The sequence below is a fragment of the Hemiscyllium ocellatum genome, chromosome 32 (genome assembly GCF_020745735.1).
Source record: "Hemiscyllium ocellatum isolate sHemOce1 chromosome 32, sHemOce1.pat.X.cur, whole genome shotgun sequence".
NCBI lineage: Eukaryota > Metazoa > Chordata > Chondrichthyes > Orectolobiformes > Hemiscylliidae > Hemiscyllium > Hemiscyllium ocellatum.
In genome coordinates this window covers 3833215-3905303 of record NC_083432.1, presented here as the reverse complement: position 1 = coordinate 3905303, position 72089 = coordinate 3833215, and the positions used below count along the sequence as shown (strand labels likewise).

Sequence of the window (72089 nt, the reverse complement as noted above, 5' to 3'; positions counted from 1 at the left end):
GGAAACATCATCTTTACTTCTATCTTACCCATTCCCTTCATAATTTTATGTGTTTCTGTAAGATCCCTCCCACCCCCCACCTCATTCTTCTGAATTCCAATGAATATAATCCCAATTTACTCAGTCTCTCCTCATAAGACAACCCCCTCAACTCCGTAATCAACCTAGTGACCCCCCTCTGCACCAACCCCAGTGCCAGTCCATCCTTTCTCAAGTAAGGAGACCCAAAGTGCACACAGTCCTCCAGGGGTGGCCTCCCCAGCACCTTGTACAGCTACAACATTACCCCCCTGCTTTTAAACTCAATCCCTTTCACAATGAAGGACAAAATTCCATCTGCCTTCCTAATTCCCTGTTGTACCTGCAGACCAACCCTCTGTGATTCACACACAAGGACACCCAGGTCCCTCTGCACAGCAGCATGCTGCAATTTATTACCATTCAATTAATAATCCCTTTTCCTGTTACTCCTCCCAAAATGGATGACTGCACATTTATCAACATTGTATTCCATCTGCCACACCTTTGACCACTCACTTTAACTATTTATGTCCCTTTGCAAAGCTTGCTCTACTTCTGCACATTTTGCTCTGCCACTCATCTTAGTGTCAGCCACAAACTTTGATGCACTGCATGTTGCCCCCAACTCCACATCATTGATATAAATTGTGACTAGCTGCAGTCCCAAAACTGATCCCTGAGGCACCCCACTAGTCACTGATTGCCAACCAGAATACCACTCGTTGCTTCCTGTGAGTTACCCAATCCTCTATCCAGGCTAATACTCTACCCCTAGCACCATGCAGTCTTAGCTTATGCAGTAGTCTCTGTGTGGCACCTTGTCAAAGGCCTTTTGGAAATCTAGGTACATCACATCCACTGGCTCCCCATTGTCCACCTTCTCATGATGTCTTCATAGAACCCCATGATCTGCTCTTCATGAACCATGTTGTATCTGGCCAATGGGACTTTTATCAAGATGCCTTGCTGTTTCTCCTTTGATAATAGACTCAATCATCTTCCCCACTACTGAGGTTAAGCTAACTGGTCAATAATTCTCCACCTTTTGGCTCCCCCTTTTTTTAAACAGTAGCGTCATATTTGCTGCTTTCCAATCTGCTGGGACTGCCCCAGAGTCCAGTGAATTTTGGAAAACTACCACTTGCCATTTCTCCCGCCATCTCTTTTAGTACCCTGGGATGCATTCCATCAGGGCCAGGAGACTTATCTATCCTTAGCTCCATTAGTTTGGCCAACACCAACTCCTCCATAATAATGACTGATTCCAGGTGCTCACCTCTTTGTCAGTTACTGGCATGTTGCTAGTGCCCCCCACTGTGAAGAATGAGTCAATGCCTCAGCCATTTCCCATACTGAAATGGTCCTGCTCATCCTCTAAAGGACCATTGTCTATTTCAGCCACTCTTTTTAGTGTTATGTATTTATACAAACCTTTGCTATCGGCCTTTAAACACGGAGCTGTTTTTTTCTCATGTTCTATCTTACTTTTCATTATAAGTCTTCTTATAGCTTTCTGTCGACTTTTAAAGTTTTCCCAATTTTCTACTTTCATGCTGTTTTTGGCCACTTTGTATGCCTTCTCTTTCAATGGGATAGCTTCCCTTACTTCCTTCAATACCTGTGACAGGTTACCCCTTTCCTTACACTCCTTCCTTTTCACTGGAATATACATTTGCTGAGCACTTTGAGAAATTGCTTTGAAAGTTCTCCACTGCTAATCAACTGTCCCACCATAAAATCTTTGTTCCCAGTCTACTCGAGCCAAGTCCTCCCTCATTGTAGTCCCCCTTGTTCAAGCACAGACCCTAGTATTGGATTTTACCTTCACATTCTCCATTTGTGTTCACATCGTGTGATCACTCCTTCCAAGAGGATCCTGAACGGTGAGGCCATTAATTATTCCTGTCTCATTACACAGTCCCAGATCGAGGAGAACTTGCTCCCTCATCAGTTCCATTACATACTACATATTGTTCTGCATCATAATGCAGCTGTCCAGCCAACTGAGCCTATCTCAATGGAAAATGGTGGGCCTCACCATCTGTATTTTGATGAAGGAATGGGACACTTTATATAATAATTTAGAAACAATGTGGCCCTTTCCTGAAGAGGCCTCAGAGTTATGTTTGTGTGAACGCAGGAGATAGGTCACCCCCCCCCCCATCCCCAATCTCCACCCCCACCCCCGATCCCCTCCCCCACCCCTCACCCCCAATCCACAATCTCCACCCCCACCCCCGATCCTCTCTTCCACCCCTCACCTCCAATCCACAATCTCTACGCCACCGCACCAGCCCCACCCCAAACCCCAATCCCCAACTCCCAACCCCACCCCCAATCCCCAAACTACTCCCCCACCCTTCACCCCAATCCGCAATCTCCACTCCCACCACTCCACCCCACCTCCAATCCTCAATCCCCAACTCCCAACCCCACCCCCAATCCTCAATCCCCTCCCCCACCCCTACCGCAAATCCCCAATCTCCTCCCTCACACTCCAATCCACAATCTTCTCCCCCACTCCAATCCCCAATCCCCTCCCCCACCCCCAAATCTCCAATCCCGACCCCAACCCCCCAATCCCCAATACCCTCCCCCACCCTCAATCCCAAATCCCCAATCCCCTCCCCCCCCTTACCCATAATCCCAATCTCCTCCTTGTGGCACTCCACTGGTCACAGGCCTCCAGCCTGAAAAACAACCCTCCACCACCCTCTGTCTTCTACCTTTGAGCCAGTTTTGTATCCCAATGGCTAGTTCTCCCTGTATTCCATGAGATCTAACCTTGCTAACCAGTCTCCCATGGGGAACCTTGTCGAATGCCTTACTGAAGTCCATATAGATCACATCTACTGCTCTGCCCTCATCAATCCTCTTTGTTACTTCTTCAAAAAACTCAATAAAGTTTGTGAGACATGATTTCCCACGCACAAAGCCATGTTGACTATCCCTAATCAGTCCTTGCCTTTCCAAATATATGTACATCCTGTCCCTCAGGATTCCCTCCAACAACTTGCCCACCACTGTGTTCAGGCTCACCTGTCTATAGTTCCCTGGCTTGTCTTTACCGCCCTTCTTAAACTGTGGCACCACGTTTGCCAACCTCCAGTCTTCCGGCACCTCACCTGTGACTATCGATGATACAAATATCTCAGCAAGAGGCCCAGCAATCACTTCCCTAGCTTCCCACAGAGTTCTCGGGTACACCTGATCAGGTCCTGGGGATTTATCCACTGTTATGCTTTTCGAGACATCCAGCACTTCCTCCTCTGTAATCTGGACACTTTGCAAGATGTCACCATCTATTTCCCTACAGTCTATATCTTCCATATCCTTTTCCACAGTAAATACTGATGCAAAATACTCGCTTAGTGTCTGCCTTCCCAGGAGCAGGGGAATCGATGTTTCGAGCATAAGGCCTTCATCAGGAAATAGGGAGGGGCTGAGAGATAAATGGGAGATGGGTGAGAGTGGGGGGGGCAGGTACCTGGGATTGCGATAGGTAGATGAAGGTGGGGGGTGAAGGTGATAGGTCGGAGAGGAGGGTAGAGCGGATAGGTGGGAAGGACGATGGACAGGTAACTTTGGGCTAATACATTGGGGAGACAGGACGCCTACTCGCAGAAAGAATCAGGGAACTTCTCCGGGACACCCAGACCAACCAACCCCACTGCCCCGTGGCCGAACACTTCAATTCCCCCTCCCACTCAGCCAAGGACATCCAGGTCCTGGGCCTCCTTCATCGCTAAACCCTAACCACCCGATGCCTGCAGGAGGAACACCTCATCTTCCACCTTGGAACCCTGCAACTACACGGGATCAATGTGGATTTCACCAGTTTCTTCATTTCTGCTCCCCACCCCTTAACCTAGATCCAACCTTCCAGCTCAGCACCCTCCCCATGACCTGTCCCATCTGTCCATGTTCCTTCCCACCCACCCGCTCCACCCTCCTCTTTGACCTATCACCATCCCACCCCACCCCCACCTGCATCTACCTATCGCATTCCCAGTTACCTTCCCTGCAGCCCCAACCCCCCTTTTATCTCTCAGCTCCTTCCCCCAACCCTCACATTCCTGATGAAGGGCTTATGTCTGAAACGTTGCTCCTTGGATACTGCCTGACTGGCTGTGCTTTTCCAGCACCACACTCTCAGCTCTGATCTCCTAGTGTTCAAGTCCCATCTGACAATGTGATGGAGAAGTGCCAAACCGATTAATTGAAATAAAAACACAAGATAAACACAAGATCTCAAACATAAAAACCAGGAGCAGGAATAGGCCACTCGGCCCATTGAGACTACTCTACCATTGAATAAACATCACAGTTAGAGAGAAAAAAACTTGCAGATGGTGTAAACCAGGGTGGCTGGGCAGGAGGCTGGAAGCTGATAGCGAGCTAGGCAGCAACACAAGGCAGCATGGTGGCTCAGTGGTTAGCACTGCTGCCTCACAGCACCAAGGACCCGGGTTCGATTCCTGCCTTGGGCGACTGTCTGTGTGCAGTTTGTATGTTCTCCCAGTTTCCTCCCACAGTCCAAAGATGTGCGGGTCAGGTGAATTGCCCATAGTGTTAGGTGAATGGGTCTGGGTGGGTTACTGTTCGGAGGGTCGGTGTGGACTTGTTGGGCCGAAGGGCCTGTTTCCACACTGTAGGGAATCTAATCTAATCAATGTTTCGGGTATAACAGAGGGGGGGATCTCCACCTCCTGATGCTGCCTGGCTCCCTGTGCTCTTCCAGCTCCTTGGCTGAATCCTTTCTCTCAATGCCATGTCCCCACTTCCTCTCCATACCCTGATGCCTTTAAAAAATACACATTTCTTTCTTGAATACATGAGCAACCTGGCCTTTCCGGATTCCCACCCTTTGCTGAAAAGTAATGCTGCCATTCCCTCTGACTTTGCTGTCCCCTAACTCCCTTCTCATGCTCGTGCTTCCTCCCTCCCCACTCGAATGGCTTCCTGTCCCACAACACTACGGTCAGCTAGCTCAGCGTCCCCCACCTCTCCCCACCCCCCGGGAACTAGCTCTGCAAACAGGGCACTTGGTGACATAACAAAAGCAAAGGCTGCTGCATTCCTGCCCTCTGGAGTGCCCTTACTGGTTTAACTGGTCGTCACACCCCCCTTTCTCTTTCCCATCATCAAATCAGAACTCTATATCCGAAGGGGTATGACAGTCTCCTAGAATATATTATCCCAGTAAGACACCCCCTCAGTCTCTGTCGTTCAGTCTCCAGCTCATAAACTCTGAGCTAAACCTGCAAAAACTCATGTAGACCCTGAAATATACCAATGCTCACATGCTTAGTGTTGTGACCTCAAACATCTCCACGCACTTGATAGTGAAATATAAGCTGAAAATGTGCTGCTGGTTAAAGCACAGCATGTTAGGCAGCATCCAAGGAATAGGAAATTCGACGTTTCGGGCATAAGCCCTTCAACAGGAATCCTGATTCCTGATGAAGGGCTTATGCCCGAAACGTCGAATTTCCTATTCCTTGGATGCTGCCTAACCTGCTGTGCTTTAACCAGCAACACATTTTCAGCTGTGATCTCCAGCATCTGCAGACCTCATTTTTTTACCCAGTGAAATATAAGGACAGCCAGCAGAGAGAGAGAGTGTTGTTCTGGCTGCTCGGAGGGCCTTAGTTGATGACAGTTGTTAAATATTTTTTAAGTGAATATACCTGTGAAGTACATTTACCTGCACTATGTGTACAGTTTCTTAGAATCCCTACAGCGTGGAAATTGGCCGTTTGGCCCAACACATCCACACTAGCCCTTAGAAGATTAGGTAAAAACAATGACTGCAGATGCTGGAAATCAGATTCTGGATTAGAGGTGCTGGAAAAGCACAGCAGTTCAGGCAGCATCCGAGGAGCAGTAAAATCGATGTTTCGGACAAAAACCCTTCATCAGGAATACCTCAGAAGATTAACCCATTCCGCTACATTTACCCCAGCTTAATGCACTTAGCTTACACTGGGTAATTTAGCATGGTCAATCCATCCAAATCTGAACACCTTTGGACTGTGGGAGGAAACTCACACAGACACAGGGAAACTGTGCAAACTCCACACAGACAGACTCCCCTGAGGCTGGAATCAAACCAGGATCCCTAGTGCTGCGAGACCGCAGTGCTAACCACTGAGCCACCACACTACCCGGTTTATTTCCTATCAAACAGTACATCACCTTATAGAGGTTTATAAAATCAGGGGAGACATGAATAGGGTAAATAGACAAGGCCTTTTTCCTGAGGTCCAAAACTCAAGGGCATAGGTTTAAGGTGAGAGGGGAAAGATTTAAAAGAGACCAGAGGGGCATTTTTTTCACGCGGTGGGTGGTGCGTGTATGGGATGAGTATCTGGATGGGTATATGCAGAGGAAGGATTTAATGGGATACTGGCCTAATGCTGACAAATAGGACTCAATCACATTGGGAAGGCTGGTCAGTGTTGACGCGTTGAACCGAAGGGTCAGTGAGTCCTGAAGAGGGGTCCTGCCCAAAACATTGACTCTCCTGTTCCTTGGATGCTGTCTGACCTGCTGTGCTTTTCCAGCACCACTCTTTACAACTCTAAAGGGTCTGCTTCTGTGTTGTGTGACCCTCTGACTCTGTGTGAGTATGGGGGTGTTTTTGCTATGGGCTGGTATTTGGGAAGCACAGGCAGAGATCTTCCTGAGTAAATCTTCGAGTAAAAAGTGAGGTCTGCAGATGCTGGAGATCAGAGCTGAAAATGTGTTGCTGGTTAAAGCACAGCAGGTCAGGCAGCATCCAAGGAACAGGAAATTCGACGTTTCGGGCCAGAGCCCTTCATCAGGAATTTCCTGTTCCTTGGATGCTGCCTAACCTGCTGTGCTTTAACCAGCAACACATTTTCAGCATCTTCCTGAGTAAAACCAACCTTGGATGGCCGGTCAGGGAAACTGGATCTTGTTGAATGAGCTCCCAGGGAATGGTGGGCTGAGAGATGGGAAACCTCAGCAAACAGCTTTCATACATTCAGGCCCACTGCCCAATGTGTACCCTAACTGTTTAACTATTACTTAATTGAGTCAATTGTAGTTCATGAGTAGCAGGATCTTCCCCTGGTTCGGAAAACTGTGAGTTTGAGTCGCCCTACTGGGGACATTTGAGTGTGGACTCTGGACTGAGATCCCTGTACAGAGCAGAGGGAGGGCCGTACCGTACTCTTTCAGCTGAGTCTTTACATGAGGCCTTGTCGACTGTCTCAGGCAAATATGAAATATCCCATGGCATTATTTTGAAGAGGAGTTGAGTCTTACATATTTTTAATCAAAATACTTATACGACCATAAAGGCCATTCAGCCTATCAAGCCTGCTGTGCTATTCAATGGGACCATGGCTGATCTGACATTCCTCACATCGTCTTTCTTCTCTCATTCCCCGTAACCCTTGATTTCCCGAATAATCAATCATCTATCTCTGAGAGAAGAAATTCCTCTTCGTTTTAAGTCAGCGAGCCCTTTGTTCTGAGACAATGTCCTCTGGGCCTAGCCTCTCTCATGAGGGGCAACACCCCCTCACTGTTCACCCGGTCAAGCCCCTGAAGAATTCTTCATGTTTCAATGAGATCACCCTCATTCTTTGAAACTCCAGGGAGCAGACTGCAAAGTGGTGAAATCTTTGCTAATAAGGGAATCCCTCCATACTGGGGACATCCAAGGGATTGGATTTCATTGATTTATTGTCACATGTGTTTATTAGAAATACTGTTTAGTCGCACCATCTTAAAATGCAGAAAATAAACCAAAACACAGAATGTCAAGCCATGAAAATAAAACAATAAAGTTCAGCTTATCATATTAGCCAAATGAAATGAGGTGGTGTTTGGAACAGTTCCCACATATAGCTCAGCGCTGGGCCAAACTCTGGCCTCCTCGTCCTCGATGCTCCGAGTCATAGAGTCATCGACATGTACAGCATGGAAACAGACCCTTCGGTCCAACCCGTCCATGCCAACCATGTGGGCGGCACGGTGGCACAGTGGTTAGCACGGTTGCCTCACAGCGCCAGAGACCCGGGTTCAATTCCCGACTCAGGCGACTGACTGTGTGGAGTTTGCATGTTCTCCCCGTGTCTGCGTGGGTTTCCTCTGGGTGTGCTGGTTTCCTTCCACAGTCCAAAGATGTGCGGGTCAGCTGAATTGGCCATGTTAAATTGCCCGTAGTGTTAGGCTAGGGGTATAGGTGGGTGGCGGGTCGGTGTGGACTTGTTGGGCCAAAGGGCCTGTTTCCACACTGTAATCTAATCTAATCTAATATCCCAACCCAAACTCATCCCACCCGGCCCATATCCCTCCAAACCCTTCCTATTCATATACCCATCCAAATGCCTCTGAAATGTTGCAATTGTACCAGCCCCCACCACATCCTCTGGCAGCTCATTCCATACACATACCACCCTCTGCATGAAAAAGTTGCCCCTTACATCTCTTTTATATCTTTCCCCTCACACCCTAAACCTATAGTTCTGGACTCCCTGAACTCAGGGAAAAGACTTTGTCTATTTACCCTATCCATGCCCTTCATAATTTTGTAAACTTTTATAATGTCACCCCTCAGTCTCCGACGCTCCAGGGAAAACAGCCCCAACCTGTTCAGCTCTCCCTGTAGCTCAGATCCTCCAACCCTGGCAACGTCCTTGTAAATCTTTTCTGAACCCTTTCAAGTTTCACAACATCTTTCCAATAGGAAGGAGACCAGAATTGCACGCAATATTCCAACAGTGGCCTAACCAATGTCCTGTACAACCGCAACATGACCTCCCAACTACTGTACTCAATACTCTGACCAATAAAGGAAAGCATACCAAACACCTTCTTCACTATCCTATCTACCTGCGACTCCACTTTCAAGGAGCTATGAACCTGCACTCCAAGGTCTCTTTGTTCAGCAACACTCCCTAGGACCTTACCATTAAGTGGATAAGTCCTGCTAAGATTTGCTTTCCCAAAATGCAGCACCTCGCATTTATCTGAATTAAACTCCATCTGCCCCTTCTCAGCCCATTGGCCCATCTGGTCCAGATCCTGTTGTAATCTGTGGTAACCCTTTTGGCTGTCCACTACACCTCCAATTTTGGTGTCATCTACAAACTTACTAACCATACCTCTTATGCTCACATCCAAATCATTTATGTAAATGACAAAAAGTAGAGGGCCCAGCACTGATTCTTGTGGCACTCCACTGTTCACAGGCCTCCAGTCTGAAAAACAATCCTTCCAACACCACCCTCTGTCTTCTACCTTTGAGCCAGTTCTGTATCCAAATGGCTAGTTCTCCCTTAATTCCATGAGACCTAACCTTGCTCATCAGTCTCTCAAGGGGAACATTGTCCCTGCAGCTAAATCAGTTACACTGCCACTAGAACACAGGGGTATCACTCTCCAGTGCCATCTCGCCTTCACCCTACGTGGCCATCGCATGAGTTGATGCTTGGCCAACCATGCCATTGCAGCTGCCAGCTGGTGCTGCAGGGTCCCGCACTGGGACCTAACTCAGGGCCATCCCCATCTCTGCTAGCTGATGCTCAGGCCTAGCTTGAGACCCAGAGCCTTGGCTCAGCCTGCAAGGCTGGTCGAGGGGATGAAGCCTGGAACCTGTACCTCACTGTAGGGAGACCTCAGGCTGGGGTGGAGCCGTGTCCACCTCACCCTGGCATTGCTACAGCCGCTACCGTCAGACACCTCCTCCTTCAACATTGGCCCAGTCTCACTGGTCCTCAGGCCCACTCTGCCATCCCTGTTCATAATGCTACACAGGGCAGAATGATGCCACTGTCACTGAGGTGAAAAGATATGGGAAAAGACTAAGGAAAAAAGGAAAGGTAAGTGTGAGGTTTTGCACTGTGGAAAGTGAAATCAAGGTAGGGGTTTCATGGTGAATGGTAGGGCCGTAAGGAGTGCAGTGGAACAAAGGGACCTTGGAGTTCAGGTACATGGTTCTCTGAAAGTGGAGTCCCAGGTAGACAGGGCAGGGAATAAAACTTCAGGCACACTGGTCTTCATCAGTCAGGGCATTGAGGATGGAAGTTGGGAAGTTATGTTGCAGTTGTACAGGATGTTGGTGAGGCCGCACTTGGAGTATTGTGTTCAGTTTTGGTCACCTTACTATAGGAAGGATGTTATTAAACTGGAAAGAGCGCAGAAATAAATTTGCAAGGATGTTGCCAGGACTCATTGATCTGAGTTATAGGGAGAGGTTGGACAGGCTGGGACTGTTTGCTGTAGAGCGTAGGAGACTGAGGGGAAACCTTATAGAGGTGTATAAGATCATGAGAGGCATAGATCAGGTGAATGCACTCAGTCTTTTTCCCAGGAATGGGGAATCAAGGTCTAGAGGGGATCAGTTTAAGGCGAGAGGGGAAAGAGTAAAAGGGAATCTGAGGGGCAACGTTTTTACACAGAGGGTGGTACGCATATGGAATGAGCTGCTGGGGAAGTGGTTGAGGCGGATAGATTAACAACATTTAAGAGACACTTGAACAAATATATGGATAGGAAAGGATTAGAAGGATATGGGCCAAGTGCAGGGAAATGGGGTTAGCGTGGACAGATGTTTTGGTTGGCATGGACCAGAGTGGGCTGAAGGGCCTGTCTCTGTGCTGTAGGACTCCGTGATTCTATGACTCGAAAATCCATTGGAAGTGGACTCAATAGCCTAAACGCTGCTACCTGACTGCCACCATCTTGAATAATCAAGTGTCAATAAAAAAAATTAAAAAAGAACCATCTCTGACCTGCCCCCAATGAATTATTATCTTTCTGAAAATAAAGAGGCCAAAACTGCTCCCAGTAGTCCAGATGTGGTCTCCCAGCACCTTGTACAGTTGCAGTCAGATTTCCTTACTCTGAAACCCCAAACCCCTGAAAATAAGGGCCACCATTCTATGACCCTTCCTGATTCCCTGCTGACCCTGTGTGCTGGTTTTCTGTGTTTCATGTACACGTTCCCTCCTGGGTGTCTTTGTGTTGCAGCTTTCTGCAGTTTTTCTCCATTAAATAATGGTTTTTGTTCTCCCTTCCAAAATTGACAACTTCACATTTTTCCAAACTATACTCCATTTTCCAACTTTTTGTGTAGTTACTTTTTAAAGAATTGTTTGTAGAATCCCGACAGTGTAGAAACAGACCATTTGGCCCAACAAGTCCACATCAACTCGCCCACACCCAGACTCATCCCTCATCCATATCCCTGTAATCCTGCATTTCCCATGGCTTACTTAACCTTTCCATATTTCCTCACAGGATCCTATTGTGTGGAAAGCGGCCATTTGACCCATCACATCCACACCAACCCTCTGAACAGTATCCCACCTAGACTCAGTCCCATACTCTAAACCTGTAATCCTACACTTTCCATGGCCAATCCACCTGGTCTGTGGGAGGAAACCCACGCAGACACGGGGAGAATGTGCAAACTCCACACAGACAGTCACAAGAGGGTGGGATTGAACCCGGGTCCCTGGCGCTGTGAGGTAGCACACTGTGTAAGCCACTGAGCCACTGTTTCATACAAATTGCTTGTATTCCTCTTGCAACCTGCTACTCCACCTATTTTAGTGTTATTTGCAAATGTGGCTACAGTGCCTTCATGTCTTTCCTCCAAGTCATTAAGATATATTGTAAACAGTTACAGTCCCAACACCCATACCTGCGGAAGGTCTCAGGGGTGTCCTCCTCTCACTGTTTCCTGCCCACTAACCAACTCTCCATCCAAGCCAATTTACTGTTTCCAACATTTTGTGCTCTTATCTTATGACTTAACCTTTTGTGTGGTACTTTGTTGAATACCTTCTGGATGTCCAAATCTAACACATCTACTGGTTACCCTCTCTCCCCTCTGGTTGAGGCTTCCTGGAAAATCTCCCATAAATTAGTCAGACATAATTTCCCTTTCATGAAGCCGTACTGACTCTGCGTGGTTATTCCCAATGTTATATTTGACTTCCTTAATGATTGATTCCAATACTTTTCCAAACATAGATGTTAAGCTAATTGTCCTATGGTTACCTGCTTTTTAACTTCTTTTGGAATGGTTGGGGAGTGGGGGGTGGGGGAGGGGCGCGGGTCACATTGGAATAGGGGTATCGCATTGACAGTTTTCCAATCCTCTGATGCTTCTCCAGAATCCAAGGATTGTTTTTGGAAAATTACAACTTGCATGCATCCCTGATCTCTGTACTCCCTGGTTTGGGATCCTGGGGTCAGACCTGGGACACATCTGTGGTGGGTTGGACTTAGACATCCTTGCACAGAGCTTACAAATGTATTGCTGGAAAAGCACAGCAGGTCAGGCAGCATCAAAGGAGAAGGAGATTCGACGTTTCGGCCATAAGCCCTTCTTCAGGATCTGCAATCCTCACTTTCTCCTCATCCTTACACAGAGGCTGGGATATTGTCACTGAGCCCTTTCAGCAACGGTGTTATTCCTCATGTTCTGAACCTCAAATCAAGATTGATCAAGCAGATTATCTGGAGATCACCCACTGGTGTCATGTGGGAGCTTGTTTCGTGTATATTGACTATTTTTTTATAAGGTAACAGTCACTCCACTTCATTACTCAAGAATCACATTGGGATCTTCCAAGGTGAGTAAAAGATGCCGCCTACGTGGTTTTTATTCCGGGTTTGGGGTTGGGTTAAGGGCAAATGAAGTTGGTGGGGGTGGGGAGGGTAGATGGATCACCCAGCAGCTCCCCAGGAACATCCTTCATTTCTGCTCTTGACCTGCTCCCCCTCCGGGTTGGTGATGTCATTTCCTGTTCTTTTTCTCAGAGGGTGGTAGATGGGGTCCTAATCAATCAAGATAGGACAGGATGAAATAATGGTCTCCTTTGATGTAACAGCCCTGTTCACATCCACCAACATCAACCTGGCCAAGGAAACACTGACTACACTATTAGAAGACCCAAAGACACAGACACCAAACACCACCAACTTCATCAGCCAGGACAGCATCGTCAAACTCGTGGACCTACGCCTTACCACCCACTTCACCTTCAACAACAAAACCCACAGACAGACCAATGGAACACCCCCGGGATCTCTGATATCAGGGTTCTCAGCAGAGGCAGTAATGCAGAGACTCGAACAAACAGCTCTGCCAACCGTCCAACCCAAACTTTGATCCCGTTACGTGGATGACACCTTTGTCCTCACTAAACAAAACAAACTAGAAGAAACCTCCATCAATAATACCCTTACTGACATAAATTTCACTAAAGAGGAGGAAAAGAACAACAAACTGCCATTCCTAGATCTCACAGTAGAGCGAACAGCCAATGGGGAACTTCAAACCAGCGCATGGCATTCCATACGGAACTCTATCAACAAACACATCAAGTTAGACTCCATCTACCACCCCTTTGAGAAAAAGAACAGGAAGTGACATCACCAACCCAAGGAAACCTAAACACATAAATAGAAAGCAGGACAGAACAACAGCGCTAAACCAGAGACTCACTGATTCTGTTCCTAACATGATGACAAAACATCTGAAATTAAACCTTCCAGCTCTGTGAGCAAACCTACATCCATGAACCCAAGGTCCAGTTGAAGCCATTCTCACGGACACTGAACTTGGCTATCAGCCTCTGCTTAGCAACTTTAATTTGATGCACATCCTGAAGTTCACCTTGGATTACTCAGCTGTGAGCTAGTGAATAAAAATTACTTAACACAAGGAACAGAAAGGACACCACAACTGATTGGGTGACCTGTGCCGAGTGGAGTTTTTGTAACATTTAGCCGAGTGAGCTTTGATTAAGCCAAACATCAGAACAGTCCTGAGGAGCATCGCCAACAGTTTGAAAGAATTTCCCCAGAGTTGTCTTGGATTAACTTTCAGGGTTGGTGAGGTCAGTAGAGTCTAAACAGAAATCCTGTTTGAGGAGTTCACACTGACAAATCCTACAATGGCAGGTGACAGCACGTTGCCATGGATGTGACAGTTTTTCTGCTGTGAATTGAGATCATTCAAAATGTATTGAGGTCCCTCAGAGATGAACATGGTGTATAGAGAAAAATATTATGGCCTAGATTTTCTGCTCGCCAGCCGGTCATTATTCTGCAGTGTAGACGCTCATTGGCTCAATGCCAGATTTCTTTCTAATACATTGAATTCAAATTTGAACCCGGTTCCCCAAAATATTACCTGAATCTGGATTAACAGTGATAATTCCACTAAGCCATCATCTCCCCGACTGGAAACCCATTTAGATGATTAAATACATTGTCTAATTTCAAAGTAACTTTTCAACAGATCCCATATTTACCTCACACACCTGCCCCAGGCCATTTACATACTCCAGACCCTATCCTTACCCAACATGGTCTGCTCTCAACCTAACATATCCCCTCCACTTTCTCTGGACCTATAACCCCAACCCATGCTCCAAACCTGGCACTGCATCCTTCCCCCACTCTTCACCCTCCAAGGACCCTCATCTCCCCTCCTCTACACTGGACCTGCGTCTGTGCTCCCCATCCCCAGGACCCACAATGCCCCTCCCCCATGATCTGACTTGACTCCTTCAACAGAACCTAAATCCATCTGCCCAATATCTCTCAGCTACCTCAAACTGCCTGAAACAGACACTTGTTGGACGGGAGGCCTGAGACCAGTGGAGTTCCTCAGAGGTCAGTGCTGGGGCCATTGCTGTTTATTATCAGTATCAATGATCTGGGTGTGAATGTACAAGGCATGATTAGTAAGTTTATTGATGACACTCCAAACACATAAGATCAACACTAACTTCACCAGTTTCCTCATCTCCCCTCCCCTCACCTCATCCCAGACCCAACCCTCCAATCAGCACCGCTGTCTTGAACTGTCCTACCTATCCATCTTCCTTCCCATCTATCCGCTCCACCCTCCTCTACAACACTATCACCCTCACCTCCACCTACCTATCACCTTCCCAGTAATCTTACCCCCAACCCCACCCCCACTCTCTTATTTATCTCTCAGTCTCCTTCCCCCTACACACACACCGCATCCCCCCACTCCACATTCCTGATAACGGACTTATATCTGAAACATCGATTCTCCTGCTCTTCGGATGCTGCCTGACCTGCTGTGCTTTTCCAGTAACACAGTCTTTGACTTTTTTTTAAGAGTGTAGGAGACTGAGGGGGGAACCTTATAGAGGTGTATAAGATCATGAGAGGCATGGATAGGGTGAACGCACTCAGTCTTTTTCCCAGGGTTGGGGAATCGAGGACAAGAGGGGGTCAGTTTCAGGTTCGAGGGGTAAGTATAAAAGGGAACCTGAGGGGCAATGTTATTTACACAGAGGGTGGTACGCAGATGGAATGAGCTGCCAGGGAAGTGGTTGAGGTGGCTACATTAACAACATTTAAAAGGCATTTGGACAAATACATGGATAGGAAAGGATTAGAAGGATATGGGCCAAGTGCAGGGAAATGGGGTTAGAGTGGACGGACATTTTGGTCGGCATGGACCAGTGTGGGCCGAAGGGCCTGTCCCTGTGCTGTAGGACTCTGTGACTCTCTATGGCTACCTCACATACCGGACCCACATGCCACCCAGCACTCTACCCCCACACACCCACGTGGCACATTACCCTGTCAGCATCCCCAACCAAACCCCCACTTGGTGCAGTATTGTTTGACAGGAGCTGACAAAGTGGCTGCCTATGATTCCGGACCGTCACATTTCAGACCCTGAGTTGGTTGTGTGTTATGGGGGAGCCATCAGAATGGAAGTATGGCTCCTCACTTTTGTAGGACACCCCTCCTTCCCCCCCCCGGTCAGAATGCCCTCTCTTTCTCCTTCCTCTTGTAAACCAGCCTCTGTTTGAGATTTCCACAAGTCTGAGAATCCAAATCTAGATCTCCCCGTACTGTTTGAAATCACGATAAACGACAATGACATGGGAAGGAGGGAATGGGCAGTTCTGAAAAAGGGTCACCCAATCTGAAACATTCACTCTGTTTCTCTCCACAGATGCTGCCAGACCTGCTGAGCTTTTCCAGCAATTTCTGCGTTTGTTTGTGACGTGGGAATGACATTGTCTGGTGAAGGAATGTGATGTAAATGAACAGCCAACAACGACATGTGTACCATTAAATAGCCAGAATCATTTAAAGGTGACATATGGAATAGGCAGGCAGGGAGTTGTGGCACGATGGCTCAGTGGTTAGCACTGCTACCTCACAGCGCCAGAGACCTGGGTTCAATTCCCGCTTCAGGCAACTGTCTGTGTGGAGTTTGCACATTCTCCCTGTGTCTGCGTGGGTTTCCTCCCACAGTCACAAAGATGTGCAGGTCAGGTAAATTGCCTGTAGTGTTAGGTGTAGGGGAACGGGTCTGGGAGGGACTTGTTGGGCTGAAGGGCCTGTTTCTCCACTGTAAGTAATCTTAAAAAAAAGAGTAATGAGAATAGTGAACGGCTAATGCATGAGAACACTTATTATGTAACTTAAAATGTCCACAACAAAGCATGCATTTTATTTTTTTCACAGGCTGATGTTCGGACTGAATTGCAATCATGTACATATGTCCTTCCTGGTCTGCTGTAGTCATGAGACCTCAGATATGAGGCACACACTGCAGGGAGCCATCTTATAGTCACTTTGATAAATAACCCAGAACCCATTGCCTGCTGAGCTCAGAACTGACCTTCCTCTTTCAATACGGAGAAAAAGGTTTCAGCCAATTCAGACAAATCTTCAAATTTTATCTTTTCTGTTTTAACAAATTAATTTCCCTCAGGCCCTGTCACAGCCACCTCTCAAATCACTAGTGGTCTCGTTACTCTATTTAATTTTGTAGGTTTTCCAATAACCCCCTTAATATTTACCGGTTCTGTATTGGCCCCTTTATACTTTTGCTATTTGCATTCTGGCCTCTTTTTTAATTTGGTCAGATTCATTTCTATTCTTTTTGAACTTTGTGGATACTAACTGGGCCCTTGGCTTTGTGTTGTATTATTTTAGCCACTTCTACCCTTATGGTCACCCAACGGAATTCGGAACCTTTCCCTACCCCCTGCAGCTTTTACAAACTCTCCAGAATATTCTGGACTTCTGGCTGGTTTTACTACCAATCAGCCAAGTTTACCCCCAAATAAAGGTTCCCTTGTAGAGAGAGGTGTGGGTGTCTCAACCACCATTACCAGCCCAGAAATGAGCTCTCTGCTGAAGGAAATGTTTGTTGATGGTATTTCTGTATCCTCTCCTGTGAGTGCCCTGTTTAACACATGGGAGTGCACTCTGTTTGGGGGCGGCAGGGTGGCTCAGTGGTTAGCACCACTGCCTCCCAGCACCAGGGACCTGGGTTTGATTCCAGCCTCAGGTGACTGTCTGCGTGGGTTTCCTCCAACAGTCCGAAGGTGTACAGTTTGGTGTGCTTGGTCAGGGGAGATGTTATAGGATGGCTGGGTGGGTCTGGGTAGGATACTCCTCAGAGGGTCTGTGTAGCCTCGATGGGCCAAATGGCCCGTTTCCACACTGTAATGATTCTATGTTCTGGAGTTGGAGATCTTTAATATTTTCCTTAATATAGATGTGGAGGTGCTGGTGTTGAACTGGGATGGACAAAGTTAAAAAGCACACAACACCAGGTTATATAGTCCAACAGGTTTAATTGGAAGCACTAGCTTTCGGAGCGCTGTTCCTTCATCAGGTAGCTAGTTGGGGCTAGTTGGGACTGAAGAAGGGCTTATGCCGGAAACGTCGATTCTCTTGCTCCTGGGATGCTGCCTGACCTGCTGCGCTTTTCCACATTTTTCAGCTCTGATCTCCAGCATCTGCAGTCCTCACTTTCTCCTAGCAGGAACATAGGACACAGAAATTATATTTAAAGATCAAAGTGTTATACATCAGTTTGATCTTTTGCTATACATTCTGTGTTTTATGATCCTGTCCCACAACCACCTGATGAAGGAGCGTCACTCCGAAAACTAGTGCTTCCAAATAAACCTGTTGGACTATAACCTGGTGCAGTGTGATTTTTAACTTTGTCCACCCCACTCCAACACTGACACCTCCACTTCACATCAAGAAATGTTATATCCCTCTTCGCGGATGCTGCCTGACCTGCTGAGCATTTTCGAGATTTTCAGCCCTCAGTTTTCCTTCCGTGTGGATCTGAAGGCAGTGTTAATGCACGTGATTTGGAGATGCCGGTGTTGGACTGGGGTGGACAAAGTTAAAAATCACACAACACCAGGTTATAGTCCAACAGGTTTAATTGGAAGCACACTAGCTTTCGGAGCGACGCTCCTTCATCTGGTGGTTGTCCATTACCACCCGATGAAAAAGCGTCACTCCGAAAGCTAGTGTGCTTCCAATTAAACCTGTTGGACTATAACCTGGTGTTGTGTGATTTTTAACTTAATGTGCGTGGTGTGCTATTACATTAGTTAAACACAAGCAATGGTAAAAAGACCAACTTGTTTCAATAAAGATTAACAATTCAACTCTGAGAAGGTATGACTCAGAGCTCCTCATTGAAATCAGCAGATGCAGAAACAGCTAACAGCATTAGTCAGCCTACTGCATCGCCATGGCAACTGGCTAGGCCCTGAGGCAGTATCTTGTAAGCTGGTATGCTTCCTTGTTCAGTACAGCTCAGACAGCACTGCCTTACATAAAGATGTTTGACAGCACAGTGTCTTCCTGACTCACAACAAGGGAACACACACGGGAGCAACCTCTTTGACTCAGAACAGCATGGCTGAGATTTGATCTCAAGTTACTGAATTTACTGGACAAATAATTCCCTCAGCTTCTTCTTCATAGGAGCAACGAGCCAGTAGGTATTCTCCATCCATCCCTTTTTGTGACGTTGAAGTTTTGCCACTCTGTGACAGGGGACTGGTGGACAGCAGGAGGTGAAACCTGAGCTTTGAATCGCCAGGTAAGCTCTTAAGAATTGAATTCCATGCTGTCAATGTGTTGCAGTCAAAGCCTATAACTTCAGCACAGACACTGAACATGGGTGTTTTGTTGGACTTTTCAGGGAATTAAAATCTATTATAAGGGCATCAGGTGGAGTTTGGCGATACATAGGGACAGAACAGTCACCTTCAAACTGTGAATTGTGCAGCAAACAACAAGTTCTGGTATCTGCTCTTTGTTCTGTTATTGTTAGCTCTGTTTACTTTCGTTCCTGAATGTAAAACATTTAAGGAGTGTATATTGATCTGAAGGTTCAAAGGTCTCCTCCACACAGCCTACCCTCTGCAGTTTACACAAAACAAGATTATCAGGTGCTCGCAGAAAAATGAGCTCCATGTCGGTGCAGTCTCGACTTGGTGAGGTCAAGGTCCTGGGATACTGCTCTGTCTGGGTCTCCCTGGTAAGCTCAGAGTGCTGCAGAGTTGACTCTCTCAGTGAACATTCGTCCAATTACTGAGTTCAGAGAGCTCTCTTGGCCTGACAAGCACAAAGGAAATTAACTTCTGGAAATTTAAAACATTCCCAAATGTCTTTGAAACCCACAGCAAGGAAGGAGACTACTCAGCCCATCATTCCAGCTCTTGCATCCCACTCTTTTCCTGTAGTCCTGCAATTACGTTTCCTCTAACGTTGATTCAATTAGCTCACAGAATCGATCATAGAATCCCTACAGTGTAGAAACAGGCCACCCAGACCCATTCCCTAACCTATCCCGATAACCCTCCATTTCTCATGGCTAATCCACCCTAACCTGCACATCTTTGGATTGTGGGAGGAAACCGGAGCACCCAGAGCAAACCCACGCAGACACGGGGAGAACCGTGCAAACTCCACACAGACAGTTCCTGAGGGGCTGTATGGCCTTTTCCACCCATTAGTTTTTATGTTTTTACCACGAGTACCAATTCTCTTAGTGCTCAATCTGCCTCCCCTATTTTTTCAGACTGTGTATTCTCTATATTGTTAATCACCCTCATATGATGTGTTATGACACACCACCAGGACTCAAACCCCAGCCTTCTGTCTCAGAGATAGGATCACTACCATGACAAGGAGAAAGTGAGGACTGCAGATGCTGGAGATCAGAGCCGAAAATGTGTTGCTGGAAAAGCGCAGCAGGTCAGGCAGCATCCGAGGAGCAGGATAATTAACGTTTCGGGCATGAGCCATTCCCATTCCTGAAGAAGGGTTCATGCCCAAAACGTCGATTCTCCTGCTCCTTGGATGCTGCCTGACCTGCTGCGCTTTTCCAGCAACACATTTTCAGCTCAGTACCATGACAACCCTTACCAAAGTTTTGGTCATTACAGCTCACTGTGTAAAACACGTTTCTTCACCTCCACCTCATAGGTCTTTCACTAATGATACACTTTTAAGAATAGTGTTTTGGACATAAGGTACATACCAATGGCATAATTTGACAACCTGTCCCGTGGTGTCAGTGAGCTCCATCTGCCTTGCTCTACATTGTCACCAGCTAATGCTGCAAAATCATTTGTGAACTTACTTCCAACCTTCTCAGTGTGATCGATTCAACAGAGACCTGGGAAATACAGGGGAGGTAGGGGGACAGGCTTATAGTTGTGTCTCTCCAGGAATACATGAGGGAAAGTAAGATCATTCCAGAGAAACAGGGATCTCTGCTTCACATAAACAGTGTGGAAAACCATACAGACCAAACTGGAGTTAATCATCACAGAAACTGTACAGACCATTCAGACCAAACTGGAGTTCATTGTTTCAGAGAGTGTACCCATTATTATGGCAACAGCTATAGTATTCCACGCCTAAAGGCCCCAGAGCTTCTTTTGGCAGCTCCTTACAGACATGTGTAAGGTGGCAGGTGGATAGAGGGGACAGGGACGGAGGGTGAGGGGTTATATTGGTGGGTGGTTGCTTCAGGAGAGAAGTAGCTGGGTGTGAGCTATGGAGGAAGCTGGGTGAGGTGGTGGAGGCTGCAGGAGAAGGGGAGGGTGATGGTAGGTGGGGGTGAGTGTGCTAGGAGGGTGAGTAAGTAGGTGACAGGTGTGACAGAGAGTGGCAGGTAGGTGAGAGGGATCCAGTGAAAAGTTAGCAAATTGAGGGCTGCGTAGGTCAGGTGGGGGCTTGTCTGGTTGCCTGGGGTGGAGGTGATTGGGACTTTGGTGTTTGGGGACAGGAAGCCCATGAGGGTTGGGGATGGGTCAGTTGTGTATTGATGGGGAGGGGGGACATGTTGAAGTTATATGGATAATGGCACACAGTCAGGTAACGTGGTGAGATGTTGTTTGGTTAATGGTACCGTGTTTGGATTTAATCCATTTATCTTTGCTGGATCACCAACGAGGTCAGTGAGAACCCTCTAAGCTCTAACTCGAGCCCACCATTAGTGCCAGTGTCGGAGTGTTCCAGACACTGCGTATAAGTCCAGCCAAGGTGTTCCTGCTTGCGGTGTGCAACCAGCCTTTCGCTCTGACAGCAGACAAGTACAATCCGGAAGATTCTGCCACAGTCGGCATGTCTTTAACTACCCAACAAACACACCCAGGGCCAGGGCATGCAACTAATTGGGTAAAGAAAATCACTTGGTTCCTGCCAAATGGAGAGAATGAACACTCTCACTGAAGTGTTCGCCCTACATGTCCACAATTCCACAATTGTATTGTTGAGTAAAGAACTTCCCCCTGAATTCCACTTTGGAATGACTGTTTGTGCTTTATAGCTCCCCACAGTTTGGTTTATTCCCAATCAGTTTACATCTTAGCTCAACATCATCTTGGGAAAGCTGTGCTGCAGTGCCTCTCTGTCAGGGTTGCTCACCGCAGTTGAGAAGATTCCTGGAGATTTGACCATGTGATGTTTGCATTCATTTGCCAGTCATATTTTTACCCAAATTTAATGATCCTGGGGAGTGCAGGAATTAATGGCTATTTACATAACACTTTAGAACAACACAGTGCTGTTTTTGCCTGCTTTTACAAAGTGTAAACCGAGCTGCCAATTCTGTATTCCTGTCCCATGCCCCCAGTTGAGACACATTGATGGAACTCCATTGCTTGGAGAAGGTAGTTTCTTGGATCTCACCTGGATGTCCTGTTGGAGTTTAACCCAGTGAGGAACATTCAAGGAAATTAATCACTCTCACCCCTACCATGTGAGCTCAGTGTAATCACCGATGAAACAGACCATTAGACAGTAAAGAAAGCCCTGGGTATTAAATATTCTCCCTCACACCTCCTCCCATAATGGACAAAATGCAATTTCCTAAAGAGAAGTTGGTGGGGTGTGGATACAGTCACAGAGATGGACAGGGAGAAGATGGTGGGGTGGGGATACAGTCACAGAGATGGACAGGGAGAAGATGGTGGGGTGTGGATACAGTCACAGAGATGGACAGGGAGAAGATGGTGGGGTGGGGATACAGTCACAGAGATGGACAGAGAGAAGATGGTGGGGTGGGGATACAGTCACAGAGATGGACGGGGAGAAGTTGGTGGCATTTACCCCGGGGGAGTAGAGAAGGTCATTGATCTTTTTATTGCAATACTGGGCCATCCTGGGCGGCACAGTGGTTAGCACTGCTGCCTCACAGCGCCAGAGACCCGGGTTCAATTCCCGCCTCAGGCAACTGTCTGTGTGGAGTTTATACCTTCTCCCCGTGTCTGCGTGGGTGTACTCCAGTTTCCTCCCGCAGTGTTAGGTGAAGGGATAAATGTAGGGGAATGGGTCTGGGTGGATTGCGCTTCAGCGGGTCGGTGTGGACTTGTTGGGCCGAAGGGCCTGTTTCCACACTGTAAGTAATCTAATCCTCCAATATGGCGCCCACGCTGATGTCACTGCGTCTCCTGGGAGTAGGAGCGTTGGCAGTGTACCAGCACAGTAAAGGTCTCCAGGTCCCTGTCACAGAGCACAGGAGGCCAGAGTAAACAGCAGCACTAGTGCCAGCCAGCACCAGCCGGCACTATCTCTATGGCTGCATAGCAGTCTTTAAACAATGGGGGGACTGCAGATACTGGAGATCAGGGTCCAGACTGTGGTGCTGGAAAAGCACAGCAGGTCAGGCAGCATCCTGATGAAGGGCTTCTGTCTGAAACATCGATTCTCCTGCTCCTGGGATGCTGCTTGTGCTTTTGCAGCGCCATACTCTCGACTTCAAACAATGGGGATATGGGCAAGGGCTGCTCATGCATTCTGGGAAATATGCAAGTCATTCTGGGAAAGACACATGACCGGGTGGGGTTGGAATTGGATGTGACAGCTGTCATAGGATGGGTTCATAGAATCATGCAGCACAGAAACAGACTCTTCAGTTAAACTCATCCATACTGATCAAGTTTCCCAAACGGAAGTAGTCCCATTTGCTCGCATTTGGCCAAATCCCTGAGGATCCAATGGATTTCTCAGTAATGCTCCTGGAGGTGAGTGACATTGTGGCTCACCAAGTCTCATTCAAACTTCACAAAGGTCACGTTTGCTCATTTGTGATGACCTGGACTTCAACGTGCCTCTGCTCACCTGCTGCTTCCACCTTTTCTTTTCCTGGATTTTCCTCCCTGAATTCTTAGTAACTGTAACCCAGTACTTACTTACAGCAGAGCTCCAGCTTAAAGAGACAAATCTGGTCAGATGTCATGTGTGAACTTGCTAGGCCTCATGCCGGAACTCAGACTTAGCCAAAATATCGTAAGATTCAGCCCATGGTTTCTTGACCAGATCATCTCACAGACACTTGCTTCTCTTGATCTATCGACCTTAAATAAGTTACTTCACGATTTTGCAAAGGGTAGGTCATGCCTCACAAACTTTATTGAGTTCTTTCAGAAGATGACCAAATTGGTGGATGAGGGTAAAGCAGTTGATGTGCTGTATATGGATTTCAACGAGGTTAAAACAATGACTGCAGATTCTGGATTAGTGGTGCTGGAAGAGCACAGCAGTTCAGGCAGCATCCAAAGTGATTTCAGTAAGGCGTTTGATAAGGTTCCCCACGGTAGGCTATTGCACTAAATACAGAGGAATGTGATTGAGGGCGATTTAGTGGTTTGGATCAGAAATTGGCTAGCTGAAAGAAGACAGAGGGTGGTGGTTTTTGGGAAATGTTCATCCTGGAGTTCTGTCATGAGTGGGTACCACAAGGATCTGTTTTGGGGACATTGCTGTTTGTCATTTTATAAAAGACCCGGTTGAGGGCGTAGAAGGATGAGTTAGTAAATTTGCGAATGACACTAAGGTAGGTAGAGTTGTGGGCAGTGCTGAAGGATGTTGCAGGTTACAGAGGGATAAAGATAAGCTGCAGAGCTGGGCTGAGAGGTGGCAAATGGGGTTTAATGCAGAAAAGAGAGAGGTGAATCACTTTGGAAGGAGTAACAGGAATGCAGAGTACTGGGCTGATGGTAACATTCTTGGTAGTGTAAATCAGCAGAGAGACCTCAGTGTCCATGTACATAGATCCCTGAAAGTTGCCACCCAGGTTAATAAGGTTGTTAAGAAGACAGATGGTATGTTCACTTTTATTGGTAGAGGGACTGAGTTTCGTAGCCACAAGGTTATGCTACAGCTGTATAAAACTCTGGTGCAGCTGCACTTGGAGTATTGTGGACAGTTCTGGTCACCGCATTATAGGAAGGATGTGGAAGCTTTGGAAAAGGTTCAGGGGAAATTTACTAGGATGTTGCCTGGTATGGAGGGAAGGTCTACGAGGAAAGGCGGAGGGACATGAGGCTGTTTTCATTAGGGAGAAGAAGGTTGCGAGGTGACTTAATAGAGACATATAAGATAATGAGAGGGTTAGATAGGGTGGACAGTGAGAGCCATTTTCTTCGGATGGTGATGACTAGTGAGGGGACAAAGCTTTAAATTGAGGGGTGATATAGGACAGATGTCAGAGATAGTTTCTTTACTCAGAGAATGGTAATGGCATGAAACGCACAACCTGCAACAATAGTAGACTTGCCAACTTTAAGGGCATTTAAATGATCATTGGATGAAAATGGAATAGTGTCGGCTAAATGGGCCTCAGATTGGTTCCACAGTTTGGCACAACGTCGAGGGCTGAAGGGTCTGTACTGCGCTGTAATGTTCTCTGTTCTGTGCATGTTTTAGGATCATTTAGCACCCTTACCCACATTCAGTGAGCAGGCATTCTGCACCTAATGCTGGGAGTTTGTTGAGTGAGGGGGTTAGAAGGGGATGGAAATGCTCCTTTGTCCTATGAGAATTGGTTCTGGCTGTGCAGTACAGACAGAAACTAACTGCTCGGTGAGCGTGTGGTAAGTGACCAAGGCCTATTCTAGTTGTAAGTTTCATAATAGTTCAGGAGGTTAATAGTACAGGTACGGTTAGTAAAATGGAGAAAAAGGAAAAATATAGGTAAGTCAACCAAATAATTAAATAGCTGATGAAAACAGATGAAGGATGCAGGTGCAGTGCACATAGTGGGAGTTTCCTGGTGCCAGTGTGTTCCAGGGTGAACAGGCTTGCTGTAAGTGTTTGCAAAATATGCAGCTTAGACTCAAAACTGGAGGCTGAAGCACAAACACTGAGGAAACTCACGGAGGGGGGACTAGCCAAAGAAAGAAGGCAGTCTCTCCCCTGAGCTGAGGGATTTGGTCATTGGTCAGGAAAATGTAACTGTGACAGCAAGTGAGATGGGGAAAGGAAACCAAGGACAAAAACTGCAGGACTCTTGGACTGGACAACAGGTTTGAGGTTCTTGTAGGGTGTTTAAATAGAGTGAGGGCTGTGTGTTTAAATAGCGTGTGGGCTGTGTGTTTAAATAGAGTGGGGGCTGTGTGTTTAAATAGCGTGTGGGCTGTGCGTTTAAATAGAGTGTGGGCTGTGCGTTTAAATAGAGTGAGGGCTGTGTGTTTAAATAGAGTGAGGGCTGTGCGTTTAAATAGAGTGAGGGCAGTGCATTGACATAGAGTGAGGGCTGAGTGTGTGTGTGACTGGGGTGGGGGCTGTGTGTGTGTGAATAGAGTGTGGGCTGTGTGTGTGTGTATGCATAGAGTGGGGGCTGTGCGTGTGTGTGACTGGAGTGGGGGCTGTGCGTGTGTGTGACTGGAGTGGGGGCTGTGTGTGTGTGTGCGCATAGAGTGGGGTTGTGTGTGTTTGTGAACAGAGTGAGGGCTGTGTGTGTGTGAGACTGGAGTGGGGGCTGTGTGTGTATGAATAGAGTGGGGGCTGTGTGTTTAAATAGAGTGTGGGCTGTGCGTTTAAATAGAGTGAGGGCTGTGCGTTTAAATAGAGTGTGGGCTGTGCGTTTAAATAGAGTGTGGGCTGTGCGTTTAAATAGAGTGTGGGCTGTGCGTTTAAATAGAGTGAGGGCTGTGCGTTTAAATAGAGTGAGGGCTGTGCGTTTAAATAGAGTGAGGGCTGTGTGTGTGAATAGAGTGTGGGCTGTGCGTTTAAATAGAGTGTGGGCTGTGCGTTTAAATAGAGTGAGGGCTGTGTGTGTGAATAGAGTGTGGGCTGTGCGTTTAAATAGAGTGTGAGCTGTGCGTTTAAATAGAGTGAGGGCTGTGCGTTTAAATAGAGTGGGGGCTGTGTGTGTGTGTGAATAGAGTGGGGGCTGTGTGTGTGATGAGTGAAGTGGGGGCTATGTGTGTGATGAGTGAAGTGGGGGCTGTGTGTGTGTGTGACTGGAGTGGGGGCTGTGTGTGTGTGAATAGAGTGGGGGCTGTGCGTGTGCGTGTGAATGGAGTGGGGCTGTGCGTGTGTGTGAGACTGGAGTGTGGGCTGTGTGTGTGTGTGACTGGAGTGGGGGCTGTGTGTGTGATGAGTGAAGTGGCCATAGCACCCTGGTCCAGGAAGGCATTCAAATTGGAAGGTACAAAGAAAATGTGTTGTTGGACCCAGAATGGGGGTCACTTTTACTCAGTTGGTTGAATGGTTTGTTGTCAAAGTGGTGTGATGCCAACAGCAGGGGTAGGAGGGCACGGTGTGTAAGATAGTTAGCGCTGCTGCCTAACAGCACCAGTGACCTAGGTTCGATTCTCCCCTCAGGCGACTGTCTGTGTGGAGTTTGCACACTCTCCCCGTGTCTGCGTGGGTTTCCTGCCATAGTCAGGTTAGCCGTGGTTTGGCCGTGCTAAATTGCCCATTGTGTCCAGAGTGGATTAGTCATCGGAAATGCAGGTTTACATGGATAGGGTAGGGATGAGGGTGTGGGTCAATGTGGACTGGATGGGCCAAATGGCCTGTTTCCACATCGTAAGGATTCTATGATTGACACGATTGGCTTGAAACAGAGTAGAGACAGCTGTGTCGTCTCCCCAATGGCAGGGGTCAGACCCCTGCTCACACCTGGAGAGGAGCTGACAGTGGTAGGGAATGGATCCAGTTACCATGGTCCACATCGGTGCCAACTACATCAGCAGGACCAAAAAGGAGATGTGGCACATTCAAATGTGGGGGACTCCATCAAGAAGTGGAATGTCACATTTAATAATCTCTGAATTATTATTAAGCCAGTGCACTTTAGCAGAGGGCAAACAAGGTTAGAGAAGGGACTACATGGGTCAGAGATTAGTGGAGCACTGACACCACTACTGGGGTAAGTGGGATCGGTCCCCATTCGGATAATCTCCACCTGAACCATTCCAGTTGTAACATAACTGAGGAAATATAAGCTGGGAAATATGAAAGATTTTAAACTAAATAGTGGGAGCTCGGGGAGTTGTGGTAAATCAAAGAGAGACAAGTCAAGAAAGGAAGATATTGATATGGGAAATGGCAGGAAGGGTAGATGGTGCAGATTTCATTACAACTGAACGGAAACGGTTAGAGATTACAACAATAATAACATCATTCAACATGGAGTAGATAAACTAATTGCAATTAATAAAAATAAGTGTCATCTAATAAGGATGGCATCAGACACAAGGACTGAAGGACGACATCGACTGAGACCTAAATATTGGGGAGTGCACGGCATTTTGAAATGATCGATGGGAATGAATGACGGTATTCGCACAATAGAGAAGGATGATTAAGCTCAGAAAAACCAAAATGTGGAAGTGGCTTTAAAGGCAAGATGTCATTGTGAGAGTGATGTCCAGGCCCATTAACAGTAACCACATGGGAGGATGTTTCACTGAGACCAGGGCCTTGACAAATTACTTAATTAGGGGGTGGGTGGGAGGCACAGGGGAGAGTTCACATCAGATGTAATTTGGAAGATTAAAGAGAAGGATAGCGATTTGGATACTGAAACCAGAATGTATGAGGAAACGAGTAAAAAGTGAGGTCTGCAGATGCTGGAGATCAGAGCTGAAAAATATGTTGCTGGTTAAAGCGCAGCAGGTCAGGCAGCGTCCAAGGAACAGGAAATTCGACGTTTCGGGCCAGAGTCTGATGAAGGGCTCTGGCCCGAAACGTCGAATTTCCTGTTCCTTGGATGCTGCCTGACCTGCTGTGCTTTAACTAGCAACACATTTTCAGCTATATGAGGAAACGCTAGAGTGTACAAAAATAACACCATGCCAACAGATAATGTCAAACTTGACAAAAAATGGTTAAAAAAACAGAATTAAAAGCTGTGGAAACAGGCCATTTGGCCCAACAAGTTCACACCAACCCTCCGATGCGTAACCCACCCAGACCCATTTCTCTACACTTACCCCTAACCCTAATGCATCTAACACTATGGACAATTTAGCATGGCCAAGTAACCTGACCTGCACATCTTTGGACTGTGGGAGGAAACCGGTGCAAACCCACGCAGACATGGGGAGAATGTGCAAACTCCACACAGACAGTCACCCGAGGCTGGAATCGAACCTGGGTCTCCGGTGACTGTGAGGCAGCAGTGCTAACTCCTGAGACACTGTGCCACCCTTTATATCTGAATTCTCTCAACATTTGCAACATAATGAATGAATCAATATCACAAATAGGCAAGTGTATGATGTATTAATAGTTCCCAAAACATGGTTGCACAGAGACCAAGGTTGAGACCTAAATATGCTGAAAATGTGTTGCTGGAAAAGCGAAGCAGGTCAGGCAGCATCCAAGGATGCTGCCTGACCTGCTGCGCTTTTCCAGCAACACATTTTCAGCTCTGATCTCCAGCATCTACAGACCTCACTTTCTCCTCTGAGACCTAAATATTCAAGAGTTATTTGACATTTCAGAAGGACAGAAGGGAAGGGAATGGAGGTTAGGTGGAGTCATAGAATAAGACAGATCTACAGCACAGATAAAGGCCTTTCAACCCATTGAATCTCAAGTCTGTATCAGTCAAAAGCAACCACCTAACTATTCCAATCCCATTTTCCACTATTGTGTCCAGACACTGAGATGCTTTGACATCACAAGTGCATATTTAATATTCTTAACTGTGATGTGGGTTGCTGCTTCTCCCCACCCACAGGCACTGAATTCCAGATTCCCCTCCAGATCTCCTCAAAACCTTCTGCCCCTTCCCTTAAATCTGTGCCCCCCGGTCACTGTCGCCTCCATCAAGGGGGAAAGGTTTCGTCCTGTCTGCCCTGTCTGTGTCCTTCAGCATTTTAAACACCTCAATCATGTCCGCTCTCAATCTCCTCTGCTCTAAAGAAAACAATCCCAGGCTATCCACCCTCTCTTCATAACGGAAACTCTCCAGCCCAGGCAACGTCCTGGTACATCTCCCTCTGCATCCTCTCCAGTGCAATCACATCCCTCCTATAACGTTGATTCCAGAACTGCACACAATCCTCTAGCTGGGGCCAGACCAGCATCTTGTGCAGTGCTAACAGCACCTCCCTGCTCTTAAACCATATGCCTTGGCTAAGTAGGGCAAGTATTCCATGTACCTTCTTGACTACTAGCTCCACTTGTAAAAGATTACATCAGTAAAGAAGAAATAATCTTGTCTAAAACTATCAAGATAGAGATTTGGTTTTGATGGGCATAAGAACAACCAAGTAGGAAGTTCTTGGTGGGAGGAGTTTATGTGCTTCCGAACAGGTGGGACACAGGGCATTATAATCAGGGCGAGGGAGAAGGGGACTGACGTAATCATGGGTGGCTGAAATCTTCATATCAATTAGACAAACCAACTTGTCAATAGTAGCCTCAAGGGCGAATTCATCGAGTGTGTTCAGGGGTTTCTGTGAGCAATATATTTTGGAGTGTGCCAGGGATCAAGTGATTTTAGTCCTGGGTGTGTAATGAGATAGGACCAATTAAAGAACTCACAGTAAAAGTTCCTTGTGCACAAGTAATCATGATATGATAGAATTATGCATTCCGTTTGAGATTGTATTGTGTAGATCTATAACTAGTATCTTAAACCTAAAGAAATGCAATCAGTGCGCTAAAGCATAGGTTAAAGGATAAGATAATAAAGGCGCAGTGGAAGACATTTGAGGAGACATTGCATAAATCTCAACAAAGATAATTTCCATTAAGGAAGATACAAGCTAAGGGCGATATCAAAATAAACAAATGAGAAAATTAGTGTCAGGCAGAAGGTTGGGAAAATTCTAGAAGCCAGCTAAAAAAATACAGAACTTGAAATATGGGAGAAATCTCACAAGAAATATGAAAAAGTAGGCAGTAATACTTCCATTAGTATATGTTGTTAAAATGAATGTTGGTTCATTAGAGAATAAAAAATGAGGTCTGCAGATGCTGGAGATCACAGCTGCAAATGTGTTGCTGGTCAAAGCACAGCAGGTTAGGCAGCATCTCAGGAATAGAGAATTCGACGTTTCGAGCATAAGCCCTTCATCAGGAATAATGATGAAGGGCTTATGCTCGAAACGTCGAATTCTCTATTCCTGAGATGCTGCCTAACCTGCTGTGCTTTCATTAGAGAATAACACTGAGGAATTAATAATGGGAAACAGGGAAATATGAAAATATATTTTCTGTCCATTTTTACAACAGAAAGCACAAAGTGCGTTGAAAAAGACACAAGACAAGCAGCAAAAGAGAGGGGGGAATAACTGAAAGCCCCCACTCTCACATGAGGAACATACCTGGAATACAGGGAGAACTCACCATTTGGACAGAGAACTGGCTTGAGGGTCGAGGACAGAGGGTGGTGGTGGAGGGTTAGAACACAGAACTTAGAAAGGTACAGCACAGAATAGGTTCTTTGGCCCACGATGTTGTGCCGAGTGTTAATCCTAATGTAAAAGAAAATAACTTAACCTACGCACCCTTCAACTCACCGCTCTCCATGTACATGTCCAGTAATGTCCCCAATGACTCTGCTTCCACCACCACTACTGGCAACGTATTCCATGCATTCACAACTCTTGTTTTTCAGACTGGAGGCCTGTGACCAGTAGAGTGCCAAAAAGATCTATGCTGGGTCCACCAGTTTTTGTCATTTACATAAATGATTTGGATGTAAACATAGGAGGTCTAATTAGTAAGTTTGCAGACAACGCCAAAATTGGAGGTGTAGTGGACAGCGAAGAAGGTTACCTCAGATTACAACAGGATCGGGACCAGATGGGCCAATGGGCTGAGAAGTGGCAGATGGAGTTTAATTCAGATAAATGCAAAGTGCTGCATTTTGGAAAAGCAAATCAGGGCAGGACTTATACACTTAATGGTAAGGTCCTAGGGAGTGTTGCTGAACAAAGAGACCTTGGAGTGTAAGTTCGTAACTCCTTGAAAATGGAGTCGCAGGTAAATAGGATAGTGAAGAAGGTGTTTGATATGCTTTCCTTTATTGGTCAAAGACTGAGTATAAGAATTGGGAGGTCATGTTGCTGGTGTACAGGACATTGGTTAGGCTATTTTTGGAATACTGCGTGCAATTCTGATCTCCCTCTTATCAGAAAGATGTTGTGAAACTTGAAAGGGTTCAGAAATGATTTACAAGGATGTTGCCAGGGTTGGAGGATTTGAGCTACAGGGAGAGGCTGAACAGGCTGGGGCTGTTTTCCCTGGAGAGTCGGAGGCTGAGGGGTGACATTATAGAGGTTTATAAAATCATGAGGGGCATGGATAGGATAAATAGACAAAGTCTTTTCCCTGGGATCAGGGAGTCCAGAACTAGAGGCCATAGGTTAAGGGTGAGAGGGGAAAGATATAAAAGGGACAACTAAGGGTAAGCGTTTTCACACAGAGGGTGGTGTGTGTTTGGAATGAACTGCCAGAGAATGTGTTGGAGGGATACAATTACAACGTTTAAAAGGCATCTAGGAAGGGTTTAAAGGAATATTGGCCAAGTGTTGGCAAATGAGACTAGATTAGGTTAGGATATCTGGTCGGCAAGGACGAGTTGAACTGAAGGGCCTGTTTTGTACTATACATCTTTATGACTAGCAAATCCTGTGGATCTGCAGCCTTGGCTCCAAAGATAGTACAGACGTTGGTTGTAATCTTCCAAGATTCTCTAGATACTGGGAAATGTCCCAATGGATTGGAAAAGTACACACATAAGACACTTTGTTCAAGAAAGGAAACAGACAGAAAGCAGGAAACTATAAGCCAGTTAATCCAATACTTATTATTGAAAGATTTGCCAAGTATTAACAGACCATTTAGAAAATCATAATTGGGATTGGGAACTTGTATGAAAATTGATTAGAGTTTTTTAAGGATACAAGGTATTCGCCAAAAATGGATACCCACGCAACTTTATCAACAGATGCCTAAGAGAGAGACCACGGAACGAGGACATGCCACAACCAAAAGGACTAGCCACACTACCATACATCAGGAGCGTTTCAGAACTGACAGCCAGACTACTGCTACCCCTAGGACTCATAACGGCACACAAACCAACAGCCATGCTCAGACAACAACTGACTAGAACAAAGGAGCCAATACCTAACATGAGCAAAACTAATGTAGTTTATAAAATACCATGCAAGGATTGCACAAAACACTATATAGGACAAACAGGAAGACAGCTAACAATCCGCATACATGAACACCAACTAGCCACGAAACGACACGACCAGCTATCCCTAGTAGCCACACACTCAGACAACAAACAACATGAATTCGACTGGGAAAACACTACTATCATAGGGCAAGCCAGACGGAGAACAGCCAGGGAATTCCTAGAGGCATGGCATTCATCCACAAACTCCATCAACAGACACATCGACCTGGACCCAATATACCAATCGCTACAGCGGACAGCTGAAACTGACACCCGGAAGCGGCAAGGACAGACCACTATAAATGCCGGAAGAAACATCAAAGAAGCGCTTCGCAGGAGGCTCCAGAGCACTGATGATGTCTCCTAGCCAGGGGACGAAACGTTTGCAACAAAAACTTCCAGCTCGGCGAACAGAACCACTACAAGAAGCACCCGAGCTACAAATCTTCGCACAAACTTTGAACAAGGTGATGAAGCAAGCAGATGGCATGCTCACCTTCATTGGCCGGGGCATGGAGTACAAGAGTCAACAAGCCATCTTGCAGTTCAGTAAAACTCTTGTTAGGCTGCATCTGGAGTATTGGGTGTTGGTTTGACCGCCACATTACCAGAAGGATGTGGAAGCTTTGGAGAGAGTGCAGAGAAGGTTCACCAGGATGTTGCCTGGTCTCGAGGGCATTAGCTATGAGGAAAGGTTAAAAAGATTAGATTATTTACAGTGTGGAAACAGGCCCTTCGGCCAAACAAGTCCACACCGACCCGCCGAAGCGCAATCCACCCATACCCCTACATATACCCCTTACCTAACACTACGGGCAATTTAGCATGGCCAATTCACCTGACCCACACATCTTTGGGCTGTGGGAGGAAACCGGAGCACCCGGAGGAAACCCACGCAGACACGGGGAGAACGTGCAAACTCCACACAGTCAGTCGCCTGAGGCGGGAATTGAACCCAGGTCCCTGGCGCTGTGAGGCAGCAGTGCTAACCACTGTGCCACCGTGCCACCCAATGAGGATTGTTTTCACATTGGAAAGATGGCGGCTGAGAGGAGACCTGATAGAGGTCTACACAATGAAGAGAAACATAGACAGGGTGGATGGTCTGAGGCTTCTTCCCAGGATTGAAGTTTCAATTTCAAGGGGTCACAGGTTCAAGGGGTGAGGGGTCAGGTTAAGGGAGATGTGTGAGGGAAGCTTTTCATGCAGAGAGTGGTAGGAGCCTGGAACACACTGCCAGAAGAGGTGGTGGAAACCGGCACAATCACAACGTTTCAGAGGCATCTGGATGGTTACAGGAATAGGGAGGGAATAGAGGGAATAGGTTCCAAATAAGGGCAGAAGGTTTGTTTTTGGTTGGGTTAGGCCACAATGATCGGCACAGGTTTGGCGGGCCGAAGGGCCTGTTCCTGTGCTGCAGTTGCCTTTTGTTCTTTTGTTCTTAATGTTTCGGGTCAAGTGACCCCAGTAGGTGTTGTTTATTTCAATTTCCAAACGTAATTTGATAAGATGCCTTATAAAAAGGTAACCAGGCAAAGAAGGTGAATGGTGTGAGGGTGACTGGAGAATGATTAACTAACAGGAAAGGTATTTGGGAGTGATGTGACACTCTCAGTTTGATAAACTGCACAGAAGTCAGTGCTGAGGCCTCAACTGTTTAAAATCTACAACAATGTTTTGTATTAAGGGAGCAGTGACGTTGTAGCCAGACACACAGACAATGGGAAGTTAAGTAGAAAACAAAGTTATGGGGAGGATACAAAGGAAATTAAATTGATGATGTGTGTGGGCATACATTTGGTACACGGAATTTCGCCAATCGAAAATAGTGGGCGGCACGGTGGCACAGCGCCTGTAGACCCGGGTTCAATTCCCGACTCAGGCGACTGACTGTGTGGAGTTTGCACGTTCTCCCCGTGTCTGCGTGGGTTTCCTCCGGGTGCTCCGGTTTCCTCCCACAGTCACAAAGATGTGCGGGTCAGGTGAATTGGCCAAGCTAAATTGCCCGTAGTGTTAGGTAAGGGGTAAATGTAGGGGTATGGGTGGGTTGCGCTTCGGCGGGTCGGTGTGGACTTGTTGGGCCGAAGGGCCTGTTTCCACACTGTAAGTCTAATCTAATCTAATCTAATAACGCAAGAACATTTGGCAGCAAGGATAGGAAAACAGAAAGAGCAGAATGTTGTGGTTCATAAATCACAAAATGTCATCACACAAATACAGCAAGAAACCAGGAATGCAAATAGAATGTGGATATTCCTTGCTAAAGGTATGGAGTTAAAAGTAGAGAGATGTTGCCATAATTGCAGAATATTGGTGAGGTCACATGTGGAATACTGAGATTAGGTTTAATCTCCTTCCTGAGGAAGGGATAGAATTGCATTGAAAGTATTTCAGAGAGGGATCGTTTGGCGGATTTCTGGAGTAACAGGTTATTTTATGAGGCAAGGTGGAGTAGGTGGGTGGGGTGGTGGGGTGATCTTTCTGAAACATATCAGATCCGGAGGGGACTTGACAGGGTGAATGCTGAGAGGACATTTCCTTTTGTGGGGAAATCTGAAACCGCAGGGCACAGTTTTGAAATAATGGGCCTCCCACTTAAAACAGAGATGGGGAAAACCTCCTTCTCTCGGAGTTTTAATCATCTTGGGAATTCTCCTTACCTGAGAGCAGTAGAGGCTGACTCTTTAAATATATTCAATGCTGGCTTAGACAACTTTGTTTTTTGTTTGAGTCAGGAGTTATGGGATACATGCAGATAAGCTCACAACCAGACCAGCCAGTTCTGAGAAAAAGGTCATACCGGACTCGAAAGGTTAACTCTGTTTCTCTCTCCACAGGTGCTATCAGATCTGCAGAGTTTCTCCAGCATTCTCTCTCTTTGTTTCAGTCATGATTTTATTATTCAGTAGGGGTAGGTTCGAGGGGCTAACTGCAGCTCAGATTTCTCATTTCTCTTCATTTTGAATTGCCCTTGGGGAAGGTTGGTAACGTGCAGTTGGTATTCATGTGGCATTGGTATACTCAGTGCTGTTTGCAGGAGAATGTTCCCATAGCAACAGTGAAGGAACGGTTGGAGTCAGGATGGTGAATGGCTTTTTTGCTATTCATATATGGGATAGGGGCATCGCTGTCTAGACCAGCATTTATAGCCCATCCCTAATTGCCCAGAGGGCAATTACAGGTCAACCAATTGCTGTGAGGTAAGGATGGCAGCTTCCTTCTCTAAAGGACATTGGTGAACCAAGACTCTTAATTCCAGGTTTATGTTTTTAATCAAATTCCACCATGTGCTGTGGTGGGATTTGAACCCTGGTCCCTAGAACATTATATGGGTCTCAGGATTATCAGTCCAGTGATAATGCCACTAGGCCATCACTCGGAGGGAAGCTTGCATGTGGTGGCGTTCCCATGTATCTGCTGCCTTTGCCCTTGGAGATGGAAGTGGTCCTGGGCTTGAAAGTGCTGTCAAAGGAGCCTTGGTGAGTGATAGATGGTATCCAATACTGGCTCTACATTGGTAATGAAGGAAGAATGAATGTTGAAGGTGGTGAATGGGATGCCAATCACGTGACTGCTTTAGTGTGAATGGTGTCGAGCTTCCTGAGTGTAATTGGATGTGCTCTCACCCAGTCGGGTGGAGAGTAGTCCCATTGCAGTATGGCTTGTACTCAGCATCTACCCTCAATGGCAAGTCATGGCAAACACTTCCTTTACTGGGTCACATGCTGTTCTTAAGCTTGGGGCACTGGCAATAAGGCGTTAGGCTGTGCTACCTGTACACATTACAGAAACCCTTCAGCTATTCTAGAAATGCTTCATAAAGAACTGATCTTCTTCCCTTGACAGGTCCCTGTGGACTGAGGAAACCTACCTTGCAATGGAAAGCAGCCCCTTGGAAGAGCACAGGCCTGGCCTCCTGCCATGGTTTATTGCAGCAACTCAGATCCTTGGCCTAGCTGCCGTGGTCATGACTGGTGTGTGGATGGGTCACTACGAAGGGGGGTTTGCGTGGGATGGAGGTTCACTCCAGTTCAATGTGCACCCTCTCTGTATGGTGGTTGGAATGATCTTCCTCTACGGAGACTGTGAGTACTGGAGAAACTCTCCATCGTATTCTTCAGTTTGAAGAATTACACTTTGTTAAAGAGACGATTGTGTCACAGGTGAACAAAATGCCCCACCCCCACCCAATTGCTGGTGAGAGGTGTTTGTGTATATACCAGAGTCTGCATCACAATTTATTGGTTAAATATGAATAATATAGCAAGAAATCAATTTCCAGTCTTTCTATTTCACCTTCATAAAACCCCTACAGTGTGGAAACAGGCCCTTTGACCTAACAAGTCCACCCCACCCTCCGAAGAGTAATCTACCCAGACCCACTCTCCAAAATTTACCCCTGACTAATGCACCTAACCTACACATCTCTGAACGCTATGGACAATTTATTCTGGCCAGTTCATCTAACCTGCACATCTTTGGACTGTGGGAGGAAACCCACACAGACGCGGGGAGAATGTGCAAACTCCACATAGACAGTCACCCGAGGCTGGAATCAAACCCGGGTCCCTGGCGCAGTGAGGCAGCAGTGCTAACCACTGAGCCACCATGTCTCACCATTCCCTCATCCCCATTAAAGCTGAGTGTTAGTACACCATGGAGGTACATTGAGAATACAGAATAATGACAGACTGGAGCAATTAAATGTTGGGATCATAGAAACAAGCAGAGACCTTGGAAGATTTTGATTCTGATACCATCTAGGTGCTAGGTTCTGGAACTACCACCCCCTCCCCCACCCAACTCCCACCCTCCCTGCCCCCAGATGTCTGTATGTGCCTCTCCATCCCCCTTTAACATACCCCTTCAAAGCCTAAAGCTTTGACGATGGTCACCTGTCCTAATGTTACTTTGTAAATGCAACGTGAGAATGCACCTTGGGATGTTTCGATAGGTTAAATAGACCATATAAATACAAACTATAAACCAGGAAATTTGAGAATTACAAAACCTCGCAGTACCTGCTACACTCTGTTAATAAAACTGGGGGAGAATGTCCTTAAGTAACCCTGAGCAGTAGCTGAAGCTGTTCATTCATAGACAAAAACCATTTGGTCAAATAATAGCTCGGGTCATTGCCATTAGTCTAATTTGAAGAGACATACATCCAGTCCCAGGAATATGCCCGAGCAGTGTCTAGTGGCTGTCAGATGAAGGATTCGTTTACCTATCCCAGAGCTGACAATTTGCCTGAAGGCTGGTGTGTTTAATGAAATTTCCAGGTACAATGAGAATGCCAAATGTGCTCCTAAACAGATAAACTGCTGACTGCAAATCAACCAGAGATCTTTGGAATAGAAAATCAGATCAGTTTGTGGCCTTGGGCTTGATGAATTCAATTTCAAACTCTTTGACTGTGGAAGGAGAAAATTATCTTGCTGTGCAGTTAATGTAATTGTGCTTTCTCAATTACACCCTCAGGTTAATTTAGATCAAATCATCCCTGACTCGTTCCACTTACTTGATGGTTATTGACCCGTTGACTGTGATGGGCCCTATTTAATTTCTATAATCCATTATTGACCAGCATGAGTTGAAGTCAAACACCAGGCTATATCCATACATCGTATTACCCAAACCAACAACAAAACCTTACTCTGAAACTACAGGTCTCATAATCTGATAATTCCTCCAGCAGAGGAAGCTGACCAGGGCTGGGGAGTTTCGATAGGCTGGGATTGTTTTCTTTAGAATAGAGAAGGCGAGTAGGGTCCTGACTGAGGTCTACTAAATTATGAGTCACATAGACATGATATGTAAATACTTTTCCCCTTGGTAGACAGAAGGTAATCAGAAGGTATGTATTTAAGTTCAGTGGCACAAGGTTTAGAGCAGATTTGAGGTGGAATTATTTCAGTCAGAGGGTGGTGTATATCTGGAAGGATGGGAGAGGCAGCAAACATTAGTGTGTTTAAGAGTTATTTAGATGAATACTTGAAATGCCACAGCATACGAGGTTATGGGTCAAGTCCCTGGAAAATGGGTTTGGACAGGATAGGTATATGGTGACTGGCACAGACACGGTGGGCCTAAGGCCCTAGTTTCTGTTGTACAATTCTACCACCAAGCCTACTGCCTCATCGGTTTACCACAGCCCCAGCTGCCTCACAGCATGGCTCCACGTATACAGGCAAAACACAGTGTGACACAACCGTCCATCACAAGCCCTGGTTCCTGGGATCGTCTCACCAAGAGCCTCAGCCATTTACCCTTGACCCGTGCCAGAAAAGCCAAGGACCAGGAGGAAACTCCCTCCTTCTACATTGAAGGTCGGTGCCATATTAAAACACGGGAATACAGAGCAAATCAGGAAAAGTAAGGCTCATGAAAACTCAGCCTTGCCTTAAGTGGAAGAGTCTGGAAGTCAGGCTCTAGTTTATCGAGTCATGGGCAGACTCCATCTGGGATACACATCGCTCAGGACACCAAAGCCTTTATATTGGAGGGCTGTAGTATAGAATAACAAAATGATGCAGATGTTAATGAGAACATGGGGCAATGGAAAGTAATTAGAGGTCATTAATAATCACTAACAATCTAATTGAATGGCACAGAAACTAAAGCTGTGCTGTCACCTCCTCCTATTCCTGTTTCTTCATCTACGCACACAAAATGGGTACCCAAGGTATAAAAGAAATGTTCAAAGGGTGTGATTGTCACAGATGAGACCAACAGTTATTGCTTATCCCTTATCGCCACCTCTTTGAACACTGCAGCCCATGTGGTGCAGGGACACCCACAATGCTGTTGGGCTCCAAGTTCCAGGATTTTGGTCAATTGACAATGAAGGATTGGTATTTAATTAGGATGGTGAATGTCTTAGAGGGGTACTTACAGGTGGTGGTGTTCCTATGTATCTGCTGGCCTTCTGATTTTACGGGTTAGAGTTCCTGAGCTTGGAAGGTGCTGACTAAGGAGCCTTGGTGAGTTGCTGCAGTGCACCTTGTAGATATTACACACTGCTGCTACTCAGCGTCAGTGGTGGAGGGAGTGGGTGCTTGTGGATGTGATGCCAATTAAGCGGGCTGCTTTGTCCTGGATGGTGTCAAGCTTCTTGAGTGTTGTTAGAGCTGTCCCTGTCCAGGCAAGTGGGGAGGCTTCCATCAGACTCCTGATTTGTACCTTGTAGATTGTGGACAGGCTTTGGGGAGTCAGGAGGTGACTTACTCGCCACAGTATTCCCAGACTCTGACTTGCACTTGCAGTCACTGTGTTTATTTAGCTAGTCCAGTTCAGTGTCTGGTTAATGGAAATTCCCAGTTGCAGAAAAAAATAGAGATTTCCCAGGAACGAAACAATGTTTGGGAAGCATCGGCAAATTGGCAGCCTAATTGCTCATTTGGAGAGCTGGTGCAGACATGATGGGTGAATGGCCTTGTATCCATCATGAGTGGCACGTGGCACAGTGGTTAGCCTCACAGCGCCAGAGACCCGGGTTCAATTCCCGACTCAGGCGACTGACTGTGTGGAGTTTGCACGTTCTCCCCGTGTCTGCGTGGGTTTCCTCCGAGTGCTCTGGTTTCCTCCCACAGTCCAAAGATGTGCGGGTCAGGTGAATTGGCCATGCTAAATTGCCCGTAGTGTTAGGTAAGGGGTAAATGTAGGGGTATGGGTGGGTTGCGCTTCGGTGGGTTGGTGCAGACTTGTTGGGCCGAATGGCCTGTTTCCACACTGTAAGTAATCTAATCTAAAACATTCTGTGAGTCTCATGTTCCTTTTAGGGCCTAGATGGTCATCATTTCTGTCAGCTCAAATGCCTCTTTGAACATTCCTCTTGACCAGATATAAAGAAATTGAAATGTTGTGCGATGGGGTGGGAGGAGATGACCATTTGGCAGATGGTTCTGTTTTCAGGTTGGTGTAGGATGGCAGTATGTCACTGGGTTGGATGTGGTGTCCAGCCAATGGCTGGGAGCATAGGCAGAAAATCATGAGATGAATCCTCCAGGAATGGACTCAATCCCAGTTAACACCACGATTGCAAGACAGGATGGGGTGGGTGTGTTTGAAATTGAAGGAAAAGGAGACGGATTGGGAGGTAAGGAGGATTGTATATCGAAAGTTACAGAGAAAAATTCTACACAAGAATGTTCCCCAATCCCACTTCCATTATAATACAGGAGGGATTCGGGAATTGACCAGAATCATAGAATTATACAGCACAGACGGGGTTTCCTAAACTGAACACGTCCCATTTGTCCCTGTTTAGTCCATATCCATCTAAACCTTACCTCTTTGTGTATCTGTCCAGAGGCTGCCAGATATAAAAATGCAGACTGACGGAATGCTGTGGTATATGTCTGTAGCACAGTCACGTTCTCTCAGAACACTGTTAATGTGTTGCCCTGTTTGCACACCTCTTCACCACCCATTCTCTAGTTTCATCATGTCTCGGGCAATCTCCCAGAGCCCATGTTACAATAACAGTAAGTAATCGCCTTCTTTATGTCCAAAGATATGCAGCTCAGTGGCTTGGCTAAATTGCCCACAATGTTCAGGGATGTGTAGCCCAGGTTGGTTAGCCATGGGAAATGTAGAGTTACAGAGATAGGCTAGTGGACTGTTCTGGGTGCCATGCTCTTCAGAGAGTCGGTGTGGACTTGATGGGCTGAATGGCCTGCTGTCGGCATCTATGATTCCATGATATCTGGACTGAAAATGTGTTGCTGGTTAAAGCGCAGCAGGTCAGACATCATCCAAGGAACAGGAAATTCGACGTTTCGGGCATATGCCCTTCATCAGGAATGGCTGATGAAGGGCTTATGCCCGAAACGTCGAATTTCCTGTTCCTTGGATGCTGCCTGACCTGCTGCGCTTTAACCAGCAACACATTTTCAGCTCTGATTTCCAGCATCTGCAGACCTCACTTTTTCCTCCATGATATCTGGACGTTGAGTGGAATAAAGGAGGCTATCATCAGAGCTGCTGATTATCTGGTGTTGCTTCACCTGATCAGCCTGTATGTTCAAGTGTGGTTTTCAATTTTCAAAAGTCACGTTTTGAGGGACTCAGACTCTCCCTTGCAAACACTGTAATGTCTTGGTAATCTAATGTCTTCATAACTAAATCCTGTGCTTTACTCAGAATCTCCTGCTCTAAGAGACTGAGTTTAACATCACCAAAGACGTATCCTCACTTCCTGATGGTTACTGATAACCAAATGTATTTCTCTTGCAGCAATCCTGGTGTACAGAGTGTTCAAACATGAGAACAAAACGACCGTGAAGATCCTACACACAGCCATCCACCTGATTGGATTGGTAGCCACCATTATTGGTAGGCCTGACGTGGGTTCAGAGGGAATGGCAGGGTCATCTTGTGAGGGGGGTGTCTGAATGGGAGTGGGGTTACAGGGAGTCAAACCAAATGCAAATTGGAAGAGATGTGAGAGACACCGGCAAGAGAGAGTGTGGGAGAGAGAGAGTGTGAGAGACAGAAAGAGAGAGAGCGAGAGAGTTGGATGAGGGGGATAGAGACTGGTGCAGCACAGTGGCTCAGTGGTTAGCACTGCTGCCTCACAGCACCAGGACCCTGGGTTCGATTTCAGTCTCGGGCAACTGTCTGTTTGGAGTTTGTATGTTCTCCCTGTGTCTGTATGGGTTTCCTCCCACAGTCACAAAGATGTGCAGATGAATTAGCCATGGTGTGCAGGCAGGGTGGGTTAGCCATGGGGAATGCAGGGTTATAGGGATGGGGTGGGATGCTGTTCAGAGAGACAGCATGGATGTGCTGGGTCAAATGACCCAGACAAACGTTGGTTGTTTACTGGAATCAGCATGTGATGACCAACGAGATGAGGGCGGTGGTGACATTGTGAGAGGGTTGCACCTCCCTCGGACTTTGTGCATGATCGGGGGCTGGGACTGAGCAACCCTCTGAGGTTAAAATGTGTGGATTCTGATTGTGCAATTTCTTCCAACTCCTAGGTTTGGTTGCAGTGTTTCAGTACCACTCAGCACAGAATATACCCAACATGTACAGTCTACACAGCTGGTGTGGCCTCATAACGGTCATTCTCTTCTGCACACAGGTTCGTGCCCGTCACTGTGTCACCTTCAGGAAGGGTCACCCAGGCCCAGTGCCAACTTACCCAGAACTCTCCCTCCCTGTCCCTTAAACTAACGAGGGAAAGGTGGATCTTTGGAAAAATAAAGACTATGTTAAAGTGTTTGGAAGTGGCATTGAAAGGGGTGAAGCTGAAATATGAAGGAATTGGGTGGATGAGACGGGTTTGGGTTTCAGGGAGTGGGGATGGGGGGGTCCTGTAGATCTGGTTGGAGCCACTTGTACCCACTCCCTGGTTGACCTGCTTTTTCAATATCATTACCTGTCACGTGCTGTGTCAGTGTTGAAGGTTAAAGTGTGTGTTTTGTTTTGGCTCTCCTTTCACAGTGGGTGCTGGGACTGGTGTTCTTCCTGTTTCCTGGTGTGGCCTACTCTTTCCGAGCCTCATACCGGCCTCTACATGTCTTCTTTGGCCTTGCACTCTTCATTCTGGCTATCGGGACCTGCCTGCTCGGGATCACTGAGAAACTGCTCTTCTCCATCAGGTGAGGATCACTAGGACACTGCAGGGAGGAGGGAACATTTGTGAAGTCCTCAAACAGGATGTGGGGCTTACCTTGTGGATGCAGTGGCCCAGTGTTACAGAAGGTCACATGGTGGATCCCTAACTTGTGCCAAGCTGCTGAGCTCAGTGCCACAGTTGGCCTCTGTACCGTAGAGCCTGTAGGATGAGCCCGGATTGCTGGATTCTCAGTGGCACCTTGCTGCAGAGCTTGAGCAGATAGCTGTTGGATGAGACCACCATGAGATTAATTCCTCTCCAGTCTTGGCTCAGATCTCACCAAGTGGTCCTCTGCCATATGCTGGCCAATTGGTCATTGTCAATTAGACCATAGAACAAGAGCCCGTTGCAGTTTTGCCACCAGCTAATGAGATCACGGTGGATCTGTGACCGAACCCCTTTACCCTGAACTCATTCCAATAACAAATGCCAATCAATTGGAGATCTCACATTAATAATGGATGGAGCATCTATTGGCATTTGCAGAAGGGAATTCTGCACTTTTGTCACCTTCAATGTTTCCCAATTTCCCCACAATGAGGTCTGGTTGATTATGATGTGATTAGACAAGATTTAGGATGCATAGGATAGGGAAGGAAATTGCAGGGGATGGGCACAATTGAAATGTGGAGCTTATTCAAGGAACAGCTACTGCGTGTCCTTGATAAGTGCGTACCTGTCAGGCAGGAAGGAAGTGGTCGAGTGAGGGAACCGTGGTTTATGAAAGAAGTTGAATCTCTTGTCAAGAGGAAGAAGAAGGCTTATGTCAGGATGAGATGTGAAGGCTCAGTTAGGGCACTTGTGAGTTACAAGTTAGCCAGGAAAGACCTAATGAGAGAGCTAAGAAGAGCCAGAAAGGAACATGAGAAGTCGATGGCAGATAGGATCAAGGAAGACCGTAAAGCTTTCTGTACGTATATCAGGAATAAAAGAATGTCTTGAGTAAGGACAGTCGTGGGAAGTTGTGCATGGAGTCCGAAGAGATTGGAGAGGCGTGAAATGAATATTTTTCGTCAGTATCCACACAGGGAAAAGACAATGTTGTTGAGGAGAATACAATACTGAGATACAGGTTACTAGACTAGATGTGATTGAGGTTCATAAGGAGGAGGTGTTAGCAATTCTGAAAAGTGTGAAAATAGAAAAGTTGCCTGGGCCAGGTGGGATTTATCCTAGGATTCTCTGGGAAGCCAGGGAGGAGATTGCAGAGCCTTTGGCTTTGATCTTTATGCCATAATTGTCTACAGAAATAGTGCCAGAAGGCTGGAAGGTAGCAAATGTTGTTCCCTTGTTCAAGACAGGGAGTAGAGACAACCCTGGTAATTATAGACCAGTGAGCTTTACTTTGGTTGTGGGTAAGTGTTGGCAAAGGTTATAAGAGATAGGATTTATAATCATCAAGAAAGGAATAATTTGATTAGGGATCATCAACACGGTTTTGTGAAGGGTAGGTCGTGCCTCACAAACCTTATTGAGTTCTTTGAGTAGGTGACCAAACAGGTAGATGAGGGTAAAGCAGTTGATGTGGTGTACATGGATTTCAGTAAGGTGTTTGATAAGGTTCCCCACGATAGGCTTTTACACAAAATACAGAGACATGGGATTGAGGGTGATTTAGCGGTTTGGATCAGAAATTGGCTAGCTGAAAGAAGACAGAGGGTGGTGGTTGATGGGATATGTTCATCCTGGAGTTCAGTTACTAGTGGTCAAAAGAGAAAATGCTGGAAAATCTCAGCAGGTCTGGCAGCATCTGTAAGGAGAGAAAAGAGCTGACGTTTCGAGTCTAACTGACCCTTTGTCAAAGCAAAAAAAGGGGTAAATACCGAGGTATTTATACTAGGCTGAGAGAAGGTGAGTCATGATTCCAGAAGCAAAGGTAGCAATAAAGCGGTGATAATGAGAGTGCATAGAGGGATTATAGGGAGAGGAGCTGTGGCTTCCCACCTACAGTTCTTGACAGGGCTCTCGACAGCGTGCGGTCCATCTCCCGCGCCACGTCCCTCACCCCCTCCCTCCCCTCCCAGAACTTTGGGCCAAACTCTTGACTTGTGTGTTACAGATGATGAACCACATTTAGGAGTAAGTTATGTGTCCCAAAATTCCAAGCCTCTGATTTGGTCTTGTAGCCACAGTATTGATTTGACTGGTCCAGTTCCATTTCTGGTCAATGGTACCTCCCAGGTTGCTGACTGTGGGGGATTTAATGATGGTAACGCCACTGAATGTCAAGGGGAGATGGTTGGATTCTCTCTTACTGGAAATGTTCATTGCCTGTCACTTGTGTGTGCGATGTGTCATGTAATAGATACCTTGAGGAACATGACAAACTGATGTTGAGAATCCCGCTGGGGTTCAGAGTGTGGAGGATTTTGCCTGAACCAATCCTTTCCCTTGCAGTGACACCTACTCGAAATTTGCACCAGCAGGAGTCATGGCGAACGTGTTGGGCCTGGTGTTGGTCGGCTTCGGGTTAACGGTTGGTTATGTCGTGACTCGCAGCGAGTGGAAGCGGGCAGCAAGCCCGGAGGAGGAAGCTCTCTCCATGCATTTCAAAACCCTGACTGAGAGGGACAGCCCTGATTCAGCACAGGGATCATAAACGGTCAAATCCAGCACCTACAAGTAGCAGCCTGGTCATGCTGTGTGAGTGAGTGAGTGAGTGGAAATAACACGTGCTTTCTTGATGTCTCACTGTCTCCTTTTGATCAATAAATCCCATGATGCTTATTTTCCCTAATAATGCAAAGCTGTCTCAAATCCCCAGTAAACTCTACGTGGGGGTGTATCAGCAGTTATCTCATCCCAGAAAAGTAAGAATTGAAAACTGGATGAATTAAAGGATAGCAATTAAGATTTTACCTCAGGGAGCCACAGATACCAGTCTGTTAGGTTGACCTTGTGTGGAATGAGCTTGAATAAGTTCAGCCCAATTCCCATTGGACCATGGGATCATGGCAACCCTGGAGCAGCTGGAAGGCAGGTGAAGGAACCTCGAATCAGTGCCGTCCTGAGCAATCAGGAGTCTCTGTCCAGATTGATGCTATGTCATGGGGAAGGATCAGTGTGGTGTGAGATTTACACTGCCAAACCCGGCCTACCTCTTGTTGGCACAAGGTTCTCTGACATCATCACCCGTTAACTTCACAAGTGTCAAATTAAATCTTTGGTATTAAGTAATAGGTTAGACTATGAAAAGGTTTGAAATAAATCGGTAGGATTTATTATTAGCCCACTTCCATTCTGTACCAGCTGCCATATATAACACCCCAGTGTTGAGAGAGAATTGGTTATCTATAACATGAGGGTAACCATTTCAGAGTGTTCTCATCTCCACACTCCAGGGAATCGAAATCTGTACAAACTGCCTTTTATTGAGTCTAAAATGTATACAATTCACATCAGTTTAGCAGCAAGGCATCCTGTACTCACATTAGGCAGACATTCCTGTCTCTTTGTTACCCAGGACGTCAGTATGCTAGAAAACTTCTTTTACTCTCATCTCCCCTTCCTCCTGAAGATTTATTTCCACTCTTTCTTTTCCAAAAATGCAAGACTGTGAAATTTTTCTTCCTCCTTCCTCCTCTAATTTCCAGCTTTGCAAAGTTCTGCCTCGATGTCACGAACCTCTTCCTTTGTTTCACTAACTGCCTGAAACCATTTCATTTCCTAGTGCGGTCGCTCTGAACTGTACCAGCCTGAATCCAGATCGGGATGTTGCCTGTTGCCTTTAAGGAGAGGGTCAGTTTTCCCTGTCAGGTACCTTGTGTATTAAGAGAGCATCAAATCCCTCAGCCCGCTGCCAATGAGCCTTCCCCCTGGGTACAGCCTTTAACCTGCCTTGTTCACTTCCATCTCCATCTCAAACAAGTACTATTTTTGTATTTGCTTTGATGTGGAGATGCTGGTGTTGGACTGGAGTGATTTCTGACTTTATATTTGCTTGATCATTTTATTCAACAAGGGAAAATTTTCAGGCTAATCCCATCCTGCAGGAAAGAGGAATCAATTTAACTGCCCAATAGATGTGCAGCTCAGAGGTGCTCAGCAGCTAAAGTAACTCCAGAGTGTTGGAAAATGCCCATCCAGTGACTGTCAGATACCTCTTGCTCACATGACCTTTATCAAAGAGACATTGTTCAATAAATTCCTGCAAGCACTGAAGACTTCCCCATAACTCAAGTATTGTCGCTAATTCTAGTTGGAGGTATTCCTGGAGGGTTTGAGAGAACGTGACTTCCTGTCCCCAGCCACCATGTCCTTACTGTCTTGGTTTTGCTTACATGTCAAACTGATCTTCTCTCCATGATCACTTGGAAAAGGATCAGTAACTGATGGAATGAAAGCTGACTGCTATTAATTAGCTTTATTATACATCCCCAGTACCATGATCTTTTCAGAGAGTTAAAAAGACCCTTTCTCACAAAACAATTCCCTTCATTTATTTCTGGCTTAAACTGGAGATTAAACTTTCATTCCTGGAGATCAGGACAACAACCAAGCAGCCAGTATTTTGAGAAATCTTGGAAGATATATTTCTATCCCATCATTGCTGTTGTCCACCTTGCGCTAGCCTCCCTCCGGGGTGAGGACAGGAGATTCAGCCTTGGCTGTAATGGTAAGGGAGAGTGGAACAGCCCGGTATACACCTCCGACCGTCCTGATCTACAGCACGACCAATGGTCAGGGGGAGAATGGAAAATGGAAAATGGGCATGGACCAGGAAACCTCCCTGCTTGAGTATGACTCTGGAACTTTCTGTAGCTCAAATCTGCCTCAGCTGTTTGGTGGAGGAGTTGGGGGGGTGGGGGGGTGGTGGTGGTGGGGGGCTTTGTTCATTTTAACCTGAACACAAATGTTAGTTAGGCTTACAGTAGAAAGAGTTTTACTCTGTATCTAACTCCATGCTGTGCCTGTCCTGAGTGTGTTTGTTAGGAACAGTGTCAAGGGAGCTTAACATCTAGTTAACTTACAATTTAAGAAAGTAGAGAGAACTTCACTCTGTGTCTAACCCTGTGCTGTCTCTATCCTGGGAGTATGTGATGGGGACAGTGTAGAGGGACCTTTACTCTGTGTCTAACTCTGTGCTGTCTGTATCCTGGGAGTATGTGATGGGGACAGTGTAGAGGGACCTTTACTCTGTGTCTATCCCTGTGCTGTCTGTATCCTGGGAGTGTGTGATGGGGACAGTGTAGAGGGAGCTTCACTCTGTGTCTAACCCTCTGCTGTCTCTATCCTGGGAGTATGTGATGGGGACAGTGTAGAGGAAGCTTCACTCTGTGTTTAACCCTGTGATGTCACTGTCCTGATGAATGAGTATGCTGAAAATGTTATATTGTTAATGAAAGAACAGGATTTAGTTCATGTCAGAAACAGCAATTGGGGTTCAGGCAGTATCTAGCTGAAGTATTGTTATGGAATAAGTATAAGGATAATATCGTCCTGCCCGGATATCTGCCAGTAAGTGCAACAATCATCACCTGAGTCCATTAGCACCTGTGGACAGAACGGATAAGTGAATGTTTAAAGAATAGATCCACCATAGGATCTGGTTACAAAGAGCTCATTCCTGGATCCTGAAATTGTCTGTCCTCCCCAGAGAGATGTTCCCTGACCTGCTGGGAAGTTGTTGCATTTCCTGAATTCTGATTTGGATTGAGAGGACAATTGCCGTCTGTGTTTAATCACTTCTAGAAAACCCTGGGCTATTTTCATGTGACTGCAGGACCAGGGCTTTGTGAGCAGATAGTGACTGATAAGAGCAAGCTTGCTTCCACTGCATGACCTAAGCTCTCTGACCAGTGTTTTCCACCAGTGAGGCCACTCACAGACCCCTGGATTGCAGACTGAAGGATACCTCATGAAGTGTGTTCATTATGTGACTGAATGTCACCTCTTAGAATTAGATCAAAGCCAAGATCATATCGACAGGTTACACTGAAACAGGAGGAGATGGAAGAGGGAAATCAGCATCTATTTGTTCGCTTTTGACTGATTTCAGTCTGAATGTGTGTCTGTCAGTTAAATATTTGTTTGTATACTTTGCTCTGTGTTATATTGTAAGATTTTAAATAAATGTTGCAGCCAAAATTGATTCTGTGTGTGCTGTATGGTCCTATCCTGCTGGTTCGGTTGATTCAGATGTTCCCGCAGGGTCATTGAATCCTACACCATGGGAGACAGGCCATTTGGCCCATTGAGTCCATTCCAACCCTCTGAAGAGCATCCCACCCAGGCTGACCCTCTCACTTATCCCTGCATCGCTCATGGCTAATCTACCAACCTACAGACCATGGGCAATTTCCCACGGCCAATTCACCCTAACCTGCATATCTTTGGATTGTGGGAGGAAACTGGAGGAACCCCAGGCAGAGTGTGTAAACACCATACAGAAAGTCACATGAGGCTGGAATTGAACCCAGGTCCCTGGCACTGTGAGGTTGCAGTGCTAACCACTGAGCCACCCATCCCTCTCACTCTGTCCTTCCATTTCTCCTGGTCCCCAAAGCTGAAATAGCTGGGGTTACACATTAGTAAACCCTAATGGGGCAATCCACAGGCCCAGTGCTCTGGGAATATCACTTCAGTTCCCACCTCAGTAGCTGAGAAATTTAAATGCAATAAATCAGTCTGGAATTTGAAGCTAGTCCCAGTGAAAATAACAATGAGAACCAACATCAATTACTGTGAAAAACTCATTGGTTCATTGATGAAGGATATTTGCCATCCTTAACCAGTTGACATTTGACCCTGGGACCACAGTGATGTCAATGACTCTGAACTGTCCTTTGTAAGGGCAAAGTTCAGGGCATCTGAGGGATGGGCAAAACATGCTGCTGACCAATACAGTGTGAGAGAGTGATGAGAGTAAAAGCAGGTGAACTTTGGGAGGTCAGTGGGGAAGAGCTTCAAATTTCAAAAACTGAAAAGAAAATGTCACAAGAGGAGAAATGAGGGGAATTCTGAGGAAGGGTGACCGGATTTGAAACATTAACTCTGATTTCTCTGCTCCCATGCTGCCAGACCTGCTGAGCTTTTCCAGCAACTTTGGTTTTTATTTTTGATTTACAGCATCTGCAGTTCTCTTGGATTTTATGAGCAATGTTTTGCAGGAAGTGTGAGGCACGATTGGGGAAGAGGAGGCAGGGCTAAAGACATGCATGTGTGAGGACTGACGTTCTGAAACAAGGTGGCTGGTTTTGGTATCGCTGGTCGCTGGGGTCTATATTGCAGAGTTCACCAAGGGCTGCCACAGCTTAACCTGGGTCAACACAGATCTTGGGATCAAGTTTGCACTCTGCCCTTATTTAACAATCTAAATTGAAAATGCATACATTTTCCAAAGTCAAATTAGAAGCCAATCAAACGAGCAGCATTGGGGAATTAATTGTTATCTGTTTCTCCTTTTCCATTCAAAAATATCTTTGGAATGTTTACTGAAAATGTCTTAGGAATGAACCCATCCAGCACAGCCTTTCTGAGTAATTTAAGTACATTCATACTTTGAAACATTTGACAGTATGTCTGTTTCATGACCTTTCATCTTTAACAAGTTGAAATGTAAGAACCTCCCCAAAGTCCTGCAAATGGGCATAATTTGCATAAACATGACATGATGATTCATTTGATTTGTGGGTGTGACCAGATTCCAGCATCCAATCATCCAACTGTACAGTACAGGCCATTAAGCCCATCACGTCCACACTGCCCTCAGTACCTTAATACCAGCACTGATCATACTTCCCAGCACCAGGCTCAGAGCTTTGAATTCCTGATGAAGGGCTCCGGCCTGAAACATCGATTTTTCCTGCTCCTCAGATGCTGCTTGGCCTGCTGTACTTCTCCAGCTCCACACTCTCAACTCAGAGCTTTGAATGCTATGACATTTTAAGTGTTTATCTGGGTCCTTTTTGAAGTTGCAAGGTTTCCCACATCAACCTCCGTCCCCTGCAGTGCATTCCAGACCCCTACCATCCTCTAGGTCGACATGTTTTCTTCAAATCCCCCCGAAACCTCTTGCCTTTTTCTTTAAAATGTTGGCTCCTTGTTACGGAGCCTTGAACTAGGGGGACAGCTGCTTTCTATTTACCCTGACCATACCTCTCATAATCACACACACCTCGGTCAGGCTGCTTCGGAACTGTCTTTGCTCTAAAGAAAACAACTTACCCAGCCTCCCTCCATCACTGAACTGCTCCATCTCAAGCAACGTCGTAGTGAATCTCCTCTGCGTCCCCTCCAGTACAATCACATCCTTCCTGTAGTCTGGTGACCAGACCAATACTCCAACTAAGGTTTAACCAAGCTCTGTTCAGCTCCAACATTACCTCCTGCTTTTATAGTCAATGCCACAACGGATAAAGACAGATGTCTCTCATGCCTCCTTAACTATACCACGAAACAGTCCTGCTACCTTCAGGGATCAGTGCAGAAATTCCCTGAGGTCCCTCTGTTCCTCTGAGCTTCTGAGTGACCTGCCATTCATTGTTATCTTTTCCCCTTCTTCCATACTGCATCACCTCACTTGTCAGAACTTGCCGCAGTCTGTCCATCTGACCAACTTGTATATATCCTTCCATAAACTAACACCTTCCTCCTCTCTGTCAACTACTCAGCCAATCTTTACATCATCTGCAAACTTTACTGGCCATGCCTTTACACTCCCGTCAGCATCGTTGGTATTTTTGAAATACCCAAATGATTTAAAATATACAAATACACAAACTGTCTATGTGAAACAGAATTTGCATTGGAAATAGTTCTGCCAAGTGTATTGGTGTAGCCAACGCCAGGTGAATTACAGTGCTAACACTTGAGAGCCCAACAGAGTTGCTACACCTCCCTTCATTACCTCCTCTAATGTTTCTTATTCAACTCCTACACATGCACCAACAAAACCAATCCCAGCTTCTCATTTCCATGTTTGTGTGTTACCAGCTCTCGATCGGCCATTGGTTTGAGATGACACCATCTGCACCCTGGATTTCTAGGGCAGGATGCACTTTCATCATCTTCAGATCAGCATTAATCCCTCAAGTTCCTTCACACTAATCACAACTGGAGATGCTTCGTGCATCTCATGACTTTGTGGGTCTTTGTTCTCAGAGGAACTCCTGTCACACAAACTGGTCAATAAACTCACCGTCACTCAATACCGTGGAAGGGTTTGGAAGACACTGCACTCAATTGATGAGAAAATCGAGCCTCCTTCTCTTCTCCCTGTGTGACTAACCTCTCATGTTACCCTCCTGTTCTCACCCATCAGCCAGTCCCATTGCGACCTGCATCACGCTGCGAGCACTCTATTGTCATCTCCCAGTTTCTCTGTCACTACTGTCAACATCTGAAACAAAACCTCATCTTATTACTCAATACTTTTCAGTCCCTTCTCCTTAATATAAATGATTAACAACCTCAGGCCTTAATTCTAGTCGCCACTTAAACTGAGATGGTGTGTCTGTGTCTATGTGCATGTGCATGTGTGTGTATGTGTATGTGTGTGTATATATGTTATGTGTGTGAGAGAGAGAGAGAGAGAGTGTGTGAGAGTGTGAGTGTGTGAGAGAGTGTGCGTGTGTTTGAGTGTGTGTGTATGAGAGAGAGAGAGACTGTGTGTGTGAGAGAGTCTGTGCATGAGTGTGTGTGTGCAAGTGAGTGTGAGTGTGTGTGTGAGACAGAGACTGTGTGTGAGAGAGAGTGTGTGTCTGTGTGTGTGTGAGTGTGTGCAAGAGAATGTGTGAGTGTGTGTGTGAGTGTGTGTGTGCAAGAGAGTGTGAGTGTGTGTGAGTGTGTGTGAGAGTGTGTGTGTGTGTGTGAGACAGAGACTGTGTGTGTGAGAGAGTGTGTCTGTGTATGAGTGTGAGTGTGTGTGCAAGAGAATGTGTGTGTGTGCAAGACAGTGTGAGTGTGTGTGTGAGTGTGTGTATGTGTGCGACAGAGACTGTGTATGAGAGAGAGAGTGTCTGTGTGTGAGTGTGAGTGTGTGTGTGTGAGTGTGAGTGAGACAGAGATTGTGTGTGTGAGTGTGTATGAGTGTGAGTGTGTGTGTGTTGAGGACAAGGACAAGGAGGTCTATCCCTTGGAGTTGATTTGTCTTTTGTTCCCTCCTCAAACCCAGCGAGTGCACCCTGCTCTGCTTTGCTCGTTTGATAAGGTTCCCTTTCAACTTGCACCTGCCCAGGGAAGCCCCCACACCCACCACCTGCATTCCGGACCGAGGGGGAACGATGCAAAACCATCTGGCTGCTGAGTAATGATTTACAACGTTAAGAACAGGAGGAGCACCATTTCGCTGCTTATGCCATGATATTATCATTGACTGTCCTACACCAAATGTAAATGTAAAGGGAGGTGGTGTTGTGGATATTGTCCCTGGGGTGAATAATCCAGATAAACACCTAGAGGTGTTGTGGGTGGGGGTGGGGAGGGTGCTCGTGGGGGGTGGGAGTGAGGAGGGTGCTCATGGGGGGTGGGGGTGGGGAGGGTGCTCATGGGGGGTGAGAGAAGGACAAGGGTTCCAAACCCACAATGAAGCAGGCGCAAAGTAAATTCATATGTTTCAAAAATAAGGATTAATCAGTTTGAGATTTAGAATTAACAATTAATGCGGCCTCTACTGCCATTTGCAAAAGAACGTTGTGAACTTATATCACCGTTTGTGTTTTGAATATTTCTCAGTTTCCCCATAGTGAGGTCGAGTTCTGATCTTTGACTTTGTCCCAACAACATGACACCTTGATCAACGGAAATAGTTTTCTTCTTTACAATTATATCTAGAAAACATTGATCAAGGTGTGGTCCACCCAGGGCTTGGTACAATTGAAGCCTAATTTCTAATCCTCTTGTATTTGATTGTTTATACATAAAGGCCTGAAGCTGATTATCCTGTACTTGGGGGAAATATGCATCTCAGGTCCTTACTAATGTTCATTCTTAGCAAAGCGGGGAGGAGGCTTGGTCATATACACTGGCTAATACCTCAGTTTTTCTCAATTCAGTGGATGGGTTTCAAAGACACTGTATACATGAATGATGAGAGAAATGGGTAGAATTCTCTGTAAAACCCATATCTCATTCACTAATGTCCTTTATGGAAGGAAATCTGCATTCTTACATGGTCTGGCCTACATGTGACTCCAGACCACGGCAATGTGGTTGACTCATAGCAGCCCTCTGAAATGGTCGTGCAGTACTTTCAGTTCAATGGCAATTATTGATAGGTAACAGATATTGGCCTTCCAAGCGATGCCCTTATTCTGTCAATGAACAGTGACGAGTTTATTTTCATACCCATATCTAATAAAGCTCAAATTGCCCCCCGTATTCCACAGATTTCTGTGGAAGAGAATTCCAGCCAGCCTTTGTACCTCCCTCAGATTCCCCGCACCTCTCCTCCCTCAGATCCCTCACACCTCTCCTCCCTCAGATTCCTGCACCTCACCTCCCTCAGATCCCCTGCACCTCTCCTCCCTCAGATCCTCTGCACCTCTACTCCCTCAGATTCCCTGCACCTCTCCTCCCTCAGATCCCTCACACCTCTACTCCCTCAGATTCCCTGCACCTCTCCTCCCTCAGATCCTCTGCACCTCTACTCCCTCAGATTCCCTGCACCTCTCCTCCCTCAGATCCCTCACACCTCTACTCCCTCAGATTCCCTGCACCTCTCCTCCCTCAGATCCTCTGCACCTCTCCTCCCTCAGATCCTCTGCATCTCTACTCCCTCAGATCCTCTGCATCTCTACTCCCTCAGATCCCCCGCACCTCTCTGAGTTAAATACTTTCACAAATATCCAGGGTGAAATTTGGCGGTGAGTGTTGATATGAGAATATTTGTTGGTGTGTGTTGATATTAGTCTACATGCCGGTGTGTGTTGATATTAGTATATTTGTCGGTGTGTGTTGATTTTAGTATATTTGCAGGTGTGTGTTGATATTAGTATATTTGGCGGTGTGTGTTGATATTAGTATATTTGTTGGTGTGTGTTGATTTTAGCATATTTGCAGGTGTGTGTTGATATTCGTATAATTGTTGGTGAGTGTTGATATTAGTATATTTGGCGGTGTGTGTTGATATTAATATATTTGTTGGTGTGTGTTGATATTAGTATATTTGCAGGTGAGTGTTGATATTAGTATATTTGTTGGTGTATGTTGATATTAGTATATTTGCCTGTGAGTGTTGATATTAGTATATTTGTTGGTGTGTGTTGATATTAGTATATTTGGCGGTGAGTGTTGATATTAGTATATTTGGCGGTGTGTGTTGATATTAGTCTATTTGCCGGTGTGTGTTGATATTAGTATATTTGTTGGTGTGTGTTGATATTAGTATATTTGCAGGTGTGTGTTGATATTAGTATATTTGTTGGTGTGTGTTGATTTTAGTATATTTGGCGGTGTGTGTTGATATTAGTATATTTGTTGGTGTGTGTTGATTTTAGCATATTTGCAGGTGTGTGTTGATATTAGTATAATTGTCGGTGAGTGTTGATATTAGTATATTTGCCGGTTTGTGTTGATATTAGTATATTTGTCGGTGAGTGTTGATATTAGTATATTTGCCGCTGTGGGTGATATTAGTATATTTGTCGGTGTGTGTTGACATTAGTACATTTGTTGGTGTGTATTGATATCAGAATATTTTGGGGGTGAGTGTTGATAATTGTATATTTGTTGGTGTGTGTTGGTTTTAGTATATTTGTCGGTGTGTGTTGATATTAGTTAAATTGCCAGTGTGTGTTGATATTAGTATATTTGTTGGTGAGTGTAGATATTAGTATATTTGATGGTGAGTGTTGATATTTGTATATTTGCAGGTGCAGGTTGATATTAGTATATTTGTCGGTTAGTGTTGATATTAGTATATTTACCGTTGAGTGTTGATATTAGTACACCTGCTGGTGTGTGTTGATATTAGTATTTTGTCCGTGAATGTTGATGTTAGTATATTGCAGGTGAGTTTTGATGTTAGTGTATTTGCTGGTAAGTGTTGATATTAGTATATTTGTTGGTGTGTGTTGATATGAGTATATTTGTCATTGTGTGTAGATATTAGTATATTTGCCGGTGAGTGTTGATATTCGTATATCTGTTGCTGTGTGTTTATATTAGTATATTTGCTGGTGTGTGTTGATATGCGTACATTTTTTGTTGAGTATTGATATTAGTATATTTGTTGGTGAGTGTTGATATTAGTATATTTGCTGGTTCGTGTTAATAACAGTATATTTGTCGGTGAGTGTTGATATTGGTATATTTGCCGATGTTAGTGTATTTGCTGGTGTGTGTTGACATTAGTACATTTGGCGTTGAATGTTGATATTTGTATATTTGTTGGTGCGTGTTGATATTAGTATATTTTGTGTGTGAGTGTTGATAATTGCATGTTTGTTGGTGTGTGTTGCTTTTGGTATATTTGTCGATGTGTGTTGATATTAGTATATTTGCCGGTGTGTGTTGCTATTAGTATATTTATCGGTGAGTTTGGATATTACTATATTTGCAGGTTTGTGTTGATCTTATTATATTTGCCGGTGTGTGTTGATATTATTATATTTGTCGGTGAGTGTTGATATTAGTATATTTGCCGGCGTGGGTTTATATCAGTATATTTGTTGGTGTGTGTTGATATTAGTATATTTGTTGGAGAGTGTTGATATTTGTATATTTGTTGTTGATATTAGTATATTTGTTGGTGTGTGTTGATATTGGTATATTTGTTGGTGTATGTTGATATTAGTATATTTGCCAGTGTGTGTTGATATTATTATATTTGCTGGTGTGTGTTATTATTCGTATATTTGTTGGTGTGTGTTGATAATAGTATATTTGTCAGTGAGTGTTGATATTAGTACATTTGTTGGTGTGTGTTGATATTAGTATATTTGTTGGTATGTGTTGATATTAGTATATTTGCCGATGTGTGTTGATATTAGTATATTTGTTGGTGTGTGTTGATATTAATATAACTGCTGGTGTGTGTTGATATTGGTATATTTGTTAGTGAGTGTTGATGTTAGTACATTTGTTGGTGTGTGTTGATATTAGTATATTTGCAGGTGTGTGTTGATATTAGTATATTTGCTAGCGTGTGTTAATATTAGTATATTTTTTGGCTTGTGTTGGTATTAGAAGATCTGCCGGTGAGTGTTGATATTAGTATATTTGCCAGTGTGTCTTTATAATAGTATATTTGCCAGTGTGTGTTGATATTAGTATATTTGTTGGTGTGTGTTGATATTAGTATATTTGCCGGTGTGTTTTGATATTAGTATATTTGCCGATGAGTGTTGATATTAGTATATTTGCTGGTGTGTGTTATTATTCGTATATTTGTTGGTATGTGTTGATATTAGTATATTTGTCACTGTGTGTTGATATTATTATATTTGTTGGTGTATGTTGATATTAGTATATTTGCCGATGTGGATGGTATTAGTATATTTGCCGGTGTGTGATGATATTAGTATATTTGCTGGTGTGTGTTATTATTCGTATATTTGTTGGTATGTGTTGATATTAGTATATTTGCCGGTGTGTGTTGATATTAGTATATTTGTTGGTGTGTGTTGATATTAATATAACTGCTGGTGTGTGTTGATATTGGTATATTTGTCAGTGAGTGTTGATGTTAGTACATTTGTTGGTGTGTGTTGATATTAGTATATTTGCAGGTGTGTGTTGATATTAGTATATTTGCTAGTGTGTGTTAATATTAGTATATTTTTTGGCTTGTGTTGGTATTAGAAAATCTGCCGGTGAGTGTTGATATTAGTATATTTGTTGGTGTGTGTTGATATTAGTATATTTGCCGGTGAGTGTTGATATTAGTATATTTGCCGGTGTGTCTTTATAATAGTATATTTGCCAGTGTGTGTTGATATTAGTATATTTGCTGGTGTGTGTTGATATTTGTATATTTGCCGGTGTGTTTTGATATTAGTATATTTGCCGATGAGTGTTGATATTAGTATATCTGTCGTTGAGTGTTGATATTGGTATATTTGCTGATGTGTGTTGATATTAGTATATTTGTTGGTTTGTGTTGATATTAGTATATTTGTTGTTGAGTGTTGATATTCGTATATTTGTCGTTGATATTAGTACATTTGCTGATGTGTGTTGAGATTAGTATATTTGTTGGCCAGTGTTGAAATTTGTATATTTGTTGGTGAGTGTTGATATTAGTCTATTTGTCGTTGAGTGTTGATGTTAGTATATTTGCCGGTGTGTGTTGATATTCATATATTTACCTGTGAGTGTTGGTATTAGTATATTTGCTGATTTGGGTTGATATTAGTATATTTGTTGGTGTGTGTTGATATTAGTATATTTGCCGGTGTGTTTTGATATTAGTATATTTGCCGATGAGTGTTGATATTAGTATATCTGTCGTTGAGTGTTGATATTGGTATATTTGCTGATGTGTGTTGATATTAGTATATTTGTTGGTGAGTGTTGATATTCGTATATTTGTCGTTGATATTAGTGCATTTGCTGATGTGTGTTGAGATTAGTATATTTGTTGGTCAGTGTTGAAATTTGTATATTTGTTGGTGAGTGTTGATATTAGTATATTTTCCTGGTGAGTGTTGATATTATAAATTTGTTGGTTAGTGTTGATTTTAGTATATTTGCTGGTGTGTGTGGTCATTCCTACATTTGTCACTGTGTGTTGATATTATTATATTTGTTGGTATATGTTGATATTAGTATATTTGCCGATGTGGGTGGTATTAGTATATTTGCCGGTGTGTGATGATATTAGTATATTTGCTGGTGTGTGTTATTATTCGTATATTTGTTGGTCTGTGTTGATATTAGTATATTTGCCGGTGTGTGTTGATATTAGTATATTTGTTGGTGTGTGTTGATATTAATATAACTGCTGGTGTGTGTTGATATTGGTATATTTGTCAGTGAGTGTTGATGTTAGTACATTTGTTGGTGTGTGTGGATATTAGTATATTTGCAGGTGTGTGTTGATATTAGTATATTTGCTAGTGTGTGTTAATATTAGTATATTTTTTGGCTTGTGTTGGTATTAGAAAATCTGCCGGTGAGTGTTGATATTAGTATATTTGTTGGTGTGTGTTGATATTAGTATATTTGCCGGTGAGTGTTGATATTAGTATATTTGCCGGTGTGTCTTTATAATAGTATATTTGCCAGTGTGTGTTGATATTAGTATATTTGCTGGTGTGTGTTGATATTTGTATATTTGCCGGTGTGTTTTGATATTAGTATATTTGCCGATGAGTGTTGATATTAGTATATCTGTCGTTGAGTGTTGATATTGGTATATTTGCTGATGTGTGTTGATATTAGTATATTTGTTGGTTTGTGTTGATATTAGTATATTTGTTGTTGAGTGTTGATATTCGTATATTTGTCGTTGATATTAGTACATTTGCTGATGTGTGTTGAGATTAGTATATTTGTTGGCCAGTGTTGAAATTTGTATATTTGTTGGTGAGTGTTGATATTAGTATATTTGTCATTGAGTGTTGATGTTAGTATATTTGCCGGTGTGTGTTGATATTTATATATTTACCTGTGAGTGTTGGTATTAGTATATTTGCTGGTTTGGGTTGATATTAGTATATTTGTCTGTGAGTGTTGATATTAGTATATTTGCCAGTGTGGGTGACGTTAGTATATTTGGTGATGTGTGTTGACATTCGTACATCTGGCATTGAATGTTGATATTAGTATATTTGCCAGTGTGGGTGACATTAGTATATTTGGCAATGTGTGTTGACATTTGTACATCTGGCATTGAATGTTTATATTAGTATATTTGTCGGTGTGTGTTGATATTAGTATATTTGCTAGTTTGTGTTGATAATAGTATATTTGTCGGCCAGTGTTGACATTAGTATATTTGCCGGTATGTGTGATATTAGTACAATTAGCATTGAATGTTGATATTATTATATTTGCTGCTTTGTGTTGATATTTGTATATTTGGTCATGTGTATTGCTATTAGTATATTTGTCATTGAGTGTTGATATTAGTATATTAGCATGTGTATGCTGATATTAGTATATTAGCATGTGTGTGCCGAAATTAGTATACTTCCTGGTGAGTGTTGATATTAGTATATTTCCTGGTGAGTATTGATATTAGTATATTTGTTGGTTTGTGTTTGTATTAGTATATTTGCCGGTGAGTGTTGATATTAGTATATTTGACGGTGTGTGCTGACATTAGTATATTTGACTGTGAGTGTTGATGTTAGTATATTTGTCGGTGAGTGTTGATATTAGTATATTTGACCGTGAGTGTTGATTTTAGTATATTTGCCGGTAAGTGTTGATATTAGTATATTTGCCGATGTGTGATGATATTAGTATATTTGTCGGTGAGTTTGGATATTAGTATATTCGCCGGTGGGTGTTGACATGAGTATATTTGTTGGTGTGTGTTGATATGAGTATATTTTTCATTGTGTAGATATAGGTATATTTGCCGGTGAGTGTTGATATTCGTATATCTGTTGCTGTGTGTTTATATTAGTATATTTGCTGGTGTGTGTTGATATGAGTAAATTTTTTGTTGAGTATTGATATTAGTATATTTGTTGGTGAGTGTTGATATTAGTATATTTGTTGGTGTGTGTTGATATTGGAATATTTGCCGGTGTTAGTGTATTTGCCGGTGTGTGTTGACATTAGTACATTTGGCGTTGAATGTTGATATTTGTATATTTGTTGGTGCGTGTTGATATTAGTATATTTTGTGTGTGAGTGTTGATAATTGTATGTTTGTTGGTGTGTGTTGCTGTTAGTATATTTGTCGGTGTGTGTTGATATTCGTATATTTGGCGGAAAGTGTTGATATTAGTATATTTACCGTTGAGTGTTGATATTAATATACCTGCTGGTGTGTGTTGATATTGGTATATTTGTCAGTGAGTGTTGATGTTAGTACATTTGTCGGTGTGTGTTGATATAAGTATATTTGCCGGTTAGTGTTGATATTAGTATATTTGTTGGTGTGTGTTGATGTTAGTATATTTGTTGGTGTGTGTTGATATTAGTATATTTGCCGGTGAGTATTGATATTAGTATATTTGCAGGTGTGTGTTAATACTTGTATATTTGCCGGTGTGTTTTGATACCAGTATATTCGTTGGTGTGTTTTGATATTAGTATATTTGCCGATGAGTGTTGATATTAGTATATCTGTCGTTGAGTGTTGATATTGGTATATTTGCTGATGTGTGTTGATATTAGTATATTTGTTGGTTTGTGTTGATATTAGTATATTTGTTGTTGAGTGTTGATATTCGTATATTTGTCGTTGATATTAGTACATTTGCTGATGTGTGTTGAGATTAGTATATTTGTTGGCCAGTGTTGAAATTTGTATATTTGTTGGTGAGTGTTGATATTAGTATATTTGTCATTGAGTGTTGATGTTAGTATATTTGCCGGTGTGTGTTGATATTTATATATTTACCTGTGAGTGTTGGTATTAGTATATTTGCTGGTTTGGGTTGATATTAGTATATTTGTCTGTGAGTGTTGATATTAGTATATTTGCCAGTGTGGGTGACGTTAGTATATTTGGTGATGTGTGTTGACATTCGTACATCTGGCATTGAATGTTGATATTAGTATATTTGCCAGTGTGGGTGACATTAGTATATTTGGCAATGTGTGTTGACATTTGTACATCTGGCATTGAATGTTTATATTAGTATATTTGTCGGTGTGTGTTGATATTAGTATATTTGCTAGTTTGTGTTGATAATAGTATATTTGTCGGCCAGTGTTGACATTAGTATATTTGCCGGTATGTGTGATATTAGTACAATTAGCATTGAATGTTGATATTATTATATTTGCTGCTTTGTGTTGATATTTGTATATTTGGTCATGTGTATTGCTATTAGTATATTTGTCATTGAGTGTTGATATTAGTATATTAGCATGTGTATGCTGATATTAGTATATTAGCATGTGTGTGCCGAAATTAGTATACTTCCTGGTGAGTGTTGATATTAGTATATTTCCTGGTGAGTATTGATATTAGTATATTTGTTGGTTTGTGTTTGTATTAGTATATTTGCCGGTGAGTGTTGATATTAGTATATTTGACGGTGTGTGCTGACATTAGTATATTTGACTGTGAGTGTTGATGTTAGTATATTTGTCGGTGAGTGTTGATATTAGTATATTTGACCGTGAGTGTTGATTTTAGTATATTTGCCGGTAAGTGTTGATATTAGTATATTTGCCGATGTGTGATGATATTAGTATATTTGTCGGTGAGTTTGGATATTAGTATATTCGCCGGTGGGTGTTGACATGAGTATATTTGTTGGTGTGTGTTGATATGAGTATATTTTTCATTGTGTAGATATAGGTATATTTGCCGGTGAGTGTTGATATTCGTATATCTGTTGCTGTGTGTTTATATTAGTATATTTGCTGGTGTGTGTTGATATGAGTAAATTTTTTGTTGAGTATTGATATTAGTATATTTGTTGGTGAGTGTTGATATTAGTATATTTGTTGGTGTGTGTTGATATTGGAATATTTGCCGGTGTTAGTGTATTTGCCGGTGTGTGTTGACATTAGTACATTTGGCGTTGAATGTTGATATTTGTATATTTGTTGGTGCGTGTTGATATTAGTATATTTTGTGTGTGAGTGTTGATAATTGTATGTTTGTTGGTGTGTGTTGCTGTTAGTATATTTGTCGGTGTGTGTTGATATTCGTATATTTGGCGGAAAGTGTTGATATTAGTATATTTACCGTTGAGTGTTGATATTAATATACCTGCTGGTGTGTGTTGATATTGGTATATTTGTCAGTGAGTGTTGATGTTAGTACATTTGTCGGTGTGTGTTGATATAAGTATATTTGCCGGTTAGTGTTGATATTAGTATATTTGTTGGTGTGTGTTGATGTTAGTATATTTGTTGGTGTGTGTTGATATTAGTATATTTGCCGGTGAGTATTGATATTAGTATATTTGCAGGTGTGTGTTAATACTTGTATATTTGCCGGTGTGTTTTGATACCAGTATATTCGTTGGTGTGTGTTGATATTAGAATATTTGCCGATGAGTTTTATAAGTATATTTGTCAGTGTGTGTTGATATTAGTATATTTGTTGGTGAGTTTGGATATTAGTATATTTGTCAGTGTGTGTTGATATTAGTATATTTGTCTGTGAGTTTGAATATTAGTATATTTGCTGGTGTGTGTTGATATTAGTATATTTGTTGGTGAGTGTCGATATTTGTATATTTGTTGTTGATATTAGTATATTTGTTGGAGTGTGTTGATATTGGTATATTTGTTGGTGTACGTTGATATTAGTATATTTGCCGATGGGGGTGGTATTAGTATATTTGCCGGTGTGTGTTGACATTAGTGTGTTTGGCGTTGAATGTTGATATTTGTATATTTGTTGGTCTGTGTTGATATTAGTATATTTTGTGTGTGAGTGTTGATAATTGTATGTTTGTTGGTGTGTGTTGCTGTTAGTATATTTGTTGGTGTGTGTTGATATTCGTATATTTGGCGGAGAGTGTTGATATTAGTATATTTACCAATGAGTGTTGATATTAATATACCTGCTGGTGTGTGTTGATATTGGTATATTTGTCAGTGAGTGTTGATGTTAGTACATTTGTCGGTGTGTGTTGATATAAGTATATTTGCCGGTGAATGTTAGTATTAGTATGCTTGCAGGTGTGTATTGATATTAGTATATTTTGTGGGTGAGTGTTGATATTGGTATATTTGTTGGTGTGTGTTGACATTAGAATATTTGTTGGTGTGTGTTGATGTTAGTATATTTGTTGGTGTGTGTTGATATTGGTATATTTGTCAGTGAGTGTTGATGTTAGTACATTTGTCGGTGTGTGTTGATATTAGTATATTTGCCAGTTAGTGTTGATATTAGTATATTTGTTGGTGTGTGTTGATATTAGTACATTTGTTGGTGTGTGTTGATATTAGAATATTTGTTGGTGTGTGTTGATGTTAGTATATTTGCCGGTGTGTTGATGTTAGTATATTTGTTGGTGTGTGTTGATATTTGTATATTTGCCGGTGAGTATTGATATTAGTATATTTGTCAGTGTGTGTTGATATTAGTATATTTTCCGGTGAGTATTGATATTAGTATATTTGCAGGTGTGTGTTAATACTTGTATATTTGCCGGTGTGTTTTGATATCAGTATATTCGTTGGTGTGTGTTGATATTAGAATATTTGCCGATGAGTGTTGTTATAAGTATATTTGTCAGTGTGTGTTGATATTAGTATATTTGTTGGTGAGTTTGGATATTAGTATATTTGTCAGTGTGTGTTGATATTAGTATATTTGTCTGTGAGTTTGAATATTAGTATATTTGCTGGTGTGTGTTGATATTAGTATATTTGCTGGTGAGTGTTGATATTAGTATATTTGTTGGTGAGTGTCGATATTTGTATATTTGTTGTTGATATTAGTATATTTGTTGGAGTGTGTTGATATTGGTATATTTGTCGGTGTATGCTGATATTAGTATATTTGCCAATGTGGGTGGTATTAGTATATTTGCCGGTGTGTGTTGACATTAGTGTGTTTGGCGTTGAATGTTGATATTTGTATATTTGTTGGTCTGTGTTGATATTAGTATATTTGCTGGTGAGTGTCGATATTAGAATATTTGCCGGTGTGTGTTGATATTAATATACCTGCTGGTGTGTGTTGATATTGGTATATTTGTCAGTGAGTGTTGATATTAGTACATTTGTTGGTGTGTGTTGATATTAGTATATTTGCTGGTGAATGTTAGTATTAGTTTGCTTGCAGGTGTGTGTTGATATTAGTATATTTGTTGGTGTGTATTGATATTAGTATATTTTGGGGGTGAGTGTTGATATTAGTATATTTGTTGGTGTGTGTTGATATTAGTATATTTGTCAGTGAGTGTTGATATTAGTATATTTGCCGGTTAGTGTTGATATTAGTATATTTGTTGGTTTGTGTTGCTATTAGTATATTTTGGGGGTGAGTGTTGATATTAGTATATTTGTCAGTGAGTGTTGATATTAGTATATTTGACGGTGAGTGTTGGTATTAGTATATTTGTTGGTGTGTGTTGATATTAGTATATTTGTTGGTTTGTGTTGATATTAGTATATTTGCCAGTGAGTGTTGATATTAGTATATTTGTCGGTGTGTGTTGATATTAGTATATTTGCGGGTGAGCGTTATTATTAGTATATTTGACAGTGTGTGTTGATGTTCGTATATTTGCTGGTGTGTGTTAATATTAGTATATTTTTTGGTTTGTGTTGGTATTAGAAGATCTGCCGGTGAGTGTTGATATTAGTATATTTGCCGGTGAGTGTTGATATTAATATAACTGTTGGTGTGTGTTGATATTGGTATATTTGTCAGTGAGTCTTGATGTTAGTACATTTATTGGTATGTGTTGATATGAGTATATTTGCAGGTGTGTGTTGATATTAGTATATTTGCCCGTGAGTGTTGATATTAGTATTTTTGCCGGTGAGTGTTAGTATTAGTATTCTTGCAGGTGTGTGATGATATTAGTATATTTGTTGGTGTGTATTGATATTAGTGTATTTTGGGGGTGAGTGTTGATAATTGTATATTTGTTGGTGTGTGTTGCTATTAGTATATTTGCCGATGTGTGTTGATATTAGTATATTTGTTGGAGTGTGTTGATATTAGTATATTTGCAGGTTTGTGTTGATCTTATTATATTTGCAGATGTGTTTTGATATTAGTATATTTGTTGGTGTGTGTTGATATTCGTATTTTTGCCCGTGAGTGTGGATATTAGTATATTTGCCTGTGAGTGTTAGTATTAGTATACTTGCAGGTGTGTGTTGATATTAGTATATTTGTTGGTGTGTACTTATATTAGTATATTTTTGGGGTGAGTGTTGATATTAGTATTTTTGCCAATGAGTGTTACTATTAGTATTCTTGCAGGTGTGTGTTGATATTAGTATATTTTGGGTGTGAGTGTTGATATTAGTATATTTGCCGGTGAGTGTTAATATTAGTATATATGTTGGTGTGTGTTGATATTAGTATATTTGCCGGTGAGTGTTGATATTAGTATATTTGTTGGTGTGTGTTGATATTAATATAACTGCTGGTGTGTGTTGATATTAGTATATTTGTTGGTGCGTGTTGATATTAGTATATTTGCCCGTGAGTGTTGATATTAGTATATTTGTTGGTGCGTGTTGATATTAGTATATTTGCCCGTGAGTGTTGATATTAGTATATTTGTCAGTGAGTGTTGATATTAGTATATTTGCTGGTGACTGTTGATGTTAGTATATTTGCCAGTGTGAGTTGATACTATTATATTTGGTGGTGAGTCTTGATATTAGTATATTTGTTGGTGTTTGTTGATATTAGTATATTTGTTGGTGAGTGTTGATATTTGTATATTTGTTGTTGATATTAGTATATTTGTTGGTGTATATTGATATTAGTATATTTGCCGATGTGGGTGGTAGTAGTATATTTGACAGTGTGTGTTGACATTAGTGCGTTTGGCGTTGAATGTTGATATTTGTATATTTGTTGGTGTGTTTTGATATTAGTATATTTGGCGGTGTGTGTTGATATTAGTATATTTGCCGGTGAGTGTTGATATTAGTATATTTGTTGGTGTGTGTTGATATTAGTATATTTGCCGGTGTGTGTTGATATTAGTATATTTGCCGGTGAGTGTTGATATTAATATAACTGCTGGTATGTGTTGATATTGGTATATTTGTCAGTGAGTGTTGATGTTAGTACATTTGTTGGTGTGTGTTGATATTAGTATATTTGTTGGTGCGTGTTGATATTAGTATATTTGCCCGTGAGTGTTGATATTAGTATTTTTGCCAATGAGTGTTACTATTAGTATTCTTGCAGGTGTGTGTTGATATTAGTATATTTTGGGTGTGAGTGTTGATATTAGTATATTTGTTGGTGTGTTTTGATATTCGTATATTTGTTGGTGTGTGTTGATATTCGTATTTTTGCCCGTGAGTGTTGATATTAGTATATTTGCCGGTGAGTGTTAGTCTTAGTATACTTGCAGGTGTGTGTTGATATTAGTATATTTGTTGGTGTGTACTTATATTAGTATATTTTGGGAGTGAGTGTTGATAATTGTATATTTGTTGGTGTGTGTTGCTATTAGTATATTTGTCGGTGAGTGTTGATATTAGTCTATTTGCCGGTGAGTGTTAATATTAGTATATTTGTTGGTGTGTGTTGATATTAGTATATTTGTTGGTTTCTGTTGATATTAGTATATTTGTTGGTGTGTGTTGATATTAGTACATTTGTTGGTGTGTGTTGATATCAGTATATTTGTTGGTGTGTGTTGATATTAGTATATTTGCCGGTGTGTTGATATTAGTATATTTGTTGGTGTGTGTTGATATCAGTATATTTGTTGGTGTGTGTTGATATCAGTATATTTGCGGGTGAGAGTTATTATTAGTGTATTTGCCAGTGTGTGTTGATATTAGTATATTTGCTAGTGTGGGTGACATTAGTATATTTGGCGATGTGTGTTGACATTCGTACATCTGGCATTGAATGTTGATATTAGTATATTTGTCGGTGTGTGTTGATATTAATATATTTGCTGGTATGTGTGATATTAGTACTATTAGCATTGAATGTTGATATTATTATATTTGCTGCTTTGTGTTGATATTTGTATATTTGTTGGTGTGTGTTGATATTTGTATATTTGGTCGTGTGTCATTATATTAGCATATTTGATGGTGAGTGTTGATAATTGTATATTTGTTGATGTGTATTGCTATTAGTATATTTGTCATTGAGTGTTGATATTAGTATATTAGCATGTGTGTGCTGATATTAGTATATTTCCTGGTGAGTGTTGATATTAGTATATTTGCCGGTGTGTGTTGGTATTAATATATTTGCTGGTGTGTGTTGATATTCGTATATTTGTTGGTGTGTGTTGATATTAGTATATTTGCCGGTGAATGTTGATATTAGTATTTTTGTCAGTGAGTTTGGATATTAATATATTTGCTGGTGTGTGTTGATATTAGTATATTTGCAGGTTTGTGTTGACATTCGTATATTTGCCGGTGAGTGTTGATATTAGTATGTTTGTTGGTGAGTGTTGATATTAGTATTTTTGTTGGTGAGTGTTGATATTAGTATTTTTGTCAGTGAGTTTGGATATTAGTATATTTGCTGGTGTGTGTTGATATTAGTATATTTGCAGGTTTGTGTTGACATTAGTATATTTGTCAGTGTGTGTGGATATTAGTGTATTTGTTGTTGAGTGTTGATATTAGTATATTTGTCGGTGTGTGTTGATATTAGTATATTTGCCAGTGTGTCTTGATAATAGTATATTTGCCAGTGTGTGTTGATATTAGTATATTTGCTGGTGTGTGTTAATATTTGTATATTTGACGGTGTGTTTTGATATTAGTATATTCGTTCTTGTGTGTTGATATTAGAATATTTGCGAATGAGTGTTGATATTAGTATATTTGCCGGTGAGTGTTGATATCAGTATATTTGTTGGTGCGTGTTGATATTAGTATATTTATTGGTGAGTGTTGATATTAGTATATTTGTCAGTGAGTTTGGATATTAGTATATTTGCCGGTGTGTGTTGATATTAGTATATTTGTTGGTGAGTGTTGATATTCATATATTTGTCGTTGATATTAGTATATTTGTCGGTGAGTGTTGATATTTGTATATTTGTAGGTAAGTGTTGATATTAGTATATTTGCCGGTGTGTGTTGACATCAGTGCATTTGGCATTGAATGTTGATATTTGTATATTTGTTGGTATGTGTTGATATTAGTATATTTGCCGATGAGTGTTGATATTTGTACATCTGTCGTTGTGTGTTGATATTAGTATATTTGTTGGTGAGTGTTGATATTAGTATATTTGTTGGTGTGTGTTGATATTAGTATATTTGTTGGTGAGTGTTTATATTTGTATATTTGTTGTTGATATTAGTGTATTTGTCAGTGAGTGTTGATATTTGTATATTTGCCGGTGTGTTTTGATATTAATATATTTGCCGATGAGTGTTGATATTAGTATATTTGTCGCTGAGTTTGGATATTAGTATATTAGCAGGTTTGTGTTGACATTATTGTATTTGCCGGTGAGTGTTGATGTTAGTATATTTGTTGGTGTGTGTTGATATTAGTATATTTGCCAGTGAGTGTTGATATTAATATATTTGCTGGTTTCTGTTGTTATTAGTATATTTGTCTGTGAGTGTTGATATTAGTATATTTGTCGCTGAGTTTGGATATTAGTATATTAGCAGGTTTGCGTTGACATTATTGTATTTGCCGGTGAGTGTTGATGTTAGTATATTTGTTGGTGTGTGTTGATATTAGTATATTTGCCAGAGAGTGTTGGTATTAATATATTTGCTGGTTTCTGTTGTTATTAGTATATTTGTCTGTGAGTGTTGATATTAGTATATTTGCCAGTGTGGGTGACATTAGTATATTTGGCGATGTGTGTTGACATTCGTACATCTGGCATTGAATGTTGATATTAGTATATTTGTCGGTGTGTGTTGATATTAATATATTTGCTGGTATGTGTGATATTAGTACTATTAGCATTGAATGTTGATATTATTATATTTGCTGCTTTGTGTTGATATTTGTATATTTGTTGGTGTGTGTTGATATTTGTATATTTGGTCGTGTGTCATTATATTAGCATATTTGATGGTGAGTGTTGATAATTGTATATTTGTTGATGTGTATTGCTATTAGTATATTTGTCATTGAGTGTTGATATTAGTATATTAGCATGTGTGTGCTGATATTAGTATATTTCCTGGTGAGTGTTGATATTAGTATATTTGCCGGTGTGTGTTGGTATTAATATATTTGCTGGTGTGTGTTGATATTCGTATATTTGTTGGTGTGTGTTGATATTAATATATTTGCCGGTGAATGTTGATATTAGTATTTTTGTCAGTGAGTTTGGATATTAATATATTTGCTGGTGTGTGTTGATATTAGTATATTTGCAGGTTTGTGTTGACATTCGTATATTTGCCGGTGAGTGTTGATATTAGTATGTTTGTTGGTGAGTGTTGATATTAGTATTTTTGTTGGTGAGTGTTGATATTAGTATTTTTGTCAGTGAGTTTGGATATTAGTATATTTGCTGGTGTGTGTTGATATTAGTATATTTGCAGGTTTGTGTTGACATTAGTATATTTGTCAGTGTGTGTGGATATTAGTGTATTTGTTGTTGAGTGTTGATATTAGTATATTTGTCGGTGTGTGTTGATATTAGTATATTTGTTGGTGTGTGTTGATATTAGTGTTTTTGCTGGTGTATATTGGTATATTTGCCGGTGTGCGTGATATTAGTATATTTGCCGTTGTGTGTTGATATTTTTATATCTGTTGGTGAGTGTTGATATTAGTATTTTTGGCAGTGAGTGTTGATATTAGTATAATTGTCGGTGAGTGTTGATATTAGTATACTTGGCAGAGAGTGTTGATCTTAGTATATTTGTTGGTTTTGTCGATATTAGTATATTTGCCGGTGTGTGTTGATATCAGTATATTTGTCAGTGAGTGTTGGTATTAGTATATTTGCCGGCGTGTTGATATTCGTATATTTGGCGGGGGTGAGTGTTGATATTAGTATATTTCTTGGTGTGTCTTGATATTGGTATATTTGCTGGTGTGTGTTGACATTTGTACATTTGGCGTTGAATGTTGATATTTGTATATTTGTTTGTGTGTGTTGATATTAGTATATTTGTCGGTGTGTGTTGATATTTATATACTTGCCTGTGTAGGTTGATGTTAGTATATTTGTTGGTGTGTGTTTATATTAGTATATTTGTCGGTGAGTGTTGATATTGGTGTATTTGTAGGTAAGTGTTTGTATTCGTATATTTGCTGGTGAGTGTTGATATTAGTATATTTGCCAGTGAGTGTTGTTATTAGTATATTTGCAGGTTTGTTGATATTAGTATATTTGTTGTTGTGTGTTGAAATTGGTATATTTTCCGGTGTGTGTGGATATTATTATATATGTTATAGTGTGTTGATATTAGTGTATTTGCTGGTGAGAGTTGATATTAGTATATTTGTTGGTGTGTATTGACATTAGTATATTTACTGTTGAGTGTTGATATTAGTATATTTGTTGGTGTGTGTTGATAATAGTATATTTTGCAGTGAGTGTTGATATTAGTATATTTGCTGGTGTGTGTTGATATTAGTATATTTGTTGGTGTGTGTTGATGTGAGTATATTTGCAGGTGTATGTTGATATTAGTATATTTGTTGGTGTGTGTTGATATTCGTGTATTTGCTGATGCGTGTTGATATTAGTATATTTACTGGTGAATTTTGATGTTAGTATATTTGCCCGTGAGGGTTGATTACAATATATTTGTCGGTGTGTGTTGATATTAGTATATTTGCCGGTGTGTGTTGACATTTGAATATTTGCCGGTGTGGGTGATATTAGTATATTTACTGGGGTGTGTTGATATTAGTATATTTGCTGGTGTGAGCGATATTAGTACATTTGTCGGTGAGTGTTGATATTATCATATTTTCCGGTGTGTGTTGACATCAGTGCGTTTGGCGTTGAATGTTGATATTTGTATATTTGT

At 43.0% G+C, this 72089-nt stretch overlaps 1 protein-coding gene across 2 annotated transcripts; it reads left to right on the top strand.

The window, feature by feature from the left end:
* The first annotated feature begins 18585 nt into the window (after positions 1-18585).
* LOC132830814 (transmembrane ascorbate-dependent reductase CYB561) lies at positions 18586-48202 on the top strand. 2 transcript variants are annotated; one of them, XM_060848677.1, is made up of 6 exons: positions 18586-18937; positions 36638-36876; positions 42029-42127; positions 42778-42881; positions 43244-43401; positions 45816-48202. In XM_060848677.1, exons 2-6 carry the CDS (start codon positions 36669-36671, stop codon positions 46015-46017), a joined length of 771 nt encoding a protein of 256 aa, XP_060704660.1. In that variant the 5' UTR covers positions 18586-18937; positions 36638-36668; the 3' UTR covers positions 46018-48202. The 2 variants fall into 2 exon arrangements, with proteins under 2 accessions (XP_060704660.1, XP_060704662.1); XM_060848679.1 differs by lacking the exon at positions 18586-18937 and adding an exon at positions 25545-25658.
* Positions 48203-72089: the final 23887 nt, after the last annotated feature.

What these genes read in the sequence shown, in the direction of transcription:
- LOC132830814 (XM_060848677.1), top strand. Translation starts at nt 36,669, where the DNA reads ATGGAAAGCAGCCCCTTGGAAGAGCACAGGCCTGGCCTCCTGCCATGG. An exon ending in GATCTTCCTCTACGGAGACT is followed by an intron (nt 36,877 to 42,028) that starts GTGAGTACTGGA and finishes TTTCTCTTGCAG; the next exon opens with CAATCCTGGTGTACAGAGTG. An exon ending in AAACTGCTCTTCTCCATCAG is followed by an intron (nt 43,402 to 45,815) that starts GTGAGGATCACT and finishes TTTCCCTTGCAG; the next exon opens with TGACACCTACTCGAAATTTG.